The sequence below is a fragment of the Macaca thibetana genome, chromosome 3 (assembly GCF_024542745.1).
Source record: "Macaca thibetana thibetana isolate TM-01 chromosome 3, ASM2454274v1, whole genome shotgun sequence".
NCBI lineage: Eukaryota > Metazoa > Chordata > Mammalia > Primates > Cercopithecidae > Macaca > Macaca thibetana.
The window spans coordinates 148,607,370-148,679,054 of NC_065580.1; the positions used below are offsets into that span (position 1 = coordinate 148,607,370).

The following is a 71,685-nucleotide window of genomic DNA, read 5'->3' on the forward strand; positions in this document are numbered from 1 at the left end:
GGGAGGACCAAGGAAAGATGGATCCATTTGTGAGCTATGAGCAAGACACTGTGTTGGGCACCTACTTTTTTTTTTTTTTTTTTTTTTTTTTTTGAGACGGAGTCTTGCTCTGTCCCCCAGACTGGAGTGCAGTGGCGTGATCTCAGCTCACTGCAACCTCCGCCTCCCAGGTTCCCGCCATTCTCCTGCCTCAGCCTTCTGAGTAGCTGCGACTACAAGCACCTGCCACCACACCTGGCTTTTATTTTTAGTAGAGATGGGGTGGGCACCTGCTTTTAATGAACAGGGCTGGCATCAGCCACATCTAGTGATTTTTGTGGCATTCTTGCAGACATACTCAAGGACAGTGGTCCGGGTAGCAGTTCCTCTGGGATAACACTGGGCCCCCCCAGTGACAGCCCAGGGTGGGGCAGGTCCATCCTCCGATCCAGCTGTAGTTCTGCAGCTCCTGCTGCTCTGATGGAGCCTGGGCCCCGAACGGCGGAACCCTCCCGGAGCAGAGCACGGGCTTGTGAAAGACACTTTGGATCTTGTAGGTTATAGCTCCATTTCCCACGCACAGGTTTTAAAATGTATTTAAATATTTCAAATAGTCTCTAAATTTTTCAGAATTCATAAATCTGGAATAGTAACAAGATCATAAAAGAAAAAGCCCGCTCCCAGCCAATAGGAAACAGAACTGAGGTATTTGTATGTTTATCATTTATTTCCATTTCCCACCTGGATAGTCCCCGGAGATTTGATTTCTCGTTTCCTGGAGAATCTAAAGACAGAAAGCAGAACTCCGTGTTAAATAATCTTTACCCTACACCTGTTCAAACTACTGGCAAGACACTAGTCATTTGTCCTGATGCACAAACATCAATCCAGGGGACATGAAATTTTAACTATCAATAAATATTCCGACATCCGCACACATGAAGCATCTAATTCCAGCATCAAAACGCAGATAAGCACGAACAGATATTTGGATTTATGGCAAAAGGAGTCTCATCTGGAAACTTCTCCCAGGAAGGTCTGGCAGGTTGGATGTAAGGAATTTGGGACGATGCCTGCATTTCCTCTGCCCATTTCTACCAAGTCGGTCCTGTAATCCTGTTTAATTAATAATAAACATTGCAGGATTTTTTCCCCCGCATTTGAATTATGTTTGAAATGTGACGGCTGGATGCTTCTTCTAAAAATGCTTTGAAAAATCAACCGTGTCAGAAATGAGTGATTTATCATCACTCAGAATGCTGGCAGGGGTTATCTCAGAAGAGGGGAGAATTCATGTTGCTTCCTGCCGGCATTTCTGCTACAGAGCCGGTCCGATTTGTTTTCTTCCTGTGCTCATGCATGGGGCAGCTTCTGCATGAGGCACTCCCGTCACTCGTTTTGTGTCTTTTTTTTTTTTTTTCTTTCTCCCAGGATCTGGCCAGGCCTTTGGAGGCCAGACCTCCCTAATAGCACAGCAGCAGGCAGGGGGAGGAAGGAGAGCCTCTGGGTCCTCGGGGCACTCCCTACGGTGCGCACCAGCCACCAGCCAACATCAAAGGTCAGGAGAAAGGAGCTCTTGTGGTCTGGATGACTTCAAATAAGCTGCATCACACTGTGAAACGTTCAGTCTGCTGAGCTTCCAGGCCAAGGTTCCTGATCAGATTCTGTTCAATCACAAGGTACAGCTCTGCCATCCATAGTCTGCTCTGTTAGGAATATAAGCAATTGAGCACTTGCTATGGATCATACTTTTTTTTTTTTTTGAGACAGAGTCTCGCTCTGTCGCCCAGGCTGGAGTGCAGTGGCGCAATCTCGGCTCACTGCAAGCTCCGCCTCCTGGGTTCACGCCATTCTCCTGCCTCAGCCTCCCGAGCTGGGACTACAGGCGCCCACCACCACGCCCGGCTAATTTTTTTTTTTTTTTTTTTTTTTTTTTGGAGACGGAGTCTCGCTCTGTCTCCCAGGCTGGAGTGCAGTGGCCAGATCTCAGCTCACTGCAAGCTCCGCCTCCCGGGTTTACACCATTCTCCTGCCTCAGCCTCCAAGTAGTAGCTGGGATTACAGGCGCCCGCCACCTTGCCCGGCTAGTTTTTTTTGTATTTTTTAGTAGAGACGGGGTTTCACTGTGTTAGCCAGGATGGTCTCGATCTCCTGACCTTGTGATCCACCCGTCTCGGCCTCCCAAAGTGCTGGGATTACAGGCTTGAGCCAACGCGCCCAGCCAATTTTTTGTATTTTTAGTAGAGACAGGGTTTCACCGTGTTAGCCAGGATGGTCTTGATCTCCTGACCTCGTGATCCACCTGCCTCGGCCTCCCAAAGTGCTGGGATTACAGGCGTGACCCACCCCGCCCGGCCCTGGATAATGCCTTGTTCTAAGACCTTTATATGCACAATCGCACTTGATTTTCACAAAAGTTGGTATTCGTTGCATCCCCATTTTGCAGATGAGACAACTAAGATACACACACAACAAGCAAGAGGCCAAAGCCAGGAAAGTAACCCAAACAGTCCGATTCCGGAACCCAGACTCTGAGTCATTTCACTGTATTATTTATCATTATTAATAAAACTGGGTGTGGTAGCTCATGCCTGTAATTGCAGCACTTTGGGAGGCTGACACAGGAGGATCTCTTGAGTCCAGGAGCTCACGTCCAGCCTGGGCAACGTAGTGAAACCCCATTGCTACAAAAAATAAAAACATGTAGCCAAGGATCTCCATGCCTGTGGTCCCAGCCTTGGGAGGCTGAGGTTGGAGGATCACCTGAGTCCAGGAGGTTGAGGCTGCAGTGAGCCATGATTGTGCCACTGTACTACAGCCTGGGCAGCAGAGGAAGGGCCTGTCTCAAAAATAATAGTCTTTCTCAGCACTCTATACCAAGTGATGTGCCGAGCCCTGCATAGATAACTGCAGCTTTTACTCTTATATGATTGAGATCATTGTCCTTCTTTGACTGCTGAGGGAACTGAGGTTACCAGAGTGAAGTCAGTTGTCTAAGGAAAGTCTTGAACCAACACAAGGACCCAGGTCCTCCCAGACCCATAGCTCATTTTCAAAGTACTTACTTAGTGTCACTCTGCTCGAGTGACATGACAGATGGGTGGTGGGGGCTGCAGTCTTGGTGGTGAGTTCTCTGGAGATCCACCCTTTGGAACAACATAGATGCTCCAGTTTCAGATTTCTCACGTCCAGTGTCTGTTCTGGGTTTTGTCCCCTTTGCTGCATTTAAGTAGCCCCAGCAGAGAAAGCCACAGAATGGTGATGTGAAAACAGCCATGTGCACCGTTCCTCTTCATCACCCGTCAGATGGTTTCCAATCAGGAAGAAAAGCTGGCCCGTAGTAAATGCTGGAGAGTATGTGGGGCAGAGGGCGCGCTCATGACCTGCTGATGCAAATGCAGGTTGATCCCGCCTTGGAGCAACTGGGCAGTACCCGGTGAAGTTGAACCTGTGTGACCCCATGACCCAGAAAGTCCATGGGAACATGTAGACCAGGAGACACACATGGCAGACTCATGGTTTGAAAATGGGAAACAGTGGGAGACAATTCCATGTCCATCAATGGGGGAAGGTGGACCAGACGCGGTGCATTCATAAGATAGACTTCTACAGGTAATTGAAATGGATAGACTAGATGTGCATCGATAACACAGGTAATTATAAAAAAATTCAATGTCGAGTGACACAAAACAAGTTCTAGGAACCTCAAAGCAGCCCAAATTATATTATAACAATATTATAGATTGTTCATGGGTACACCTATAAGAGGGTAGAGACACATCCCCGACTCAAGAGAGGGGAGAGGGGCTGACCTTGCATGTGGGGCTGAAAGGGACTTCATTTGATCTGTGATGTTTTGTTCACTATATATATATTATTTATTTATTTTCTATTTATTTTGAGATGGAGTCTCGCCGTGTTGCCAGGCTGGAGTGCAGTGGTGCAATCTCAGCTCACTGCAACCTCCACCTCTTCAGTTCCAGCGATTCTCCTGCGTCAGCCTCCCAAGTAGCTGGGATTACAGGCACGCACCACCACGCCCACCTAATTTTTGTATTTTTAGTAGAGATGGGATTTCACCATATTGGCCAGGATGGTCTCGATCTCTTGACCTCGTGATCCACCTGCCTCGGCCTCCCAAAGTGTTGGGTGTGAGCCACCGAGTCTGGCCCACTTCATATTTTTGTAAATATAAATATATGAAATGCTGGGTGTGGTGGCTCCTGCCTGTAATCTCAGCACTTTGGGAGGCTGAGGCAGGAGGACCACTTGAGCCCTGGAGTTTAAGACCAGCCTGAGCAATAAAGAAGATCCTATCTCTACAAAGGAAAAAAAAAAAAAAAAACCACCAAAACAGAAACTCAGCTGGGCATGGTGGTGTGCACCTGTGGTCCCAGCTACTTGGGAGGATTGCTTGAGCCCAGGAGACCCATGTTGCCATGAGCTGTGATCGCACCGCTGCACTCCAGCCTGAGTGACAGAACGAGACCCTGTTTCAAAAACAAAAACCCAAAGACAGAAAATGTTGGCATTTGTCAGTTTTGGGTGGTGCGAACCTGGGAACGTGTTCTGTTATTCTCTGCACTTTTTGTGTTTTGAATATTTCTAAAAAAAATAAAATAACCCATGTGAAACTACATACTGAATTTCTATGGTCCTTTTCTCCCGTGAATAGGGAATCTGTTTTGGAGTGGGTCTGGTGGCAGAAGGGGGCTGAAGCCAGCTCCTTGAACAAGTGAATTTCCTGCCAACACGCTTTCCTCGGCTGTGGCACAGAGGGAAAGCAGAGAACTGGCTGTGTTTGCAGTTGCATCTAGACCTTTTAAAAAAAATCTGGACATTGTAGGCAATATTAACATATACACAGAGGCATGGGCGGGGCGGGGTTGGGGCGCGGAGAAAGCAAATCAATCAATAAATGCATTTCTTCTGTTCCTGACCTTAGATAATGTACACGGATTAAGGGGCATGTCACTTGTTTTTAAAACCAGTGTTAAATATTAATTACGAATCATATGGCTTGACCCCAGCAGAGGCCACTGTCCCCCCTCCCTCGGGGCTCTCCCGGAGCTCTGAAAGCAGCCCAACCTCCTCTGCCACCGAGAAGCCAGGCAGATTTACATTAGGAATCACCATGATTCTTGTTCTTTCTATGGTGGTTACCGTGGACAAGACAATTATGGAAACAGAATTCATTGTTCGAACAGGCTGAGCTCATAATATTAGTGTGGATTTATAAAAACTCTTTTCTTGGCCAGGAATTAAAAATAGTTCATTCTCTCCCCACACTCCCGTCTCTTTCTCTTGCCAGATTTAGAATCGAGGAACCTTGATAGTTTTCCTCCTAGTTAATATTCCTGAGGCAACTCGCATTTGCAACACTGTTGAGAATCATTTTATTTTAAACATCAGTTCTTTCCACTATTCCTGTGAGGGAGTTCCAAGTTATTAGCTCGGTTTTAAATACAAGGAGAGGGGAGTGGAGAGGCTTGGGGCCTCTCCCAGGGACCAGGTCAGAGAAGTCTGCATGCTCAAGGAGAGTGGAATTTCAGTCCCTTCTCATCAGCTGCCTTTTCATCTGTCCTCAGTGTGTTCTCTGCCACTTTAGCATGTAAAAGATTTCAATGACCGGCCAGGCACGGTGGCTCATGCCTGTAATCCCAGCACTTTGGGGGGCCGAGGTGGGTGGATCACAAGGTCAGGAGTTCGAGACTAGCCTGACCAACATGGTGAAACACCATCTCTACTAAATACACAAAAATTAGCCAGACACAGAACACACCTGTAATTTCAGCTACTCTGGAGGCTGAGGCAGGAGAATCGCTCGAACCCGGGAGGTAGAGATTGCAGTGAGCCGAGATCATGCCACTGCACTCTAGCCTGGGTGACAAAGCAAGACTCTGTCTCAAAAAAAAGGATTTCAATGACCATTTTTTAAAAATGCACACGGAAACAGAAGCCCCTGGAGTAGCCCCAGCCAGGAGCTGAACTCAGGAGTCCCAGTGCCCTGTCTGTGGTTCTTGCAAGTCTTCTCCTCTGCACTGGGTTAAATGCTGTCCTCTCCCAAGTTCATATCTACTTGGAACCTCAGAATAAGATCTTGTTTGGACAAAAGGTTTAATTGCAGGTACTATGAGCTGAGACAAGGTCATGCTGGTCACAGCCTCACATTCCAGGGCCACTTCTTGCAATTCCTACCCCTCTCTTGGTTTGATTTCTCCCAAAGCTGTTTCCTAAACCTCTGCTTCTCAAACATTAATGAGCACATGGGTCACCTGTGCATTGGCAGTTTTGTTTTTTTTTTTGAGATGGAGTCTTACTCTGGCACCAAGGCTGGAGTTCAGTGGTGCCATCTTGGCTCACTGAAACCTCTGCCTCTCGGGTTCAAGCGATTCTCCTGTTTCAGCCTCCTAAGTAGCTAGAACTACAAGTGTGTGCCACCACACCTGGCTGCTTTTTGTATTTTTAGTAGAGATGGGGTTTCACCATGTTGGCCAGGCTGGTCTCGAACTCCTGACCTCAAGTGATCTGCCCACCCTGGCCTCCCAAAGTGCTGGGATTACAGATGTGAACTGCTGTACCCTTAGCAGTTTCTGATACTACAGGTCTGGGTGGCCTCATTCTGCACCTCTCACAAGCTCCCAGGTGACGCCAGGCACCTGGTCTGGGGACCATACTTTGAGTAGCCTGGGTCTCACCATCACCTGTGACTCTAGCCCTGGCCCATCAGTGACTTCCTGGCTTCTGGGCTCCCCTCCATCAAATCCACAGGTTGCTAACACCACCTGATGTCCTCAGAGCAAAGTACCTATTGATGGCCGGTGATGGAGTAGGCAAGCACTTCGGGCTCGGGGAATTTAAGCTCTTTTATTGCCATGACTTTTATGTCCTCTCTGCATTTGAGAGCTTTGCAACTTCATTAGTGTACAGAGCACTGCTGAAAGAGTTTCTTGGTGGCCCCTCAGACCTTTTGATAAACAAACATTGTGAATGTAATCATCAGGTTGCCACCATTAAAAATTATATTATAATTAGAGATGATACAAGCTGCCTGAACCTTTGATGAACACACTGCTTTTGTTTGGAACTGTTGTTAAATGAATAAGTAGGCATTTTTCTTGCAAAGCAATGTTCTTCCTGCTTAGATGATTTTCTTTTTTTTTGAGACGGAGTCTCGCTCCGTTGCCAGGCTGGAATGCAGTGGCGTGATCTCTGCTCACTGCAACCTCCGCCTCCCAGGTTCCAGCGATTCTCCTCCCTCAGCCTCCTGAGTAGCTGGGACTACAGGCGCGCGACCACGACCAGCTAAATTTTTGTATTTTTAAGAGAGACGGGTTTCGCCATGATGGCTAGGATGGTCTTGATCTCCTGACCTTGTGATCCGCCCGTCTCAGCCCTTAGCTGATCTTTCTATAAGCTTTTCCTATGATCATCTTATTTGCTTTCTTCCTAGAAGATCTTTCTACAAGTTTATTCTATTCTGCTGATGTCATTCATTTTGCATGGAACATTGCTAGTGGCGTCCAGGGGAAATCTTTATGTTTAAGGGCTGGGGGACGATGTTAGAAGCTATGATACAACTCAGAAATTATAAGAGGAAATAATTATTACAAGAGAAGAAATATCACACTTGTCTACACTAATGCACTTGACTGTCAAACAAAGAGATCTTTAAGATGATGCAGCACGCACCACGCAGGAGAAAAATGAGCAGAAAAAACGCGGCTACAATTTGTTCTGAGTCATATCTCTTATAGAAGGGATTGCATTCTGCTCTGTAATCATTTACTAAGAAAGTTGTTTGCAAATTAGAGAGGAAGGATTCAGGCTATGGAAACCAGCTCGAGGTCAGGTGTTGTGGGGTTGCCAGGGTTTGAGTTTTACAAAAAGAGTCTCACCCAGTTCGCACCTAGCGCGAAACAGATTCAAGGCACAATTTAGACAGAAGGTGAAAAGAAGATCCTCACTCTGGCATGGGCTGAATATTTGATACCTCCAAAGTCAAAAATAAGAACGGCTATAAGAAGAAAGGCAATAATAGCCCTATCAGAGTAATTTCATTGGGCCCTAATACACGCCGCGGGATAGTTTGTATTGTATTTTAGAGCTGGGAAAACAAGCTCAGAAAGGATATCTTCATGAGGTTGCTCAACTCATATGGGCAGACTTTTTTTTTTTTTTTTGCGATAGGGTCCTGCTCTGTTGCCCAGGCTGGAGTGCAGTGGCACGATCTCGGCTCACTACAACCTCTGCCTCCTGGCCTCAAGCAATTCTCCTGCCTCACCTTCCCAAGTAGCTGAGACTACAGGTGCATGTGTCCACACCTGGCTAATTTTTGCTTTCTAATTTTTTTTTTTTTTTTTTTTTTTTGGTAGAGACTGGGTTTGGCCATCTTTCCCAGGCTGGTCTCAAACTCCTGGGCTTAAGTGATCCTCCCACCTCGGCCTCCCAAAGTGCTGGAATTACAGGCATGAGCCACTGCGCCCAGCCTAGAGCTTTCTGTCTCACATGTGCCTCTATTCAGGATTCCACCCTAGTTTTGGAGAAATAGATTCACATTCTGAGTAGTAAAGTTAAAACCAAGGATCTCATTCATGAATGTTACGTCACCTACAATTATTGCCAGGTTCTCCTTAATGTCATGTGTAGGCTGCCCAATACCTGATGCTCAAAACATATCTTAAGGAGGAGAAAAGGAGAAAAAAGAAGACAGGGAGACAGAACTGGAGAGACAGGAAGTGAGTTTTTTGATGAGGTTGACCTACATTGGTGAGAATACAGCACGGGTGATTTCAAGCTTTCCCTTCACTAATTTCAGCTTTTGCTGAGATGGAGTTTTGCTCTTGTCACCCAGGCTGGAGTACAATGGCACAATCTTGGCTCACTGCAACCTGTGCCTCCTGGGTTCAAGCAATTCTCCTGCCTCAGCCTCCCAAGTAGCTGGGATTATAGGCGCCCGCCACCATGCGCGGGTAATTTTTGTATTTTTAATAGAGACGTGGTTTCACCATGTTGACCAGGCTGGTCTCCAACTCCTGACCTCAGGTGATCCACCCACCTCGGCCTCCCAAAGTGCTGGGATTACAGGTATGTGCCACCATGCCTGGCATTTTTTTTTTTTTTTTGAGACAGTCTCACTTTGTTGCCCAGGCTGGAATACAGTGGCACAATCTCAGCTCACTGCAACCTCTGCCACCCAGGTTCAAGCCATTCTCCTTCCTCAGCCTCCCGGGTAGCTGAGATTATAGTTCCCTGCCACCAAGCCCAGCTGATTTTTGTATTATTAGTGGAGACAGGGTTTCACTATGTTGGTCAGGCTGGTCTTGAACTCCTGACCTCAGGTGATCTGCCCACCTCGGCCTCCCAAAGTGCTGGGATTCCAGGCATGAGCCACCGCACCTGGCCTTTTTGTTGTTTTGAGACAGGGTCTCACTCTGTCACCCAGGCTGGAGTGCAGTGGCTCAATTATAGCTCACTGCAGCCTTAACCCCTGGGCTCAAGCAATCCTCCTGCCTCAGCCTCCTGAGTAGCTGGAACTACAGGCATGCACCACCATGCCCAGCTAATTTTTTGTTGTTGGTGGTGTTAGTTTGTAGAGATGTAGCGGTCTTGCTATGTTTCCTAGTGTATTAGTCTGTTCTTGCATTGCTATAAAGAACTACCTGAGATTGGGTAATTTATAAATAAAAGAGGTTTAATTGACTCACCGTTCCACAGACTATACAGGAAGCATGGCTGGGGAAGGCCTCAGGAAACTCACAATCATGGTGGAAGGCAAGGGTGAAGCAAACACGCCTTACACGGCCGGAGGAGGAGGAAGAGAAAGAGTGGGGAGATGCTACATAAACAACCAGATCTCGTGAGAACTCACTCAGTATCACGAGAACAGCAAGGGAGAAGTCCTCTCCCATGATCCAATCACCTCCCATCAGGCCCCACCTGCAGCACTGGGGCTAACAATTCAACATGAGATTTGGGTGGGAACACAGATGCAAACCATATCACCCAGGCTGAAGTTGAACCCGTGGGCTCAAGCAATTCTCGTGCCTTGGCCTCCCAAAGTGTTGGGATTACAGGCGTGAGCCACTGCACCGGGCCAGGCTGCCTTCTTCTCACAAGGAGTGTCTACTCCCAAACCCAGTGCTGACCTTGTGGCCCTGCTCATGAAATGCTCCAACACCCACCCACCTTCCAAGCCAGGACCAGGGGAGCTTCCTGGCTCATTGCTCTCCCAACACACACACATTTCGGCCACCAAGCCCTGGCTCCAAACTTGTCCCTTCACTTTATCCCAGATGCAACATCTGCAAGCAGCAGCCATCCATTGATCCCGACAAAAAAACTGAGGCATTGATTTCTCCCAATCTGCCCCCAGCCACAGACCAGATTGAGCTGAAACTGGCATCAGCTGGGCGGGATCTTCTTGAGTGGCTCCTTTTGCCTAATGGGCAGGGTCCAGACAGCCTAGCAGGTTTCATCAGGATTGCCACAACCAGGCCCTGTGGATGTCAGAAGCCTTTCGTATTCTCACTGGCCAGTCTCTGGACCAGCCCTGGTCTCCAGCCACAACGCTTCCTCCTGCATCACCTTTGTGGGTGCCCTTGACAGACGTCTGCACTTTCCCCACCATGTACTTGCAACCTCCCTCCTCCGAGAAGCCCTCAGACCTCACTCTGGCCTGCAGCGAGGGGCTGTGGCTCCTCTAGGCCCCCAGGGCTCCTGCAGCTGCCCCTCCCCTGTTGCAGTCCCCACCTCACCGTGCTCCACTTGCTCCTTTCCAAGCCTCTTGTTCCCACGGCCCTGTGAGTGCCAGGAAGGATGACACGCATCTCCCGTCTCTCCCCACCCCGGCCAAGACTCTGCCCCACAGACAGGCCTGATGTTTTCACACACCTGGGAATTGCTTTAATCTGAGATGCTAAGACTTTGCAGACACGGGAATGACTGCCAGGAAGAAAGGAGTTTACACTCACTGACTTCTGAAAACCGGAGGCAGCCCACGCAGGGCTGCAGGGGGAAGCACCTGGGTGGGCCAGGAGTCAGAGAGATGGGGGACTAGTGGGGCTGTCCCCTCATTCAGATAATGCTCCCATCAGGAAACCACCATTATTAAAAGTCCCCTTGTTTATTTCACTTTGCTAAGCCTTCCTTGCATGCATCGTGTATCTTTCAGATAACATTTCCCCATTTGCTTATGTCACAGAGTTCGCTAATTCCAGGCGAGGAAGAAAACATTCCCAATGAATGCAGACACACGTGCCCTCTATTGTGTTCATCCCGGGCTATTTAGTTATTTACTCTAAATCATTAATTTATTATATTTATCAATTTATTATGCATTCATTATTAATTATTACTAGATATTATTAATTATTATTGCTAATTAATTATTAATAACATAATCATTTAATTAGGTTATCGGGGTTCTCTGTTTTTGTCTTTGCTTTTTTTTTTTTTTTTTTTAGAGACAGGGTCTCACTCTGTCACCCAGGCTGGAGTGCAGTGGCACAATCACAGCTCACTGCAGCCTTGACCTCCCTGGTCTCAAGGATCCTCCCACCTCAGCCTCCCAAGTAGCTGGGACTACAGGTGTGCACCACCACACCCAGCTAATTATTTTGTTTTGTTTTGTTTTGTTTTTGTAGAGACAGGGTTTCGCCACGTTTCCCAGTCTTCTGGTCTCGAACTCCTGAGCTCAAGCAATCTGCCCCACTCGGTATTGGTGTTTTAAATGCTCAATGTTATGCAAAAATGCTTGGTGGATTGTCATACGGGGGTTGGAGACAACTTTAGTACTTTTTGGAAATTGCTGAGGGTGTTTGAATGGGTTGGGAATGTAGTTTGGTATTTCCCCCCCAATACAATGAAACATGGTATCTCATTATTCAAAAGCGTTGTCTACTTGTGACACGTTTCAAGGAGTAGGTTGGATTGATTTTTCACTCAGCAATCCAGCAGTAGAGTTTCAATTCATTATTTTAAACTGCTACATAGTATTCTATAATATGGATATGTCTAAATGAATCCAGCTACTCTATAGATGAAAATTTACTTTATTTGTTTCTATTTTCCCCCACTCCAAACAATACTATACCATCCTTGGTTGTTGCTTTTTCCTCCACTACAAACCATGCAGTAAAATTCATTCATTTGCCGGCCAGGCACAATGGCTCACGCCTGTAATCCCAGCACTTTGGGAGGCTGAGGTGGGAGGATCACCTGAGGTCAGGAGTTCAAGACCAGCCTGGCCATGGTAAAACCCTGTCTCTATTAAAAATACAAAAATTAGCCAGGTGTAGTGGCGTGCGCCTATAATCCCAGCTACTCGGGAGATAGAGGCAGGAGAATTGTTTGAATTTGGGAGGCAGAGGTTGCAGTGAGCTGAAATCGTGCCACTGCACTCCAGCCTGTGCAACAGAGCGAGACTCTGTCTCAAAAAAGAAAAAAAAAAAAAAAGAATCATTCATTTTCCTTGTCCCAAACAGTGCTACAATAAACATCCTCCTCTATGTTTTTCATGCGTCGTTGGTTTTACTTGCGTAGGATAGATTCCCAAAAGTGAGGTTTCTTGCTCAAAGAGCATGCATTTTAAATTTTAATAGACATTGTAAGGTTAATTTGTGTAAAGTTTAAAGCAGTTCACACTCATGAACAAGGAATTTGAGTACCCGGTTTCGCATTTTCTTGTGCCATTCCAAGTTACCTATTGTTCTTTTCATTTTCTAGACTAACAGATGAAAAATAGTATCCCATAATTAATTCGCACTTCCTTGACTGTTTGTGAGGCTGAGTAACTCTCTCTAAGCCCAAAAGGCAATGTTGATGTCCCCTTCTGTGAATTGTCTGTTTATATCTTCTTGGACTACTTTTCTCTAAAGTCTCGGTTTTCTCATCCATAAAATGGGGAAATGAGAGTATGTATCTCGCGGGAGTCATGAAGATTTAATGAGTCATTGGCCATAAAGAGCTCTGCAAAGCAGCTTGCAACAGAGAAAACATTATCATTGTCATTACGTGCTGGGTGCCAGACACATGGTGGCTATCAAATCTTTTATCTTTTTTCTCCTTCCTCCCTTCTGTGTGTGTGTGTGTGGTGTGTGTGTGTGTGTGGGGTGTGTGTGTGTGGTGTGTGTGTGTGGTGTGTGTGTGTGTGTGTATATGTGTGTGTGTGTGTGGTGTGTGTGTGTGTGTTCTCCATGCAGAGGGTTGGGCTTGGGAAAGAAAAAGGCCCACTTAAGATAAGAGAAAGACCGTATCTTGGGCTGGCTGGAGGCCGGAGCCAGACAGGACCACAGGGGCAGTGGAAATTGTCAGGAGCTAAGGTTGGGGAACGCAAAGCGGGAGTCACTTTGGCAGGAGCGGTTTTGGGGGTTGAGAAAAGAGGGTCTGGGCTGGGCACAGTGGCTCCTGTCTGTAATCCCAGCAATTTGGGAGGCCGAGGCAGGCGGAGAGTTTGAGCTTACCAGTTCAAGACCAGCCTGGCCAACAGGGCGAAACCCCATCTCTACTAAAGAAAAAAAAAATACAAAAATTAGCTGGGTGTAGTGGCACGTGCCTGTAGTCCCAGCTACTTGGGAGGCTGAGGCAGAATTGCTTGAATCTGGGAGGTGGAGGCTGCAGTGAGCCGAGATCACACCTCGCACCACTGCACTCAAGCCTGGGCGATAGAGCGAGACTCCATTGAAAGAAAGGAAGGAAGGGAGGAACGGAGGGAGGAAGGAAGGAAGGAAGGAAGGAAGGAAGGAAGGAAGGGAATGGAGGGAGGAAGGAAGGAAGGAAGGAAGGGAGGAACGGAGGGAGGAAGGAAGGAAGGAAGGGAGGAACGGAGGGAGGAAGGAAGGAAGGAAGGAAGGGAGGAAGGGAGGAAGGGAGGGAGGAAGGAAGGAAGGAAGGAAGAGAGGGAGGGAGGGAGGGAGGGAAGGAAAGTCAGTCTGATCTTGAGTCTTAACCATGGGAATAGTGAGGATGGACCACTTCCCGTGTTCCCAGCACTTTGCCTGGACAACATCCCAGTGATACGGGACGCGTCATTTCTCTCCATCTTATGGCTCAGAGGGGCTAAGCGATTTGTTCAAGGTTGCACAGCATGTGAATGGCAGAGCAGAAATGCAAACGTAGGATTTTCTAACCCCCAACCCCCGCACGCTCCACTACCCCATCTTAAGAGATTACCTGGCTTCTAAGTAGCCCTGCCCTTTGGCGGAGGAACCTCTGAACACCTAGGTCAGGCCGTGAAGCCCGACCGTTGGCATTTCTAGATTTCTGCTAGAATTTTAGGAAGAAAGTTGGAAGCCCCCAGAGTCATTGTGCAGCCTTCTGTATTTCTATATCAAGTAGGAGATGCATTTGTTACCACACTAATTAGAGCAGAAATTAACTGAAATGCTGAGTTTTAGCAGAGAGTGAATCGGCTGCAGGTGTCAGTAATTAGCAAAAAATGAGTCATTTGATGTTTGTAGACACACAGCCTTCTCAACTTTGATTCAAAAATAAACTTCGTGGGCACATTGTTCTGAATCACTCCTGCTAATGCATGTGTCTATCTTAATGTGGCAATTCAGTATAAATATTTTAAATAAATCAGTAACGTTGCTTTTCAGTGGCAGTACACACATGACATTTTCTGTACAAAAATGGAGTAAGGATAAAATATTTTTAGTAAGATCGGCAGAAACCTGAAAAACAGCCATACAGAAAGTACTGTTTCCTTGCTCTTGCTTTTTTTCCCTCTCTCTTTCTTTTGGTTTCTTGGAGTATAAATAATTCACCTTCAATATCCTGTCCTGAGCAGGGAATGAGCAAATAAAATAAACAGAATACTGGTGAGTACCTGTAGGGTTTGGGAATGGCATTAAAAATCTCCCTTAAACTAGACATTCTCCTGTTAGTTCACTGCTTGGGAACAGCGTGAGTTCTGAGGTGGGTGGAGTAAAAAGGAAACTTACACAGAGGTAGACGGAGCTGTGTCCTCTAAAGCAAAATCTATTTACTTATCAAACTAGATAAGTTGGCCAATTATGAGATACGAGAGCATCTGTGTGTAGAGCAGGTGGGAACAGAAGCCTGGAAATTATTTTTCCTCATGAACAGCAGTTGTGTGCATGTTAGGGTGTGTGTGTGTGTGTGTGCGTGTGATCTGTATGTTTGTGTGTGTGCATTTTAAGGCTTAGGATCAGTGCTTGCATTAACTGTAGCCCAACAGGGGACGTCCCCACCATGAAAAATGGAATACAAGTGTCTCACTCTCTCCTTTTTTTTAGAGACAGGGTCTCACTCTGTTTCCCAGGCTAGAGTGCAGTGGTGCAATCAATCACAGCTCTCTGCAGCCTCAAATTCCTGGGCTCAAATTATTCTCCTGCCTCAGCCTCCCAAGTAGCTGGGACTATAGGGGCACACCACCATGCCCTGCTGATTTTTAAAATTTTTTGTAGAGATGAGGTCTTGCCTGTGGTGCCCAGGCTGGAGTGCAGTGGTGCGATCATGGCTCACTGCAGCCTCAAACCCCTGGCCTCAAGTGATCCTCCTGCCTCAGCCTCCTAAAGGGCTGGGATTACAGATATGAGCCCCTGCATCCTGCCTGGTGTCTCACTCTTGAGCAAGAGAGATGTCTGGCCCCTCCCACCCCCTGGCTTGGTTCTAGAGCATCCTGCTGCTCTGTCTCTGAAGCATGCATCTGCACATGAGCAGGTCTTGGGTTGACCAGGGTGGGGCGTAGGAGGAGACTCTCCTATGGCCTGTGAAAAGGTGAGGAGACTCTGGCCCCAGCCAGCCTGACAGCTTTTGTGCTTAGAAGTTGGCTGGTCAGTGATGTAGGAAGAGTTGACTCAACACATTCTCTTCCACACCTTGGCATCCTTGAGGTTGACTAGTTGAATGGATTGAAACAAAGTGAATGGGTTTAAGTCCATGAATTCATGATTCGTAAAAAAAGAAGAAAAAAAATCCCTCATTGGTCACCTTTGGAGGATAGTAGGATACCCCCTCATTATTTTGAAAACTGGTCAGTAAAAGGGAAAAAAATTTAAGCATTTATCCTATCTTTCTTACGGCAATGATACATCAGCGTGACCAAATGGTTGATAAGGGGAAGGTCCTTGTTATAGAAGTATTCTAGCTAATTAAGGAAGAGGAATGTAGAATTTGAATATCAGCATTTTACATGTCCTAATGAATTAACGGATCTAAGCAATAACCATTAAAGAACGTGAACAACCTCTAAAAACGACACAAACCAAGCACTCTGTGCCCCCCAGTGGAAGGACAGGACACTACACTATGAAATATTCTTGCCAAACCCCAAAAACTGAATGTGATCAACACTAGATCCAACTACTGAGCTACAGAAAATGAAGAGGACAGAAGAACCTGTCAAATGACACCATGGAGATGTCATTATCGAAATCCAGACTGTGGCCTATAATCCCAGCTCTTTGGGAAGCCAAGGTGGGTGGATCACTTGAGGCCAGGAGTTGGAGACCAGCCTGAGCAACATGGCAAAATTCCATCTGTACAAAAAATATAAAAATTATCTGTGTGTTGGCATATGCCTGCAGTCCCAATTACTCTGGAGGCTGAGGTGGGAGGATCACTTGAGCCCAAAAGGTTGAGGCTGTATTGATCTGTGACTGTGATACTGCACTCTAGCCTGGGGCACAGGGCAAGACCCTGTCTCAATAATAATAATAATCGCAGACCGTGCAGGCTGTGGCTAGCTCTATAGGACAAATAATCCAATTTTTTCATTAAGTGAATTGTAAGGAAAAAGAGGGAGAGGGTAATAGGTTAAAGAAGGCAAAGAGATCCAACTGCCCATCACAACACATGGATCTGATTTAGATCCCAAAGCAGATTTTAAAATAATACAAGAAAAAATATCTATGAGACAAATTAGAGAACTTTGAACACTGCACATTTGATTAAGGAATTATTGTGAATATCTTTAGCTGTGATACTGGTATCGTGCTTATGTTTTTGAGAGATGCATACTGAAATATTTACATATTAAGTGACAGAATGACTGAAATCTGCTTCAAAAGAATCGAGGGCTCATCTAAAGTGGGTAGAGGAACAGATGAAATGAGATTGGCCCTGAATTGAAAATTATTAGGGCTGGGCATGGTGGCTGATGTTTGTAATCCCAGTACTTTGGGAGACCGAGACCGGAGGATCACCTGAGCCCAGGAATTCCAGACCAGCCTGGGCAACATAGTGAGACCCTCTGCCTGTACTAAAAATTTTTTAAAAATTAACCAGGTGTGATGGCTCATGCCTGTTGTAGTCTCAGCTACTGGTGGGGCTGAGGCAAAAGGATCACTTGAGTATGGAAATCTCGGAGGTCAAGGCTGCAGTGAGCCTCAATCACATCACTGCACTCCAGCCAGGGGAAGAGAGTGAGACCCTGTCTCAAAAATAAAAAAATGAAGAACTACATTTCCTTTCTGGAAACACACACACAGGTAGATGTGTTCCATGAATCCCAATACCTGGGACAGGGAGAGGCGGGATCTCTGCAGTGTGGGATGATTCTGGGCCTCTGAATGACACTGAGTGGTCTGGGTGGAACTCTGGAGATTTTCCGTCTTCCAGAGCGGAAGTCGGCATGCTTTCCGTAAAGGACCCGACAGTGAATATTTTAGGTCTTTCGGGCCTTATCATCTCGGTCACAGCTACTCAGATCTGCGCTGGTTGCCTGACAGGGGCCAAAGACAATATATAAATAAATGGGTGTGTCCCTGTTCCCACGAAACTTTATTTACAAAAACAGGCAGCAGACTGCATTTGCCCTGAGGCTGCAGTTTGACCAGCCCTGTCCCGTTGCTGGACAACAGAACGTTCTGTGATGACGGAAATGTTATTTCTGTGCCATCCAATATGGGAGCCATTAGTCACATGCAGTTACTGAGCACTTTGGATGGGGTTAGTCCGACTGAGGAACCAGTTTTTAATTTTTATTTAGTTTAAATTACTTTAACTTCAAAAAGTCACATGGAGTTAGTTGCTACCACGTTAGACAGCACAGTTCTAGAGAGCCCAGCCCAGCCATTAAAAAAGAGGAGAGGCGGGGTGCACTGGCTCACGCTTGTAATCTCAGAACTTTGAGAGGGTGAGGCAGGAGGATTGCTTGAGGACGGGAGTTTTAGACCAGCCTGGGCAATATAGCGAGACTCCGACTCTATAAACAAATTTAAAAATCGGCCAAGTGTAGTGGTGTGAGCCTGTAGTCCCAGCTACTCAGGAAGCTGAGGTAGGAGGACTGCTTGAGCCTAGGAGTTCCAGATCAGCCTGGGCAACACAGTGAGACCCTATCTCTACAAAAAGTATAAAAATTAGCCGTGTGTGGTAGCATGCAACTGTAGTCCTAGCTACACCCCACCACAGCCCCCTGCCCAGCCCCATCTGCCCTCCCTGCGGCTGAGCCTGACTGAGAGTGAAGTCCATTAAATCAGTGGCCACGTCGTCCTGCGAAGGGAGGTCATTCTCATCCTGGCTACTCTGGAGGGTGAGACGGGAGGATCACTTGAGCCTGAGAGGCGGAGGTTGCAGTGAGCCAAGATCGTGCCACTGCCACCGCCCAGTGAGCCTGGACAACAGAGTGAGACCATCTCAAAAAAAAAAAAAAAAAAAAAAAAAAAGAGGAAGAGGAGACACAGCCCAGGGGAAAGAAGTGATTTGTCTAAGACATGGCTCCAACCTTTGGGTTCACGCTTCTCCCTACACCACGGTGTGAAGTTGCCTGAACTCCAGAACCACCGAGGAATGAGGCGGGAGACCTGGGCTCTGATCCTCAGGCTGGGACCTGGGGAAAGTCATTCACCTTTAGTGTTCTGCTGTGTCTCCATTTGTATGAGGACCACACCCCAACCTCCTCTCCCCGTTCACCTGTGGGGGCTGCCAGGGGGATCACAGGAGACAAAGTAGGCAGAGGCCCTTTGAAAACTTCAAAGGGTCCCGGGAGTTTCCGGATGTTCTGCATTAATTTATCTAATCCAAGGTAGGAAAGCGAAACGTGGGCTGCGAAAGACGAAAGACGGGAGGGAAGTCGGGTGATTCATTGTTTGGCTGGAACTCTCGCGGGTTAAATCTCTCTTTCAGTGAATTTCCTGGGGAGAATTCAGGGCCTTGTTCCAGCTAACAAATTCATCCCTTTGCTTTGACTCTGAACCAGATTCTGGGATGGTATCAAAGCCAGCCTCCCAGGAGTCGCCTGAGAACTGTCTGGTTCCCGAGCTCTTCGACCCTCCTGCCTCCACTCTGCAGATGCTCCTGCTCCCATCTCCCCGGAGCAAACCCCACCACACACCCCTGCTCAGCCCCATCTGCCCTGCTTGCAGCTGAGCCCGATTGAGAGTGAAATCCTTCATTAAATCCGTGCCCACCTCGTCCTGCAGAGGGAGGTCATTCTCATCCTCATTCTCCTTTCCAGAGAAGGATGTGGGGGAAGGCAGGGAGGGCAAACGCAGGGAGGCATCCTCCTGTCCAGAACTGATTCCCCTTCTGAAAGAAAGAAAGGCAAAGATGTCCCTGAAGGGGACATTAAAACTCTCAACAAGACCCTCAGCCTGGGAGTCTTCTTCCCAAGGCCACGGTCAGGCCTGAGAGGTGTTCTCAAAGACTCGGCGTGAAATCCTTTTCCTAGACAAAGATGATTCCAAGCGGGAAGGGGAGCGGGGGGCCTTGCACAAGGCAAGTAACTAGGCCTGTGGGATCAAGTTCATACCGTCTACCCTCCGTCAAACGCTGTGCTTGAAACGGTTCATGTTTTTTAAAAGGATGGCACTCTGACTCCCTCCATTCTGCTCTGCCCCATGATGTAATTTAGAAATCACGAGAGCTCCCCCCCCCAAAAAAAAAAAAACAACGAAAAAAACCAACAACAAAAATCCCCAGCAAGATGTGCTCAGAGACCTTGGTCTGCAAATGTTTTTGCCAGATGCTGAGAACCTAGGCAGAATCCGGAGCAGTTTTTATACGGATTTGATGTTTTGTTGTTGTTGTTGTTGTTTTGAGACAGAGTCTCGCTCTGTCGCCCAGGCTGGAGTGCAGTGGCCAGATCTCAGCTCACTGCAAGCTCCGCCTCCCGGGTTCACGCCATTCTCCTGCCTCAGCCTCCCGAGTAGCTGGGACTACAGGCGCCCACCACGTTGCCTGGCTAGTTTTTTTTTTGTATTTTTTTTTTTTTTAGTAGAGATGGGATGTTTAACTCACCACGGAGAGGTCCCTGAACTCTCCCTGGAGAAAAAGGAAGTCGATGGAGTTGTTTGTAGGGAGAAAACTACAGCATGATGCTGGAGGGATCGGGGATCCTCCTTCAGGGGTTTAGGGGGCTCTGGGTGAGGGCCTTTCTGGACGGTTTCTTCCCTTGGCAACAGGAAGCCAGGATCACAGAGGAAAAGGGTCCAGCCCAGACTTGGAGCTGGCCCCTTCGGAGGAGCCCTAGGGGGTATCTGTTAAACAGGAGCAGGTGAGCCTGTGTTACAGGACCCGATCCGGACCCCAAGAGGGGGTTCTTGGATCTCTTGCAAGAAAGAATTCGGGGCGAGTCCACGGAGTAAAGCGAAATCAACTTTATGAGGAAAGTAAAGGAATAAAAGAATGGCTACTCCGCAGACAGAGCAGCCCCGAGGGCTGCTGGTTGCCCGTTTTTATGGTTATTTCTTGATGATATGCTAAAGGAGGGGTGGATTATTCATGCCTCTCCCTTTTAGATCACATAGGGGAACTTCCTGACGTTGCCATGGCATCTGTAAACTGTCACGGCGCTGGTGGGAGTGTAGCCGTGAGGGTGACCAGAGGTCACTCTGGTGGCCATGTTGGGTTTGCTGGGGTATTGCCAGCTTCTTTATTGCAACCTGTTTTATCAGCAAGGTCTTTAGCACCTGTATCTATCGCCGACCTCCTATCTCATCCTGTGACTTAGAATACCTTAACCGTCTGGGAATGTTGCCCAGAAGGTCTCGGCCTCATTCTACCCAGCTCCTCTTCAAGATGGAGTTGCTCTGGTTCAAATGCCTCTGACATCGGGGTGGCGGGGTTGCCCTGCCTGGCTTCTTAACTTCCTGGCTCAGAACCCAAACCTGTTGCCTCTGGCTACCCAGCCAGTGGGACTGTGACAGCTGGGACAGGAGAGCCACTCAGCTTATAAACACCTGTGAGCAGGTATCCAGTAGCTAGGGGGAGAAGCGGTGGGTAGCCACGGGGCTTCCCCGCTTAGGCAGGAAAGGACTGGCTTCCCCACCCACCCCACCCCCACCACCACTTTCTGGAACTTTCCTTAAACAACTGCTGGGCTGTTGCTATTTGCTGCTTCCCTTCTTTTCTTGTTAAAACATTTTATATTTTAAATTTGTTTGCAGACCATTTCCAGAAAAAAAAATAATATGTGTGTGGGCCACATTTGTCATCTTGCAAATCGTATTTATTTTTTATGATCAGAGATTGCAACGTGTGCCTCACCGTGCCTTTTTCTTCTTAGTAAAACTAAACAGTTTAGTTTAATTTGGCTACTTAAAAAACACATAACTCACATATCTGAGGCACTTAGAGTTACCAAAGTCATAGAGATGGAAAGTAGAAAATAGGTTACCAGGAGCTGGGAGGAGGGTGCCATGGTTCATACTGAGTGTCAACTTGATTGGATTGAAGGATACAAAGTATCGACCCTTGTGTGTCTGTGAGGATGTTGCCAAAAGAGATGAACATTTGAGTCAGTGGCTGGGAAAGGCCGACCCACTCTTAATCTGGGTGGGCACCATCTAATCAGCTGCCAGCATGGCTAGAATAAGAGCAGGCAGAAAAATGTGAAAGGAGAGACTGGCCTAGCCTCCCAGCCTCCATCTTTCTCCTGTGCTGGATTCTTCCTGCCCGCCAAGTTCTTCAGTTTTGGAACTCGGACTGACTCTTCTTGTTCCTCAGCCTGCAGACAGCCTATTGTGGGACCCTGGGATTGTGTGAGTTAACACTTAATAAACTCCCCTTATATATATTCCATTAGCTCTCTCCCTCTAGAGAACCCTGGCTAATACAGAAGGGGAGATGAGAGGTGGCTGAATGGGGACAGAGTTTCAGTTTGGGAAGATGAAAACATTCTGGAGGTGGATGGTGGTGATGGTTGCCCAACACTGAATGAGTTTAATGCCACTCAAATGTGCACTTAGAAATGGTTACAATGGGCCAGGCACAGTGGCTTATGCCTGTAGTCCCAGCTACTCAGGAAGCCGAGGCGGGAGGATTGCTGGAACCCAGGAGTTCGAGGCTGCAGTGAGTTATGATTGCATCACTGCACTGCAGCCTGGGTAACAGAGCAGGATCCTGTCTCTTAGAAAATGGAAATAATAATAATAATAATAATAATAAAAAGAAGAAATTATTAAAATGGTAGATTTTATGTTATGTATATTTTAGCACAATTAAAAAGAGCATAAACATAACCAGTAGGCATTTTGGTGCCTTATTAAGATGCTGTGTGTTTAAGCTTTTGTGAGGCTGGTGTGTGTGTGTGGGTGTGCGTGTGGGCATGTGTGTTTGTTGTTGCTGTGTTTTATTTTCCCTGGCTGACTTGGTGAGCTCTTTATTGAAAAATCAGTCTTTCCAAGCCCATTAATATATTCTTTAAGTCTGAGGGAGAAATTATCTTTTTTAACATTGTATTTTTTAAAAGGAAATTTTTCACGGCTTTCATGAGCTGGACGGTCAAAATTCACACGGGGGCTCTTTGGACCACTCTCCTTTATTTTTTTTGAAATAGAGTCTTGCTTTGTTGCCCAGGCTGGAGTACAGTGGCATGATCTCAGCTCACTGCAACCTCCACCTCCTGGATTCAAGTGATTCTCCTACCTCAGCCTCCTGAGTAGCTGGGATTACAGGCACCTGCCACCACACGTGGCTAATTTTTGTATTTTTAGTAGAGACGGGATTTCTCCATGTGGGTTTGAACTCCTGACCTCAGGTGATCCACCCGCCTTGGCCTCCCAAACTGCTGGGATTACAGGCGTGAGCCACCGTGCCTGGCTGCTGGACCACTCTCCTTGAAACAGTTTTGTTCAATCCCTTTTCTCCTCTTGGCAGCGGCCACAAAATGGAGTCAAAACGTTCTTTACTGCTTGCCTTGTTGATTCACACCTGTAAACCCACAGCTTTGGGAGGTGAGAGGAGTTTGAGACCAACCTGGGCAACATAGTGAGATCTTGTCTCAATAAAAAAATAAAAATTTTTTTTATAATTCAAAAAAAAAAAAAAAAAAAGACCACAGAATAGAGTGCCTGGAACAGAGTTGTCCTCGGTAAATGTTGGCTATGATGATTAATCATAGTCTTTATTGTTATTGAAATTATCACTGCAACCAGGCGTGGTGGCTCACACCTGTAATCTCAGCACTTTGGGAGGCCAAGGCAGGAGGATCGCTTGAGCCCAGGAGTTTGAGACCAGCTTGGGCAAGATAGGGAGACCCCATCTCTACAGAAAAAAAAAAGAAAGAAAAAATTAAAAAGAAAAGAAATGCTGGCCAGGTGCAGTGGCTCATGCCTGTAATCCCAGCACTTTGGGAGGCCGAGGCAGGCGGATCACCTGAGGTCAGGAGTTCAAGACCAGCCTGGCTAACATGGTGAAACCCTGTCTCTACCAAAAATACAAAAATTAGCTGGGCGTGGTGGCAGGCGCCTGTAGTCCCAGCTACTTGGGAGGCTGAGGCAGGAGAATGGCGTGAACCCGGTAGCTGGAGGTTGCAGTGAGCCAAGATTGCGCCATTGTACTCCAGCCTGGGTGACACAACGAGACTCCATCTCAAAAAAAAAGAAAAGAAAAAAAAGAATAAAGAAATGCTGTGCGGTCACTTCAGACCTGGTGATAATCTCTTTTCTTCTCCACCCACCCACCCACCCAGTTGTATTTCCCATGGGGCCCAGTAGAGGGCAGAGGGTAGCATCTTAAGCACATCCCAGGTGGGTGGGAGGATGACACCGGATTAAGGAGCTTCTCTTTTTTTTTGTCTTGTGTTCTCAACACACTTGCTTTCTCTCCTGGAGGGTGTCATCTCTTACCCACGCTGTGGAGTACATGCCTCACTTTACCCTGTAAGTAGCCCAGCTCGAAAAGCCGCCATTTCTTTCCCATGAGCAAGGGGCCTCCCCTTTTGGGGCTTTTCCTTTAGATTGGCAGGTCTGGAGATTCCTTCCCTTCTTCCCTCCTTGGGAGGGGTGCTGTTTAGCTCGGGTTCGTGAACCCCAGTGATATGGTTTGGCTGTGTCCCCACCCAAATCTCATCTTGAATTCCCACGTGTTATGGGAGGGTCCCGGGGGAGGTAATTGAATTATGGGGGCAGATCTTTCTCGTGATAGTGAATAAGTCTCACAAGATCTGATAGGCTTTTTTTTTTTTTTTTTTTTTTTTTTTAGACAGAGTTTCACTCTTGTCACCCAGGCTGGAGTGCAATGGCACCATCTCAGCTCACTGCAACCTCTGCCTCCCAGGTTCAAGTGATTCTCCTGCCTCAGTCTCCCAAAGTAGCTGGCATTACAGGCACCCGCCACCATGCCCAACTAATTTTTTTGTATTTTCAGTAGAGACCGGGTTTCACCATGTTGGCCAGGCTGGTCTTGAACTCCTGACCTCAGGTGATCCACCCGCCTCAGCCTCCCAAAGTGCTGGGATTACAGGCGTGAGCCACCGTGCCTGGCCAAGATCTGATAGTTTTATAAGGGGGAGTTTGCCTGCAGAAGCTCTCTTTGCCTGCTGCCATCCATGTAAGATGTGACTTGCTCCTCCTTGCCTTCCACCGTGATTGTGCCTCCCAAGCCGTGTGGAACTGTTGGTCCATTAAACGTCTTTCCTGTATAAATTACCCAGTCTCGGGCATGTCTTTATTAGCAGTGTGACAATGGACCAGCACACCCAGAGAAGCTCTTCTCAAGTCATGAGAAGCACCGGATCACCTGAAAGTCCCAAGGGCATATGTGGATTCTGTCTCAGGAGGTGCAGGTTTTGAACCAAGTTCCAGGGAATGCTTGCCAGTACATGGACAACCACCCCTCCAGCTGCAAGTCTAAGACCTTCAGAGTATCATTGGCCAAGACCCCACAGAACCTTGTGTGTGGGGAAGACACAAGACTGGGCTCTGACCCCAGACACTACCCACTGGGCCCGATAGGGAACATGGCAGGCTTGTCACAGCTCCCAGTCAGCGGAGAAACCCCTCTGGCTATGAGAGCCATATGCTCTGGTTTTATGGTGAGAGAGGAGCCGGTAACCACAGAGGATGGAGTGGACTGGCTCAGAAGCATGCAGGACCAATTAGGAGCACTCCTCAGATTCTCTGCAATGCAAACTGCCTAGGGCATCAGTAAGGCCCCAGGGAGTGCTCCGGGCGAGAGAAAGTTCAGGACACACCTCACAAAGTCCTGTCTGCTTTCTGTTCTTTGAAATGTTCCCTTCTAACAAGGAAACAGAAGTGACTTTTGCCTTCTCTCTGCTCAGTCCAAGTCTAACCAGAACTTTTTCTTTCTTTCTTTCTTTCTTTTTTGAGATAGGGTCTTGCTCTGTCACCCAGGCTGGAGTACAGTGGCGTAATCACAGCTCACTGCAGCCTCTACCTCCCAGGTTCAAGTGATTCTCCTGCCTCAGCCTCCCAAGTAGCTGGGACTACAGATGTGTGCCACCACACCTGGCTAACTTTTGCATTTTATTTATTTATTTATTTTTGGTAGAGATAGGGGTCTTACTATCTTGCCCAGGCTGGTCTTGAACTCCTGGGCTCAAGTGATTCTCCTGCCTCGGCCTCCCAAAGTGCTGGGATCACAGGTGTGAGCCACCATGCTCGGCCTAACCAGGACTTCCTTGGATTCACATATGCCTGGCTCCTGGGAGGAATGAAGTGAATTCTTACCTGCTAGGGAATAGAGGAGGGGCACAGAGCCTGTGTTTTTACACTAACGACTGTGTGGGGCCCTACAGACCTGCCTTTCCATGCCCAACCTCCTTCTTTGACCAAGACAAAACTGCAGGTTCACTGTGGCAGGTGATTACAATGGACAGAGGGTTTGTTCCCGTACTCCATCTACTAGTGGTGACACTTCCTTCCCCCTCAGCTCACCTGCTCCCCCAGCTCTTTGAAGAAATCTCAGTAATTCACTGAGATCAGAGTCTATCACCCAAGCATCTGAAATTGTAGCACACCAGGGAGCCTGCCAAGAAGGCCTACAATCAGATAACACATTCCAGCCGGGAGACCAGAGACCGTTCCAGAGGAAGGGTTAAGCTCCCCAGGTAGTTAGTGGAAATCAAAGAACTGCATGCTCTCATTATCTCATAACAAACATATCAGGTTAATAGCTGTCGCTGCTGCTCTAAACCACGTGTGTTGTGTTTTATGAGTGCTGACATGGGGCGTTCTTTCTCCCACCATATCTACAACTTGACAGTATCGTTGTGGTTCGGTGCTGGAGTCTCCTAAAGTGTTTTGCATACTGTCTCCTGCATGTTGCCTAGAAGGATTTTAAATAATTGCTGTGTTTAATGGGAACTCCTTCCTCTCTCTAATCCCCTCCTGTAGAAAAGCTGGCCAGTGTGCCCGGGGGCCATTTATTTAGAGTAGGAATGAAAGTGGAGCGTGGAGCATCCCAAAGACTGTCCGCTTGTCCTGAGCTGGCCGGGAGTGACAGTGGATGTCCGGCTATCCCGGACCACCCCTTCCCATGGCTCCTCCAGCTTCCTCTCTCCTGCTTGCACCCTGGAGCTTCCTTCCAAGCAGGATGGGGGTGGGGGTGACAGAGATGGCCCTGGAAGGCAGGGACTGACTGTGGGGGACCCACAAGTCTTGTCAGGCCCCTCCCTTCCCGTCAACCCCTGAGTGATGCCGGGGCCCCTGGGCAGGTGCTTCCAGGGCTTAGGACACAAGGACATGAGTCCTGTGTGAATTTTGTGAATTCTGTGTGAATTTTGGCTGTCCATCTCAGGACCACTTTGTCCTATCCAGGGACAAAGTGGTTGTGAGGACAGGTGTGAGCAAGGCAGTCGGTAGACCTGGAGGCGGGGGGTAGGCAGCCCCCTTGACAGGACCCCATGAAATTCTTGCACGTGGAGATTTTATTTGCACAGGCCTTGAAAGCCCACAAAACAGCGGTGACAAAGATGGTAGCAACTCTGTCCATGAGAGAAGGCTGAAGCTTCAGGCTCCTGGGTGTCCATCACGTCTGGCCAGCGCCTGTCATGCTTGGTCTGGGTGGCTCTGGGCCTGCCTGATGTCCTCCTGCTGACTGGTCTTGGCCGGCTCCAGGACTGGGACCCTCCTGGGGGTGGCAGAAGCCCCTGAGCTTGAGGCCTAGAGGGCACACCTCTGACAGCAAGGCAGCAGGAGCCTGCGCTGAGGTCGGACTGGGCAGGAAATGCAGCTCCCATTTTTACCAGCTGTGTGGCCTTGAACTACCTTCCAAACCTCTCCTTGCTCTTGTTATGGGTGGAATTGCTCTGCCCAATAAGGTAAGCTGGAGTCTTAACTCTAAGACCTTCCTTGGAGACAGGGTCTTTATAGAGGTAATTCAGATGAGGTCATTTGGCCAGGCGCGGTGCCTCATGCCTGGAATCCCAGCACTTTGGGAGGCTGAGGAGGGAGCCTCGATTGACCCCAGGCATTTGAGACCAGCCTTAGCAACACAGCGAGACCTCATCTCTACACAATTTAAAAAAAAATTACCTGGGCATGATCGCACGCATGGCATGCACCTACAGTTCCACCTACTTGGGAGGCTGAGGCAGGAGGTTTGCTTGAACCCAGGGCTTGGGGCTGTAGTGAGCTATGATCGTGCCACTGCACTCCAGCCTGGCTCACAGAGTGGCATCCTGTCTCAGAACAAGAACCACAAAAAGATGAGGTCATTAGGATGGATGGACATTAACCCAACATAACTGTAGTCTTACAAAAAGGAGAAATTTGGACAGAGACGGCAGGCTTAGGGGAGAGGGCGTGGAGACACAGGAAGAGTGTCACATGGAGATCGGAGTGATGAGGGTGCAAACTAAGGAAGGTCTGTGGCTCCCAGCAGCTGGAACAAGCAAGGGACAGTCCTTCCCTGCAGGCTTCAGAGGGAGCATGGCACTTGACTTTGGACTTCTGGCCTGCAGAACCATGAGAAAATAAGTGTCTGGTTTTGTGGATTTTTTTTTTTTTTTTTTTTTTTTTTTGAGACAGAGTCTTTGCTCTGTCGCCCAGGCTGGAGTGCAGTGGCACCATCTCTGCTCACTGCAAACTCCGCCTCCCGGGTTTACGTCATTCTCCTGCCTCAGCCTCCCAAGTAGCTGGGACTACAGGCGCCCGCCACCTCGCCTGGCTAGTTTTTTGTATTTTTTAGTAGAGACAGGGTTTCACCGTGTTAGCCAGGATGGTCTCGATCTCCTGACCTCGTGATCCGCCCGTCTCAGCCTCCCAAAATGCTGGGATTACAGGCTTGAGCCTCTTTTTTTTTTTTTTTTTGAGACAGAGTCTTTGCTGTGCTGCCCAGGTTGCAGTGCAGTGGCACGATCTCTGCTCACTGCAATCTCCGCCTCCCGGGTTCAAGCGATTCTCCTGCCTCAGCCTCCCGAGTAGCTGGGATTACAAGTGCACACCACCACGCCCGGTTAATTTCTGTGTTTTTAGTAGAGACAGGGTTTCACCCTGTTGTCCAGGCTGGTCTCAAAATCCTGACCTCAAGTGATCCACCTGCCTTGGCCTCCCAAAGTGCTGGGATTACAGGTGTGAGCCGCCGCGCCTGGCCAGTGTCTGTTGTTCTAAGCCACCAAGTGTATGGTACGTGGTGATGGGATCCCTAGGAAACGAATACAGCCACAGGTGGGTCGTGCTAAGGAGATGATAATACAAACCCCAGGGTGGTTGTGGGATGACGTGAGATCACAGGATGCACTTAGCATGCTGCTGGGCACTAGAGACAGGCTCTGGAACTGACAGCGTCTATTCCCCAGGGACTGGGGGCCCTTTTCGCAACCTGCTGAATATTAGCTTGACCTTGGAGCTGCACTACTTCCATTTTATTTCATGATATTTTATTTTGCTGACTGGGAGTGAGAGAAGGGCAGGGAACTCAGAGACCCTGCATGTAAATGTATGTAAAATTTGAAATGCAATTTAGAATGTGGAGCCGAGAGCCCTGAAACTCGAAAAGCATTCCGCCCCACACCCATCCCTGTCCCCACTCACAGGGGTTGCCATTCTGGGTAGGAATCTGGCTGTGGCTGCCAGCCAAAGCTCATGAGAGAGGCACGGAACAGGACCAGGTAGGTGGCTCTGATCACAGGCGGCAAAGCGGTTACAGATTCCTTTGCAAATAAGCCACCCCATCGTCTTTTGCTATCTCCTTTCTGGTGCCTTTTCCCTCCCCCACTTCATCTACCTCCCCTTCCTAACAGATCCAACTTGCAAAGATTCCTGGTTTCTATGCACCTCTTGCAGCATACTAATTAAATGTTTGAAATGCTTCTTATCCATGGTTAAGTGAAGATAAAATTTTAATGATTTAATTAGCAAGCTCTAGGAAAAAAAAATCATAATGAAGAAAGGCATTTGCAACTGTCCTGGGTTTTAAGCGTTTCTGTGTAATGCTGCAATGGAGTTGGACGAGGCTGGGCCTGCAGTGTGCTTTGCCACACTGTCTGGAAGCAGAGACACCCCCAACTTGCTCCCCAGAGAGAAAGGGTGTCTCTATCCAGGCTGGCTCTCATCTTTTGAAGGGAAAATGGCACCCTGGAAACGAGGGACCCATTAACTCAGAAATGAAGTGGAAATGCTTGAAAAAGGATGATGTTTTCCAAAGTAGACTCTCGAAGTCGGTCCATTTTTCACACGTCCTCATGACTTTTTTCGTTTTCCTTTTAGTGTGTGGCTCTCTTCTTTTCAGCACGAGTAACTGATTTACTTCCAGCCACGTGAATGTTCAGAGTTCACTATGAGAAAACTCTCATGGCTTCAGGGAGGATGGGATTTAAATGGAAAAATTAATTGCCTTGTTTGAAGACTTTTGGTGTTTGGAGCCTCGGGAGGCTCCCACCATTCGAAGTATTTTGTTGTTGTTGTTGTTATTGTTTGTTTTTGTTTTGTTTTGTTTTTTAATACAAAGTGGTTGACATTGAGAGACCTTATGTAGACCGATCCTTCTCCAAGAGGCGCTAGCCTTCCTGAGTGCCCCGACTTCCACCATCGGGATCCTCTATGCACCCTGTTCTGTTCACTGCCAACTGGCCTCCTGTGCAGATCCACAAGTTCCCCCAAATGGCCTTGGAAGACACAGGGTGTGCCATGTTGGTTCAGCAGAAAGTATCATGTCCCGAGAAGCCAGTGGATGGCGCCACCCCGGTCAAGCTCTGGCACAGGGAACTGCAATATGTGTGCCAAGTTGCTTGGAGAACTGGCTCTGGAAGCAGAGCCCCTGGTGCCCAGACTAGATTCGGGACCAGAAACACGTGCTCCTCGTCCTCCAGGGCGCAGATGACGCCTGTACGCACCGGGGCTCCTGCTCCACCTGCCCTGTGCTGAGGCCCCACGCCCACGTGCCACGCACCACGAAGGCAGCAACAAGTATTTACCCCATTTCCCCTGCATGTGGGACAGGACTTTCTAAACAGGGTGCTAATAAGTAGTTGAATAAAGGTGCAGCAGTTGCCGTCAGTGCTCGCCCCTCAAGTCCCCTCTGTCCTGACCATTTGTACTCACCATGACTTTCCTTTGCTATGTTCTGACTCTTTGATGCCACGGGTCTTTCTGACCCTGGAGGGACTGTGCCTCCCTCCCAGGGCTAACCGATCCCTAGAGATAGTAAATGACTCACCTGTGAGTATAGCTTTCATCTGCAAACCCACCAACTCATCTCCGACCACCTCCTCTGTGGGGCTCTCACACTCTGGCCACCCATCCAACCTGCCCTGACCACTCCAGGGCCAGGTACTGGATAACAAGGGGCAGCTCCTGGGCCCCGGAGCCCACTGAAATGATCCAAACAGCCAACCTGAAGCCTGCTCGCCCTGCCTCACCTGTGCCTTCCCTTGGAAACCACCACAAAGGCTCTCACACACTTTCTCCCACCCCCTCTGTCTCTCGACTGACCCTGGGCCTGCTTTTTGTGGCCCCGTGTGACATGTCCTGGAATCTGTGAGTATAAAAAGCCTTTTTTCATGACCGTCATTTCTGTGTCTATGTGTCTTACCATACCTGAATTAAGACAAATCCCAAGAAACCTTAAAACACCGGCCAGGGACGGTGGCTCACACCCGTAGTCCCGGTGCTTTGGGAGGCCAAGGTGGGGCGGACTGCTTGAGGCCAGGAGTTCAAGACCAGCCTAGGCAACATAGTGAGACCCCATCTTCATAAAACATTAGAAAATTAGCTGGGCATGGTAGCACGCTCCTGTTCTAGGTACTCAGGAGGCTGAGGTGGGAGGATTACCTGAGCCCAGGAGGTGGAAGCTGCAGTGAGCCAAGATGGCACACCACTGCATTCCAGCCTGGATGACAGAGTAAGACCTTTTCTCAAAACAAAACAACAAAAAAAACCCACTATCGTAGTGCACTGCCCTGACTTCTAGCTGCCTGGGGGCCCTCTCTGGCCCATAGGGTCCAAAAGAACCTGAGACTGGATGGCCTTCTTCATTCAGTAACACTCAGCCAATGACTGATTTTTTTTATATATATATATATATAAAATATATAGGTATGTGCAATATAACTGATATATGTATAACATATATCAAAATACAGTGTAAGACCGGGCATGCTATAATCCCAGCACTTTGGGAGGCCAAGGTGGGTGAATTACCTGAGGTCAGGAGTTCGAGACCAGCCTGGCCAACATGGTGAAACCCTGTCTCTACTAAAAATACAAAAATAAGCCAGGCACGGTAGCAGGCGCCTGTAATCCCAGCTACTCGGGAGGCTGAGGCAGAAGAATCTCTTGAACACGGGAGGTGGAGGTGGCAGTGAGCCGAGATAGTGCCACTGCACTCCAGCCTGGGAGACAGAGCAAGACTCTGTCTCGCAATAAAACAAAACAAAACAAAAACAATATAAATATAACTATACATATCCACACACCACACACCACACACCACACACCACACTGGAGTTGGAGTCACTCTGAGGACATGGTCTACACTGAGTCACTAATTCTGAACCCAGCAGGATGAAGCCCAGGTGTCTTGGTGGTGGTCGGCTCAGTAACACACTCTCTATTAGAGGTTCCTCCCCTCCCACCTCACTTCTCTACTCCCCTATCTATGCTTTCCTGGGCCACCTCCAAAATAAACTACCTGCATTGGCATCAGCATCTCAGGATCCGCTCCTGGGAAATTTCAAACTCAGAATGAATGAATAAGAATACATCATTCCCAGATACGTATCCCCTCATCCCCCATGGAAGGAAGCGTGCCACCTGCCAGCCTGGTCCGAGCAGCCCAGAGGCTCTCCAGCTTCCTCTTGTAGTATGTATTTTGGTTCCCAAATCTGAAATTCTGTCAAATCAGATTCTCTCTTTCTTTGGAATTCAAACAAAGAAACAAGGACTTGATTTGACACTTGGCGGTGAGACCAAAGGCATGGAGAGCGGCTGAGTCATGGCCGTGGTGGTGCTGTTACCAGGACCCCTTCTCAGATCAGACTGTGTGGAGCCCGGCCCCAAGAGCTGTGCTGGGTGTGCTTAAGAGCTACAGATATCCAACCCTGCGATCCACCTGCTCCTTTCAACTCTCAGCCCAGGAGGCTGATCTTCATGGATAGTATCAATGGCCTACCCTGGTTCTGGCTTCCCACTTGGTTCACCCAATGAGGATGCCCAGAAGCAATTCAGAGGGACAGAGGAGCAAGGCCAGGGTGTTGATGCCCAGCTCTTTCCTCGTGGGGTCGCCTTGGGCCTACCAACCACGGGCCCCGCCAACCATGGGCCCCACCAACCACGGCTCCACCAACCACGGGCCCACCAATCACAGGGCCTGCCAACCCTAGATCAAAAATATTGTAAAAAAGAAAATACAACAATAAAATAATACAAATTGCTAAAATAATGCAGTATAACAACTATTTACAAAGCACTCACATTGTATCTGGTACTATAAGTAACCTAGAGGTGATTTAACGTATACAGGAAGATGTGTGTGGGTTACATGTAAATAATATGCCCTTCTATATCAGGGATTTGAGCATCTGCAGATTTTGGTACCCGTGGGGGATGCTGAAACCAATCTGCCGTGGGTACGGAGAAAGGACTCTGATCTCTTTCTTCAGCCCTTTGTGGCTATCTTAACCCAAGTTTACCATCTTTCCTGATGGATCCTGGTGGAGACATCCCTTTTGCTTGGGCAAGCCTGTGTGGGTCTCTGTTTCTTGCAATCAAAGGCATGGCTTTGGGGCTCAAGAGATGAGTGTCATGCCTAGAGAGCCCACATTCCAAGACAGCGTGAGAACGGGGGATCCTCTCCAGGGCGTCTTGGCTCTTTTTTGTCTGCTTTAACTCCCCAAAGAACCCCATTCCTTTTTTTCCAGAGAGGAGGACTCAAGGATGAGATATTTCTGCCAAAAAGCCTTTTTCTGTCATTAATATGTTAATAAATGCTGTCAAGTAACAGTCGCGGTCGACAGAATTTGCTGTTGGCAGAGGCTGCGCGCTGCCAGACAAGGCTGTGTCTATTCCACACAAGCCCGGCTCCCTCCACCAGGAGATCTTGGCATCGGAGGTCACCAAGGCCCACAGGGGGACCTACCTACCCTGTCAACAGTGACAATGTCTCGTGTATGAATAATGCCTTCATGGAGCATTTCTAAATCCCTTTTATCAAAGGTGGCAGCGGAGATTCCAGGAGTAGGGCAGTGGGAGGGAGGCACCTGCCCATGCCCGGAGGCAGGGAGAAGTGGCGACAGGAGGGACGAAGAGTGGATATGAACACCAAGCACAGGGGAGAGGGGATGAGGGCAGGACAAGCCAGATCCAGATGCAAGAGGTGACGTGGACAGAAGAAAGATTCAAAGGAGATGAAATAGTGGTGGTGCTCAAGGGTCTTAGGAATCAATACTAGAATCACATGTAGAGAAACAATGGGTGGGGGTGTTGTGGGAGGTGCAGACGAGCCAGACATGTGCACCAGGGAAGACTGAACCATCCACAGGAATGGGGTGTATTGGTTAGCTACCACTATAAAACTGCTGCGTAACAAATGACCCCAAAACTCAGTGGCTTAAAACAGTAGTTATTTAGGCTGGGTGTGGTGGCTCTTGCCTGCAATCCCAGCACTTTGGGAGGCCAAGGGCGGGTGGATCACAAGGTCAGGAGGTCGAGACCATCCTGGCTAACACGGTGAAACCCTGTCTCTACTAAAAACACAAAAAATTAGCCTGGTGTGGTGGTGGGCACCTGTAGTCCCAGCTCCTCTGGATGGAGGCTGAGGCAGGAGAATGGCGTGAACCCAGGAGGCAGAGCTTGCAGTGAGCTGAGATTGCACCACTGCACTCCAGCCTGGGTGACAGAGCAAGACTCCGTCTCAAAAACAAACAAACAAACAAAAAACAGTAGTTATTTATTTTCATTGATCAGAGGGCCAGCAGAGGCTTGGATGCTTGGATGTGCTAGACTGGGCTTGGCCAGAGAGGCTCTGATCCACGCATCTCTTGTCTTCCTCCTGAGACAGTGGGCTGGTCAGGCATGCTTTGCTCATGATGATGGCAGAAAGATCAGAGAACAAGAGCAAAGGCATGGGTGCTCTTAAAGCCTAGGTGCACCATCACACCCACCTCATTCCACTGGGGAAAGTGAGTCCCATGGGTAAACGCAAAGCCAGGATATGGAGAAACAGATCCCATCCCTTTCATGAAAGAACTGCAAAGTCAACAGCGGGCAGAGATGTAATCTGTAATGATGGGCAAAGGGGAGAGAGGCAGGCATGAAGATGGCAGCTGGGGGTTCATTTGCAAGCATGGATTTGCCTGGTTAGCTCTGGTTCTCTGTTCCCTTCTTTCTCGCTCTTTCTTTTTCTGGTCACTGGGCTATAAATTCACAGAGCAGTACTTGATGACATCCTCCTTATGGCCAGTCTTGGCACCCCAATGGGCAGCTGTTCAGGCAGTCCACAGGTATTTACTGTGGACCTTCTGGGTGCTAGGTTCTGTGGAACAGGAGGACAATTCCTCATTCCTTTATTGGTTCAATTATTTAGTATTCCGTAAGTGTGTGAATGACCAAAGGAAGGAAAGATGGGGTCATAAGTTTTAAATTCTTTTAAAAACTCTCAGGGCTGGGCACAGTGACTCATGCCTATAATCCCAGCACTTTGGAAGGCCAAGACAGGTGGATCACTTGAGTTCAGGAGTTGGTGACCAGCCTGGCCAACATGGTGAAACCCCATCTCCACTAAAACTACAAAAATTAGCCAGGCGTGGTGGTGCTTGCCTATAATCCCAGGTACTTGGGAGGCTGGGCAGGAGAATAGCTTGAACCTTGGAGACAGAGGTTGCAGTGAGCGGAGATCGCGTCACTGCACTTCAGCTTCAGTGAAAGAACGAGACTCTGTCTCAAAAACAAAACAAAACAAAACAACCCCCAAACTCTCAGTATTTGAAAATGCCTCTAATTTATTTACTTACTTATCTCTCTTTTTTTTTTTTCCATAACCTGTGACATAGAAGGCAAGGGCCTCTAAATTCTAAAAACAAAAACAAATACAACCCAAAACCTTGGTGTTTGTGGAAATTGGGAGGTGGGGGAAATCAATCTAATTTCAAATTTAAACCTTCAGACTTTTCCAGGGGAGGTTAATATGGTTTCCTCAATTTACCGATTACTCTGAGACTTTCCACCTAAAATATCCTGTCCCCCTACTGTGCATACTCCCAGAAAACACAGTTCCGGTTTTCGTGCTCTCTCTGCAACGTCTCTCTGACTTGCATTTGTATTCTGAGACCCAGAATAGCTCAAGTCAGATAAGGCTGAAACCACGGACTTCACAAGCCCAGAGCCAGGAGGTCACAGTGTAAAACGCTCTCTGCCCAGGTCCACGCTGGGTACAACACATTTGCACCAGAATCCGGATGCAGCCCCCCAAATGCAACCCAAGTAACTCCCCATTCCCCACAGGGCTCTGTTTGAGTCACGTTGTCAGAAACCATCCATTACATGACAGTGAAAAATAATGCCAACGTTGGATTTTTTTCTCTTAAAATATTAAAGGAGATAAAATTGCAACCAATAACAGGCCTTTAAAAAAGAATCAATAACAAAAACCTTCATTTTTGCTTCCCCGTGTGAAAAGAAAGTCTCCTGTTTTCCTACCTGTCAGCTCACCTTCCTTTCCCAGGCTTGCCTGGGCTCTCAGCCATCAATAGTTCTTCCCCCCATCAGCAATGGTGGCTGCCTTCCCCACCCTCCCACTGGCCTGCTGGGTGGCTCTAGGAAGGCTGGAGGACTCACTCAGATGCTCCCTGCCCCCTCTCCTCCCTCATCCCCGGGAGTCCTCCCGGGAAGGATTGTTCTTCCCTCACTCTGACTCACACCACCCTCCCCACCTCACCCCCTTTAAATCCTCCAGGGAAACTTCTGGCTAATAAAATTCCTCACCTTGGCACATTGATCAAGCGCTGGTTGGGAGCCCTGAGTGTGTTTGGTGCTTCGGATCCACCGTAAACACCCCGCAGTAAATTCTGCTCGGGGATTTGTATCCGGGTGTTGCAATGTATTCCAGGGATGACACCCTGTTTTCTGAGCATCATTCGGAAGATTTTCGCACGGCTTCCAATCTGTTCACCTCTCGCTTTGCAGCCCCATGTGGCTCCCTGGCGGGAAATTGACTGGGAGAAGTGAGTCAATAAATCAGGGATGGCGCACCACATTTTTGTTTACTCCACTTAAACCGATATTTACTGGGGAGTCCACCTCCCGGGGCCCCTACCTCCTCTCACACAAGGGTGGGTGTTTAAATGGCACTCACACAGGGCGAAACACTTAGGATCCTCATCATGAGAAAGGATAATGGGACGGAGCAGATGGGGAGATTTCCCAAAGCAAACCTCCTCAGTCCATTATATATTTTATCGATCTGACCCAGGGGCTCTCTGCCTCTCTGTTAGAGCCCCGAGGAGGGGCTCATTTTTCCTGCTTTTAGACTTCCCTAAGTCACCGTCATCATCTTTCTGGATTAGCACAAAGGCTGGCAGCCCTGTTCCTCCTTTTCCTCCTCGGGAAGGCTGAGGACACAGGCCTCATTACGGGGGCTACTGGCCCGCAGAAAAATTCTTTGCCCCCACTGATAGAAAATGAAAAGGGGGTTTTAGAGGCTGCCCAGAGAATTGGAGGTATCCGCTGTGTCCCTAGTGGTCACTGGTCATCTCTGCACCATTCATCTTGCTGACAGACCCCAGCTAGGGTGTCTATGTAGGCTGAGTCCACACGCCCAGGGAGTTGTGCGATTTCAGATCTGTTCGCTTGCAGGCTCTGCTGCAGGGAAGAAGGAAGGCTGGGGCTAGAGAAAGGGGGCTAGAGAGATTGTGCTACCTCTTGTGAGGCAGAATTCAGGTTCTCAGGGCTTCTCTTGCATGAGAGGGTCCTTCCCTAAGTGCAGGGGAAATGTATCCCAAAGCCCCGGCCACACAACACAGGGGCTGACACAGAGACCCCAAGCTAGACCTTGACCTCCGCTGTCCCTAAGAAAGCCCGCCCAAATGCAAAGACAAACAAAAGGAATTGATCGTTGGTTTTTGAACTTCTTAACGTCCCTTCCAAGCATTATATTGACTGTACATGATTTTTACTTTGCAGAACTTTAGTTTATAGAATCTGAACTCCAGTGAAATGTTGCCTGGGTGTGGTGGCTCACACCTATAATCCCAGCGCTTTGGAAGGCCAAAGCCGGAGGATTGCTGGAGCCCAGGAGTTGGAGAACAGCCTGAGCAACATAGCGAAACCCGATCTCTACAAAAAAACAAAAACAAAAGCAACACACACACACACATAAATTAGCCAGGTGTGGTGGTGCATGCTTGTAATCCCAGCTATTTGGGCAGCTGAAGTAAGAGGATTGCTCAAGCCCAGGAGGTTGAGGCTTCAGTGAGCTATGATTGCACCACTGTACTCCAGCCTGGGTGACAGAGCAAGACCCTGCCTAAAAAAAAAAAAAAAAAAAAAAAAAAAAAAAAAAAAAAAGAGAGAGAGAGAGAGAAAGAAGTGTGACTTTACTATACTGGTTATTAGTTAGCAAGCAAAGTCTCCTGAAGCGGTGCCCTGGTCGGAGAAATGTGGAATAATAGCTTATGATATCCTCAACCTATCCCCCACTCCCTAATCCCCCACCCCCACCAACAAGTGTGCTTTGGAATTCTCTGATCAGGGCTGACAATCGACTCCAGGTGTCAGCAACGGGATGAGGCAGCTGGTGGGGTGTAGTGGGAGCCGCCGACTCCCACCATCAGCCTGACGATTCTGCTATGCAAAAGCCTTCAGAACATTCGATAACATCTGTGTCGTGGGTTAAATGGTGTCCCCTCGAAGGGGAAGTTGAAGTCCTCACCTCCAGTACGTGTGCGTGTGATTTCATTTGGAAACAGGGTCTTGCAGATGTCATCGGGATAAGATGAGGTCACACCGCATTGGGGCAGGCCCTAAATCCGATGACTGATGTTCTTATGAGAAGAAGAAAATTTGGACACAAGGACACACAGGGAGAATTCCAGGTAGAGAAGGAGGCAGAGATTGGAGTGATGTGTCTACATGCCAAGGAACTCCCATGACAGCAATTACTGGAAGCCAGGAGAGAGCCATGAAACAGCTTCGCCCTCACAGCCTGCAGGAGGAACCAGCCCTGGCAGCACCTTGACTTTGGGCTTCTGGCCTCCAGAACTGTGAGAGAAGAAGTTTCTGTTAAGTCACAGCCCTTGGTCAATTGTTTCAGCAACCCCAGAAACTGATACAATCTTCCTCTGGGGAATTCCAGCCCCCATGCATTGGGGGCAAATAGACTCAGAGACTATTGGGAAGGTGATCTGGGGGGACCCGTCCAGATGTCACGTGCTCCTACCTTCTGACCCTGCTGTTCCTCTACTAGGATTTGATCCTACAGATGGATTCACAGAGATACTCAGAAGCATTTCACAGCATCTTCTTTCCAGCATTGTAGAGATTAACAAAACAACCCCAAGTCCATAGGAATACACTTAAATAACGATGGTATGTTCACTCCGTGGAATATTATGTAGTCATGAAAAAGAATAAGAAAGTTATTTATGTGCCAATAGGGAACAATATCCAAGACATATTGTTAAGTAATAAAAAAAAAACCCACATAAAACAAAAAACAAGGTACCAGAGTACAGTATGTTAACCATTTTGAAACTAAAATAATTATACCCAATAGATTTGTGTTATTTCTAGTAACTATGTTCTACAAAGTCACTATGATCACTGAATTAGCAAATCCTGAACCACTGCTCCTTGGGGAAATACAGGGTTAGCTTATTTCAAGCCTCTGGTCACATTTTTATCAACCTAACAATACAGAACCCCGCTTTATGTGTGTTTCTCTTTAATGACATCTTATTTTATAGATATTGTTGGTTCATTCACACTGAACTCATGGCCAGCAACACTATAACTCACGCCTGAACACAAATAATTTCTCCGTGGGGCACATCACAGTCTTTCTGTGTGTAGGACCCTGGACAGCACTTCAATGCTATGCCTGGGGGGCATTAACACAGCAAAATCGCTATCAGAAAACATGAAAATAAGAAAAATGTGGCATTAAACGGACCTCAAAAAGGACACTGAACAAGAAGGCAGGGTGTCACCTTGCTCAGCCTCAGCTGGGACCGCATATGGAGGATGACTCAAATCTTTCATTTCTTTGTGCGTGTTTCCGATTAACCTGGAAAACCCTGAGAATATTAATTTCAGGGTTGCAAATAAATATCAGTGAGTAGGTGAATTCCCAAGTACGAAATCCACAAATGTGAAAGATAGACTGTACGTGCACATGTGTATAAGCAGGACATGAAGGCATAGTTACAGGTACAGATAGCTCTTCTGGAAGGACACACACATTGGTAACAGTCTCTGCTTCCTTGGGCAGAAGGAAAAGGGGTCAGGAGAAGGAGAGTGACTTACCTTTTACTGTATTTCCCCTTTCGTACTGCTTCAAATCTTTACCCTGTGCAAGCAATACCTAACTTTTTAAAACCTAAATGTAGGCTGGGCGCGGTGGCTCATGCCTGTAATCCAGCACTTTGGGAGGCCAAGACAAGTGGATCACTTGAGGCCAGGAGTTCAAGACCAGCCTGGAAAACGTAGTAAAACCCTGTCTCTACTAAAAATACAAAAATTAGCCGGGTGTGGTGGCGGGTGCCTGTAATTCCAGCTACTCAGGAGGCTGAGACAGGAGAATCGCTTGAACCCGGGAGGTGGAGGTTGCAGTGAGCCAAGATAGCGCCATTGTGCTCCAGCCTGGGTGACAAGACTGAAACTTCATCTCAAAACAAAACAAAACAAATAAAACCTAACATTTTTTAAAAAGTTCTTGCATTCTACAGTTGGTCATATTCTCACTTTATGAGCTGATTTTTCAGCTTTCGCAGTTTGAAGATGACTTTGGTGATTGTTAAAGGAAAAAGAAAAAAACCAATTTCTTGTAAGTCGCTAGCAGCAGGCTTTGGGGAGTTCTGGGCGCATCAGGGGGACATTCCTTGGTGAGACTAGCACTCAAGTCATCCGTCTCGTGATATTGTCCCTGTTCAGCTTTATAACTCATAGCTCCACACACGTTCCAGATGGTGCCTTGTGTTGGATGACCCTGGATGCTGTCTCATCTGGCATTGCTAGCTATCTCCTGCTGGCTGCAGGCCTGTGGACCATACCCTGCCCCAGCTTGCACTAGGGGATCCTGGGCGAGGAGTGTCGACCTCATCCCCCAGGACCTAAAAGCCTAAGAGCATTTTTACTTTCAAAGTCTTGCATTTCCGTCATCTTATCTCATGCTCAACACAAGTGAGGAAGGGAGGGAGGACTGCCATGACTGCCCCCATTTGACAGATAGGGAAACCGAGGCAGGGGGGTTTAGGTGGCTTGTCCACAGTTTACAGGCTGTTGGTGTCAGTGTGAGGGCTTCCGGCCGGGTCTCCTGGCTATGGCTTTGTACTGTCTCTACAGGGTCCTAAACGGCACTGGCAAAGAACACTGAGGCAAGAACTCACTGAGTTGGAATTCTTTTTAAGGTTGTCTCCCCCTTTCCTCTGGTGCAGAATATCCTCCAGCAAACAGCAGAGTGAGCCTTGTAAAATGTAAATCAGATCGTGCACTGCTCTGCTCTGAACCCCTCCACAGTTCCTGTCTCACCCAGAGTCAAGGCCAAAGTCCTTGCTGCATGCTTTAGTGTCCACATAACCTGTCCCTGCTATATGGTCTGACCTCATCTGTCCTCTCTTAACTTTACTGCCCCGTCACTCCCAAGACACCTGGTCTCCTTGCTGCTCCTCAGCAGGCCTCAGTCTGCACTTTCAGTCCCTGGTCCTGGAGCTCCGTTCCCAGATCCCTGCATGGCTGCGTTGGCTGTGGGCTGCAGTCTGCATGGCTGCAGGGCTGCGGGGCTCTCTCTCCAAATGTCACTTGTCTGTGAAGGCTTCTTCCAAGTCTTCGCCTGGTTGTCATTATAAGGTCATTCTCTTTACAGTGTTTCAGTGAGCTGAGCAATTGTTTTCTGTATGTTCTGCATGTTAATATTTGTAGGATGAAGTGCAGTGGGCCACACCTGTAATCCCAGTTCTTTGGGAGGCTGAGTAGGGAGGATCACTTGAACCCAGGAGTTTGAGATCAGCCTGGGCAACGTAGCAAGATCCTGTCTCTGTAAAAAAAATTTTTTTAATGAATAAAAAAATAAATATCTGTAGTAAGTTTCCAGAATGCAAACTCCATACACAAATCTCAGTGCCTTTAGTCCAGCTAAGTCAAAAAACAAAACACAAAAACAAAAACAAAGCACAAACAAAAACAGATATTAGTGTATTCTGAATTGCTAGCCACAAGCCATCGGAAGTAATTTTTTAGAAGACAGCACAGCCTGAGAAAACTAATTTGCTTAAGCCACGCATGCTGGCTCATGCCTATAATCCTAGCAACCTGGGAGGCTGAATCAGGAAGATCTCTTGAGGTCAGGAGTTCGAGACCAGCCTGAGCAACAGAGCGAGGCCATGTCAGTCCATCAACTGACTGATCCATAAATGAATAATTTAAAAAACGAAAATTTCACAAAACAAATGTTACCTCTCAGCAAGGCCCTCCCAACCAGGCTCATTAACTCTGCAAAACCACCCTGCACTCCTCATCTGCTTCCTGGCAGTGTCCTTCTAGAATTCAATACCACAGACTTATTATTTCGTTTATCTCTCTCTTTCATCACCCGGGTCAGAGTGTCAGTTCCATGGACACAGGCGTTTGTATGTCTTTTGTTTGCTTTTGTATAAGTAACTCCGACAAGAGTACTCCATATGTATTTGTCAATTTGGGTCTGGCTCTCTTGGGACACACAGAGAAGCATCTTGCAGCTTCTGAGTGTGTCTGGGCACCATGGGGACAAAGTCAATAGCAGGTTGTGATAGTTGTTCCTTACTCCTCTTCCCTCCCTGAACAGCGTTAGTGGGTCTGGCCTAAGACCCCATGTTTGTTATGACGATTTGTACCCCTGCTTCCACCCTTGCACAGTCAGTCTCTGAGTTTCTGAGAGCAGCTGCGAGTTTGTAGCTGTGTTACCAGATGTAACTAGTTACCCTTTTTTTTTTTTTTTTGAGACAGAGTCTCTCTCTTGTGGCCCAGGCTGGAGTACAATGGTGCGATCTCGGCTCACTGCAACCTCCAGCTCACTGCAACCTCCGCCTCCCTGGTTCAAACGATTCTCCTGCCTCAGCCTCCTGAGTAGCTGGGACTACAGGCACATGCCACTGTGCCTGGCTAATTTTTGTAGTTTTAGTAGAGATGGGGTTTCGCCATGTTGGCCAGGCTGGTCTCGAACTCCTGACCTCAAGTGATCCACCTGCCTCGGCCTCCCAAAGTGCTGGTATTGCAGGCGTGAGCCACCGCGCCTGGCCTGTAACCAGTTACCTTTGAAGCGGCTCAAAGGTTAAAACTTCCGAGGGCTGCCAGTTACCGCCCTGGTGAGTGCCCCTTCCCGGGTCCTATTCCAAGGGCTCCTCTGCAGGCTCTGGTATGTTCAGATGCAGCTCCTGGAGGAGCGGCCCTGCTGGCTCTGAGCTGGGAACCTGCCACGACGTGCAAAGTCGAGATTGCAAAGACGGCGCAGGTCACACATCCTGCCTGACTCCAGATTGCACGTCGCCGTTTATTTTCTGTGCCCGGTGCCAGAACACGAGATACGTGCCATATGCTCACTTACTTGTGAAGACTCAGGGATTCTACACACATTGCTGGCGTTCGCACACATAGGGAGGTGTGATCGTCGCTGACACACGGAGCTCCCGTGTCTGTGTGCCAGGAGGCTCCGAGATCTTTCCCGGCCACATCCAGCACTCACATATGGTGTTGAAGGTGCTGTAATTCTAGACACAGAGCATATGTCCTCGGAGCAGACAGGGTGCTAAATTAATTCTAAACGCCAGTTGTAAGTTTCTTGCCGAGATGCTCCCTCCCTGTATAAATAGTGCCTGTGTTGCACTTGCCTACAGCAGACTCCACGGAAGCCCAGATAACCTGATTTCAGCTTTATTTTATAGCATTGAACATTCTTCAAAATAGCCCATCTCCATAAAGGGAAATTGGGGGGGAATGATGATATGCTAAGCTGAGGGACATTCGCTAACTCCAACTGGGAGTTCTCTCCTCTTGTTTCAATAGTGGGCCTCTTGGCCCCTGAACCCTGAAGGATGCTCTTTGGAATCTTTTTATTTTTTTTTTTCCAAGACAGGGTCTTGCTTTGTTGCCCAGGCTGGAGTGCAGTGGTGCAATCACAGCTGACTGTGGCCTCGACTGTGGCCTCAACCTGCTGGGGTCAAGCAATCCTCCTGTCTCAGTCTTCCAAGTAACTGGGACCACAGGCACATGTCGCCACGCCTGGCTACATTTTTGACTTTTTGTAGAGATGGGGGTCCCACTATGTTGCCCAGGCTGGTTTCTAACTCCTGGGCTCAAGCGATCCTCCCACCCTGGCCTCCCAAAGTGCCAAATCTAAGGAGGAAAATCTCATCATGGTTCGTTCATTCTCTCCTCTGGGAGGGGCTGTGTCCCCACTGAAACTTGGAGTCTGGGCTTCTCAGATGAGTCCTGCCTCTTCTGCTGCTGCTTAGGTCTGCTCCATATTTATACTGGCCCCATGAGTCATACTGGGGCCTCCTCTATGAACTTGGAAGACACCAGCTTGGGGACCAGAACAAACTAGAGTCCTGGCCTGAGGATGCTAAAATGAGGTGGAAAGTGTGTGTTTAGAGGAGTGTAGAACTGACAGAGGGGCAGGACTCTTAGGGCTCAGCCTGAGTCTCAAGGCTTAGCCCCCCTCCTCCCCTCTCCTGACCTACCGTTCCAGCCTCTAATTCTCACTCATCTTCCCCAGGATGGGATCAGCCAGGACCACAGCTTGTCCATGTGGATATCTTGTGGGAATTAGAAAAAGGCATTCTTCTGGTTGGACACAGCTCTGTGGATGCTTAGCCTAGCAAGTGGACAATGCTTTTTGCAAAGGACAAGTCTCGCCTTCCTCTTGTCAGATGCAGCTTCATGCAGGAACATAGAACTCAGTGAATGGAGAACAGGCTGGATTGCAGTTCCTACTTGCCTTCTTAGCTGGATGCCTTTGCACAGTGCACAACTCGGACAACAGTCCAAGGCGGGCCAGGGAACACATTACCTTCCTCTGAGTTTAGAAGAGACATTTCCTACTTGCTACAGGCCTTTGCAGCAAATTATTTTCTCCAAAAAATGACAGCAACAATATCTCCCATTTCATATGACTTTACAAGGACACTCCTTTCCTGTGGAGCTAGGGTCCACATTCCACACCCTTGAATCTGGAAAGAGTGTGTGACTGTGGCAGAAGTAATGTGTTGTGACTCCTGAGGCTGGATTATAAATGGTGATAAAGCTTTCCCTTCGTTCTCTGGGGGGCTCACTCTTGGAACCCAGTTGCCATGTTTCAAAGAAGCCCAACTAACCTGTGTGGAGAGACCATAGGGAGAGGCCTCCCGTGGTGTCCCAACTGACAGACAGCACCAACTTCCAGACAGCAAGGTAAAGAGGCTTCCGGCTCTTTCCAGCCCCAGCCATGGAGTTGGACCCACCCTTCAAGTCTACCCAGCTGAGGCCCTAAATATTGTAGGGCAGAGACAAGCCAGTCTGCTGTGCTTTGTGCAAATTCCTGGCTCACGGGTCCATGAACACAATAACACAGTTCTTTTGTGACACTAAGTTCAGAGTTTTAAAAATGACACAGCAACAGTGAACAGGACAGCCTTCAGGACTCACTGCTCCCTCCTTCAAGAAGTCCTTCCTGATGCCTAGGCTATGTCAAAATATTCCTTTTTCTTTTTTTTAATTAACTTTTTAAAAATCTTTTATTTTTGAGATACGATCTTGTCATCACCCAGGCTGGAGTGCAGTGATGCAATCATAGCTCACTGCAGCCTCTAATTCCTGAATCCAAGCAATCCTCCTGCCTTAGCCTCCTGAGGAGCTGGAACTACAGACACATGCACACTTGGCTAATTTTTAAATTTTTTTGTAGATCTGAGGACTCTCTGTGTTGCCCAGGCTGGTCTCGAACTCTTGGCCTCGAGCAATCCTCTTGCCTTGGCCTCCGAAAGTGCTGGGATTATAGGTGTGAGCCACCATGCCCAGCCAAAATATCCCTTTTCTGTAGCCTCCCTAATCCCCTCGACCAAGTGACCAGGTCACGGCCCTTTTCACTGTGCACTGTCTCACTGAGTCCCCACATCACTCTGTGAGTGGCTGTTACTATCCTATTTTACAGATAAGGTAAAGGAAGCTCAGGCTGGGGATGTTCCCAAGATTCACAGGTGCTGAGTGGCAGGGCCGGCCTCACAGCTGCTGTGACTGAGAAGCGAGGAGATGCGTAAAGGGAGATACATGAAATCCCCCAGTGCCCAAGTCCTGGCCCTTCCTACTGGCACCTGTGGAGCTCTTGGTGAAGACCCTTGACAGAAGAGCATGAAGCCTACAGCCCCTCCTGAATGTAGCACCCTTCCTGCGAGGTTAGATCTCCTCCCAGCTCCAGAGCTGCCCGATGCCAGTGAGGAGAAGGAGAAATGGATGTGCTGCGTCGAAGTCCTCCACAAACAACACAGCGAGAAGGTGGGTTTCCAGCCACGCAACAGCAAGCTGGGAACGTGGCTTCCACATGTGGCTGAGGGGCTGGGACCTTCTGGTCTCTCAGGACATTTGGCTCCAGGAAAGGCCAGAGCACCATGAGAGAGGCCAAGGAGGAACAAATGGGGAAGGGGAACGTGGTGACGTTGGACAGGTGCAAAGCCTGGGGCTGCTGGGCTGCCGAGGCCTGTGGGTCCCCGAGAGACATGGCCCCATTTTCAGGCTCCTCTGGGTGTCAGGCTGAGAAAATAGAACCCTGGCCTTGGCTGTCAACTTCAGTCTCTGAGCTGCTACAGGGTCCTCCCTGGCTGGGAAATGCGTGCAGCTGTGGACTAGGCTTGGGCGCCTTAAGGTGGAACCTCAGACAGAACCATCCCTCAGACAATAAAACCTTTTTTTCCTTAACACATCCCTTTTGTTTTTGTGTGTTTGCTCTGTTTTGTTTCGAGATGGAGTCTTGTTCTGTCACCCATACTGAAGTGCAGTGGTGCGATCTCTGCCCACTACAACCTCCACCTCCCAAGTTCAAGCAATTCTCGTGCCTCAGCCTCCTAAATAGCTGGGATTACAGGTGCCTGCCAACACGCCTGGCTAATTTTTGTATTTTTAGTAGAGACGGGGTTTCATCATATTGCCCAGGCTGGTCTTGAACTCCTGACCTCAGGTGATCCACCCACCTTGGCCTGTCAAAGTGCTGGGATGACAGGCGTGAGCCATCGTGCCTGGTCTAACATACCCCTTTTGTATATTGACTTTCAATGTCTTAAGTGGCTTGCATGTTTTTTGTGAAGTCACACAATACAGCAATATACTGTAAGAAAAAAATTCAAACAGAGCACAAAATAAAAAGTTAAGGCCAGGCCCATTGGCTCACACCTGTAATTTCAACACTTTGGGAGGCTGAGGTGGGAGGACCGCTTGAAGCCAGGAGTTCAAGGCCAGCCTAGACAACCAAACAAGACCCCATCTCTACAAAAAAATAAAAAATTAGCCAGGCATGGCAGCACACGCCTGTAGTCCCAGTTACTCGGGAGGCTGAGGCAGGAGGATTGCTTGAGCCCAAGAGGTGGAGGCTTCAGTGAGCTATAATTACAACACTGCATTCCAGCCTTGGTGACAGAGCAAGACCCTATCTTGTAATAACAACAACAAAAAGAATAAAAAGCTTAAATTCCAGCCAGGTGCGGTGGCTCACACCTGTAAAAATCCCAGCACTTTGGATCACAAGGTCAGGAGATCGAGACTATCCTGGCTAACATGGTGAAACCCCGTCTCTACTAAAAAATACAAAAAATTAGCTGGGTGTGGTGGCAGGCACCTGTCGTCGCAGCTACTCGGGAGACTGAGGCAGGAGAATGGCGTGAATCCGGGAGGTGTAGCTTGCAGTGAGCCGAGATTGTGCCACTGCACTCCAGCCTGGGCGACAGAGCAAGACTCCATCTCAAAAAACAGAAAAAAGAAAAGAAAAAAGAAAAAAGGCTTAAATTCCTCCCATATGCCCACTTTCCCTTCATAGAGACAATCACTGGTAATACTTTAATCTGCACCATATGGTCTTTTTTCTATGATTGTGCATAGGTATATGCACACATATGTGTACGTTCAGATAAAGGGTTTTATGTAAGTCCAATTATACTATTTGCATTCTCACGACTTTTTTTTTCACTGAACTTTTATTTATTGTCTTGGAGGCTTTTCTTTGTTTTCACGGACAGCTACAAAGCTCATTCTCTTTATAGCTGTATAGTTTTCCATAACGCGATTGCATTGTGATTGATTTAACCAAATCCTCCTTGGAAACGGATTGGATGGTTTCTAGTGTTTTGCTATTCCCATTGCTCCAAATCGACATCTTTCTACTTACTCCTTTGCATATTCATGCAAATATTTCTTTTCTTTTTTTTAAAATTTTACTTTAAGTTCTGGGATACATGTGCAGAATGTGCAGGTTTGTTACACAGGTATACACATGTCACGGTGGTTTGCTGCACCTATCAACCTGACATCTAATGCTCTCCTCCCCTTGCACCCCAATCCCTGACTGGCCCTGCTGCGTGATGTTCCCCTCCCTGTGTCCATGTGCTCGCATTTTTCAACTCCCACTAATGAGTGAGAACATGCAGTGTTTGGTTCCTGTGTTAGTTTGCTGAGATTGATGGCATCCAGCTTCATTCATGTCCCTGCAAAGGACATGAACTCATTCTTTTTTTTTATGGCTACATCAAGCAAATGTTTCTACAAAAGAGGCTGAATTGGCGTCGTGAGGCTAAGGGTGTGTGCATTTAAATTCTTATAAAACCGCCAAGTTGTCCTCTCCAGACGCCGCGCTGATGAACCCCTCCTCCTGTCCCGTAGGAGAGCACCTTGCACTCCACACTGCCCGGCATCACACGTTCTCAACCTTTTCACGCTTTCCCAGGCTAATGAAGTTACGTCCCTGTTATTGCAGTTTGCAGTTCCCTATTTCACTGCTTAGGCTGAGCATAGTTTCTTGTGTTTATTGGCCACTCGTATCTCATTGACAACACCTCTTCGTGCCTGTATTAATTAGAGTGCTTTAGAGAGCAGGGAACAAAAAACCATGACTCAATTGGCTTGTACAATAAGAAATGTATCTCCTTTTTTTTTGTTAGGCACAAGGTCTCACTCTGTTACTCGGGCTGCAGTGCGGTGCCACGATCATAGCTCACTGCAGCCTTGACCTCCTGGGCTCAAGTGATCCTCCTGCCTTAGCCTCCTGAGTACCTGGGACTACAGGTGTGCACCACCAAGCCTGGCTAATTTTATTATTTTTTTGTAGAGATGGGGTCTCACTATGTTGCCCAGGCTGGTCTGGAACTCCAGGGTTCAAGCAATCCCTACACCTCGGCTTCCCAAAGTGCTGGGATTACAGGTATGAGTCACCACACCCAGCCTCAGTGTCTTTATTTTTTTGGAGATGGAGTCTCGCTCTGTTGCCCAGATTGGAGTGCAGTGGCATAATCTCGGCTCACTGCAGCCTCTGCCTCCTGGGTTCGAGCGATTCTCCTGCCTCAGTCTCCTGAGTAGCTGGGACTACAAGCGTGCGCCACCATGCCCGGCTAATTTTTGTATTTTTAGATAGAGACAGGGTTTCATCATGTTGGCCAGGCTGGTCTCGAACTCTGGACCTCAAGTGATCCTCCTGCTTTGGCCTCCCAAAGTACTGGGATTACAGGTGTGAGCCACTGCACCCAGCATCAGTGTCTGTTTTGAAGAATGACAGGCTTTCCTTGCCACCCCCTATTCCTCCAGCAGATGGACAAGACAACATCACTGCCTATGACCCAATCTATCCCACTGTGGTGGCCATGGTGAACCCAGACTCCTCAGCACAGGAGCTGGGCACTCTCTTGAAGCAAGCATCTGTAGCACACTGAGGACCTGAGAAATCAGGGCTCCCCTGGGAAGGTGAGGGAGGAACGGCCACTGCCATCAGTAACAAACGTGCTTGCTACCACGGCTGTGGCATTTTTCTGTGGCATTGTTTGTCTTTTTCTTTTTGATTTGTAGGAGCTGTTTATATATATTTGAAAGGAAATATATATTCCTTTCGAAATATGTGTGTTGAATCATATACATTTTTCTTTGGTAAGTGCTAACAATATTTCTCCTGGCCTGTTGCTTTGCTTTGAGTGAACTGTATTTATTTAAGGCCAAACCTTAACTGGAAGGATACTTTTTTTCTTCCCCAAATCTTGACTTCATGAATAATACAGCTGCTTTTCTCTTGCTGGAAAACAAAACTGGAGGTAGCAGAGGGTGGGTGAGGTCATCGTCGGTTTGCAGGCTTGGAGGCAGAGAGCATCTGCAGGTAGAGGCAGCTGCAGAGATCATCTAGGGAGGCTGCAGGGAGCGCGGTGCTGCTGGAACCTGGAGCAGGGAGACTATTAAGGGGTCCAAGCCATTGCAGCCCCACGAGGAGGGGCCCACGCAGGAAAAGAAACTGCCCTGTCGGACCCTCAAGTGCCGCTGAGATGGTTTCTACCTGGGTTCAAGAAGAAGGTCCCAGTGACAGGTTCATTAGATGACAAGGCTGACTCCCAACTGGTGATCGCAAACACGAAGACACATCTCAAGCCACAGGGGCTTCTGGGAGCCACACAGGCTGAGGTTGGCACGATGGGCACAAGATCTGCCTTTGCAGAGGACGCCCTCCCTGGCGGGGGCTGAGGAAACAGCCCATCGCCTTCCTGAGGCTCTTGGCCTCTTTGCATGGCTCTGGGAGGCAGAGGGACTTAGCTGACAGTTGCGTAGTGGAACGGAGGGGATGCTTGGATCCCTCATTGGTCTCGTTCAACTGGTACAGAGCTCAAGTGAGCAAGAGGGGCATTATTATTTATTTATTTATTTTAGTGGAGACAAGGTCTTGCTGTGTTGCCCAGGTTGGTCACGAACTCCTGGGCTCAAGTGATCCTCCCACGTAAGCCTTCTGATAACCGATCCTTCCCAGAACGTTGGGATTACAGGTGTGAGCCAACGTGCCTGGACCAAGAGGGGCATTATTTATTTAATGGGGTTTCATCTGTAACCCCAAATCCCCCTTGCCAGTGCCCCAATGTTTCTGGACACAGAGATCTCCCTTCCGGCAGCCGGGCTGGAGTCAATAACCACAGCTCCCAAGTGTGTGCTGGTCTCGCTGCTCCAGGTACAGTGCTCTGTGCCTTGCAGGTGTAACAACTCTATGAGGCTAGAACCACTGTTGCCCCCATTTTGCAGTTGGGAAAACTGAGGTATGGGGAGGCCAAGAAATCACCAAGCAACGCTGCTGCTTTCTCCCTAAGCCCTGGTCTCTCCTCCTATTTGTGGAAGCCTTTTAAAATATTTTTGAGATGGTGTCTCACTCTGTTGCCCAGAGTGCCATGGCGCAATCTCGGCTCACTGCAACCTCTGCCTCCTGGGTTCAAGAGATTCTCCTGCTTCAGCCTCCCGAGTAGCTGGGGTTACAGGCACGCACCACCACGCCCAGCTAATTTTTTTTTTTTTTTTTTTCAGTAGAGATGGGGTTTTCATCATGTTGCCCAGGCTGGTCTCGGACTCCTGACCTCAAGTGATCCACCTGCTTTGGCCTCCAAAAGTCCTGGGATTACAAACATGAGCCACTGTACCCGGCCAGCAGAGCCTTTTTGCCAAAAGCCAAGGAGGGTCTCCGGAGTCCCGGTTTCTCTGCAGCTGGGGGTTACTTTTCTCACTTCGGGCTGGAGCACAAGTTTTCTGAAATGAGGACTGTATCAGCCAAATCTTAGAATGAGAAGATCATGAAAAAGGGTCTGCAGAAAGAGAAGAAAGGGGTGGTGCACTACGGAGGAGAAAGGTCTGCTCCAGAGGCTGCAGGTGACACCCGGGACCTCCTCCATGGATGGTGCTATGGTTTAAGTATATATGTCCCTCCAAAATGCATACATTGGAGCCTAATACCCCATGTGAAGGTATTAAGAGGTGGACCTAGCCAGGCCCCGTGGCTCATGCCTGTAATCCCAACACTTTGGGAAGCTGAGTTGGGAGGATCACTTGAGCTCAGGAATCCAAGACCAGCCTGGGCAACATAGGGAGACCTCGTCTCAACAAGAAATTAAAAAGTCAGCTGAGCATGGTGCTATGTTACTGTAGTCCCAGTTACTTGGGAGGCTGAGGTGGGAGGATGGTTGGAGCCCAGGAGGTTGAGGCTGCAGTGAGCTGTGATTGCACCACTGAACTGCAGCCTGGGTGACAGAGTGAGACCCTGTCTTAAAATAAAAAAAAAAGAGGTGGTCCTTTTGGGAAGTGATTCAGTCATGAGGACCCCACTCTCATGAGTGGATTAATGCCCTTATAATAAAAGACACTTCAGAGAGCAACCCAGCCTTTCCATTCCTTCCGCCACATGAGGACACAACATTTGTCCCCTCTCAAAGACACAGTAACAAGGCACTGTCTTGGAAACAGAGAGAAGACCTTCGTCAGACACCACATCTGCCAGCACCTTCATCTTGGGCTTCCCAGCCTGTAGAACTGTGAGAAAGAAATTTCTCTTATTTGTCAATTATGCAATCTAGGATATTTTGCTATAGCATCATGAATGAACTGAGATGCTCCCAGTCAGGGATGCAGACGGGGTCTAACATGGGGGTGGGGAGGCCAGACTGGAGCCGGGATCGTGTCTTTGGTTGGAGGACGACAGGCACATTAAACAAAGATATGACCCTTTGATTTCTTGCCCAGGGGTCTCGCTACTTCCTCTCACATCTTGATAAGGTTTCACTGTGTGCCCTCCCAAAATCTCATCTTGAATTGCAATCCCTATAATCTCCATGTGTCAAGCGTGGGACCAGGTGGAGATAATCGGATTCTAGGGGGCGGTTCCCTCAAGGTGTTCTTGTGATAGTAGGTGAGTCTCATGAGATCTGATGGTTTTATAAGCATCTGGCATTTCCCCTGCTTGTACTCACTCCACGAAGAAGGTGCCTGCTTCTCCTTTGTCTTCTGCCATGATTGTAAGTTTCCTGTGGCCTCCCAAGCCATTCAGAACTGTGAGTCAATTAAACCTCTTTCCTTTATAAGTTATCCAGTCTTGGGTATGTCTCCATAGCAGTGTGAGAATGAACTAATACACATCTGTCTACCAACACTTTAGCCATGGGTGTGTCAACATATTACCTTAAAATTTGTTTACAAGGTACCAGGTTGGGAAGAAAGTGCTTCGCCTGCCCCTGACAGCTTTTCTTCCATTGGGGACATCTGCAAATATCTTGAAGTTGTAGGCAGAACCCAGGTGTGAGTGAACACATGCAGGTATGTGCATTTTTTCTGCAAAAATAATCCACAGCTTTCATCAGCCTTTCAAAGGCATCCTCTGAGAGGCTAAGAAGCATTGTTCTAGGTTAATGATAGTTTCCAAAATGGGCAAGAAATGAGACTCTTTTTTTTTTTTTTTTTTGAGACTGAGTCTGGCTCTGTCGCCCAGGCTGGAGTGCAGTGGCCGGATCTCAGCTCACTGCAAGCTCCGCCTCCCGGGTTTACGCCATTCTCCTGCCTCAGCCTCCCGAGTAGCTTGGACTACAGGCGCCTGCCACCTCGCCTGGCTAGTTTTTTGTATTTTTTAGTAGAGACGGGGTTTCACCGTGTTAGCCAGGATGGTCTCGATCTCCTGACCTAGTGATCCGCCCATCTCAGCCTCCCAAAGTGCTGGGATTACAGGCTTGAGCCACCACGCCTGGCGAGACTCTTAATCTAGAGATCACAGGGTTGGAGGCTGGGCCTGTGATGGGTAACAGCAGGAGAAAGGTCAAAACCACCCATCAACATCCTGTGTGACTTCAGGCTAGTTTCCTACCCTCTCTGAGCATTCTCATTTATAAAAATGTAAACAAACACAATACGTCCTTCCAGAGCAGGTGTGGGGAGTAAATGAAGTTATGTGCTTAGAGGCCCCTGCCCGGGTCTCCATCTCTCCACCTGCCTGCTTCCTCTGCTGTCTCCAGCAAAACCTCTCTTCTCCTTTCGGTCTGATCCTCCAGCCTGTGCATTGTTTCTGTATCTTTGGGTTTTTTCCTTCCTTCCCAGTGCGCCCACCCTCTGGTCAGTATCACTGCTATTTCCATTTGCAACAGGGCAGGAGAAGGAAGTGGTGAAACTTTAACTTTACAACCTTGGAGTAGCCGTGGTTGATATTTGGGGAGGAAGAAAGCTGAGATTATCAGCACATCCAGGTCTGTGCTTCCCAATATTCCCGGTGCTTCTTCCTCTACTGACTCTTCCCTGATCATGAATAATCAAAACTCTGGCCATCCTCAAATGGCCTAATGCAACCACTACAAGAAAACATTGGGGAAAATATCTTTCAGGCTCCAGAGACACCACACCCAAGGAAGATATTTGCAAGAGCAGATGGTAATAGACACAGGTTTCCTCTTCAGCCTCATCCTGGCTTAGACCAGCCATGCCCGCACGGTTCCCATCTGCGTCTGGCACAGGGAGGTGAGGGGAGGTTAGCTCGCTAGGCCTGGGCCCATTAATCTCACTCAGGGCCCTAATGCTGGAGCACATTTATGAGCCAGTCAGTCCTTGGGTCTTTTTTCCTTTGAATCTCTACTTTGTTAACATTCAGCTCCTATATTTCATGGTGACAAACTAGGTCATATCTATGGCAAAGCATCCTCTGAAAGCATATCGTGCTGTGTTGATATTAAGCTAAACATATTCTGATCTCAGGTTGGTTATCTGTTCTTGATTCAGATGGGAAGAACAAGACCTGAAGTAGAGATAGTTAAATCCCCCACCCCCAGTTTCCCAGCCACATCGCTTAGGTACCCCCAAGTGGCACCGTGTGACTGATTCTGGCTATGACAGAGTGAACCCCAAAATTGGGGTTCACCCTGAGAGGCCGCATGGGTTCTTGGCTTCATGCAGGAAGGAATTCAAGAGTGAGCTGACAGAGTAAAGTGAAAGCAAGTTTATTAAGAAAGTAAAGGAATAAAAGGGTGGTTACTCCATAGGCAGAGCACTGGCATGGGCTGCTTGACTGAGTATACTGTCTGTTATTTGTTGATCATATGCTAAACAAGGGGTGGATTATTCATGGATTTTTTGGCAAAGAGATGGGAAGTTCCCCAAACTGAGGCTTCCTCCCCTTTCTAGACCATATAACATAATTTCTGAATGTTGCCATTGTGTTTATAAGCTGTCACAGTGCTGGTGGGAGTGCCTTTTCCCATGTGAATGCATCATAATTAGCGTATAATGAGCAGTGAGGATGACCAGAGGTCGCTTTCCTCACTGTCTTCATTTTGGTGGGTTTTGGCTGGCCTCTTTACTACATCCTGTTTTATCAGTGCGGTCTTTGTGAGTTGTACCTTGTAAAACCAGTCCTGCCAATTCCTAGCTCATTTATTCAAGATGGAGTCACTCTGGTTGGAAAGTCTCTGACATGGCCACTGAGTAGGGAGCAGACATGGCAGGTGCCACTTCTGGGTGGAAGTATTTTAGAGCTGGTGCAAGATGTCCCTGGTCTGTGTTCCCTGCCACGACAATTGTGGGGGCCGCATGTTGAGGTATTAGTGTTGTGGGAAACTGAGGACCAGAGAGACTGATATGGAAGACAGGAGGATTGTTTATTTTAGGTACACACTGGCTCAGTGGATTCGCATCCAAAAAGCTGAGCATTGAACAAAGACTGAGTGGGGTTTTTATAAACGGACTTACCAAAGTAAAACAAAAGTGGTTAATCATATAGTATATAACTTGTGGCCTTGTAGCTGCATCAAAAGAAAAACAAGAACTGGCTAAATACAGACATTTGTAAAACATAATCATGTTTAAGAAGCCTGGGAAAGGAGTAACAGTAAAAGAATTTGTCTTTCTCCTTTTTTTTTTTCCTTCAAACTTGCCCTGGAGGGGAGGGGTGTCTGAAGCCCATTCCTTTGGCCTTGGCTTCTCAAACAGCATTATCATCTTACAACTGTCCTTGAAGTGGGCTTGCTAGGCAGAGGAAAACTTGTTATTTTCTTGTTAACCCTTGCCTGTTACATTTCTTGGAGTGAATGAATGCATATTTATTTTTGAATATCTGCCTCATTAGAGCTACCTATGAAAGCTGCCTGGATCACTGAGTCACTCGATGGAAGCCTATTTCAAAACATAGCACATCAGTAGAAAATTTGAGGTATAGTGAAGCCAAGAGATCAGGAGATGATTGAATTGAAAAAGTAGTTTGTTACTCACAGTTCCCAGGAGGAGGGGACAACAACTGCCACGCCACACAGAGCCACAAGGGGAAGCACCAGGGTCAGTTAGGAGGTGGAGGGAAAATAACGCTTTGTTTGGTTTGCATTGGTTATTTGCATCTGAAAAGTGCTCTCATGGCAAGTTGCATCTCTAGAAATCAGCTAACTCTAGGGGGTCAGCGAGGCCCCAGATGTCAGAGCATTGGAATGCAGGAAATAAAAGATGTGGTTAATACCAAGACAACTGTTCCACAGGACTGCACAATCTGCACTGGACTTTGTGGGAGGGGAAATTAAACTTCATTCTGTGAAGCATTCAGACTTGGGGATTCATTTACCACCAGCAGTGTACTATTGCAGGAACACAGGAGAAGCAGGGGCACGTGGACAAACAGCAGTCTCCGCATAGGTGTAACATCTGCCACACTGACAAGGTTCATTCATTTATTCATTCAAATATTCCACCAATGGTTGTTGAGCACCAGCTGTGTGTCAGGCCCAGGGCTAGGGGCTGGATCACAGAGACCACACACTAACCCTGCTCCCACGGAGCTCTCAGTCTCACAAGAAAGGTGAGACATGTGAAAGGACAAGGATGGGCTGGATGCAGTGGTTCATGCCTATAATCCCAGCACTTTGGGAGGTCGAAGTGGGAGGTGCTTGAGGCCAGGAGTTCAAGACCAGCCTGGGCAACATTGCAAGACCCTGCCTCTACAGAAAAGAAAAAAATTACCTGGGCACGGTGGCACGCACCTGTAGTCCCAGCTACTCTGGAGGCTGAGGTGGGAGGATCGCTTGAACTGAATTGGAGGCTGCAGTGAGCTGTGATCTACACTCCAGCCTGAGTGACAGAGTGAAACCTTGACTCAAAAAAAAAAAAAAAAAAAAAAAAAAGAAGGAAGGACAAAGATGATAGAATGTGAAGACTGCTATGCAGAGGTGGGTCTCCAGTGGGTAGGTAAACAGAGGAGGGAGTGAAGCAGGGAGGACTTCTCACAGGAAGTGACACTAAAGGCAGGTGTTCATGGAGTTATGTAAGAATTCGCTGTGCAGAGACAATGGGCACAGATGTTCTAGGATGTCTAGGAAGCCCATGTATAAGGGCACATCCAGGCTCTGGCAGAGTTCAGTGGGGGTGAAGCAGAGGAGCATTGGGATATGGTCAGACATGGCTGGAAAGCCAGATGGGTTGACATCTGCAAAGGCTTTAGGTGCACTGACAAGGGCTGCAGGTGACTGAAGGGCATGCAGGTGACATTAGGAGATTGGCAGTCACAGCCTTTCCTTCTTAAATTTCCCCCACCTCCTTCAGTGGCTGTCCTATCAAATGATTAGTGTTTGTTTAACCCCTCTCGTTATAGCTGGGGAAGAACCCCATAAGCTCCTCTAATCTAAGGCAGGGATAGTAAATGCCATCCTCCCTTCTAGCACTCAGGGCAGACATCGCCAGTCAATCGACATTCTTTGCATCAGAGGCCAGATTGAGCCTCAGAGGCCTTCAACACGGCTCTTCAGGCAACAAATATCTAAGGGTCCAGACTGGTGTGCATGTCAAATTACACGTCGTTTCTGTTTTAAGAGATGAAAGCGTTCTCTTTCTAGAAGTATTTTTATTTTAGAAAAAAGAAACTGCAGGATGAGACCAAAATGTCGTCAAAGAAATTAATAGCTAATGGTAGAATTTTAGTCTGCAGACGTTTTGGAAAGGGAAGTCTGTGCAAGTCTCTCAATCCTGTCTCCGTTGTCACAAAACAATGTTTCTGTTGTTTGTTTTCCAAGCCAAGGTAAACACCACAGAGGAAGAGAGTCATTTCCATGGTAAGCTCCACCCACGATGTCTCCCTTTGTATCCCTCGCAATGCCCACGATCGTTCAGGCAAAGAATAGGCGCTCACTAAATGTTTATTGATTGAATCTAAATTGCAATTTTATCCAACACCCTCAGGGAAGCCAACTGGAAACTAAACCCCCCCCCATATGTTGCTGAAACGTATTGATTACCAAGAAGCCAATGCCGTATGACAGCCCCAACTTGTGAGATGCGTTTTTTCCAAAGCCACATAAATCATGATTTGTGCAGCCCCTTGCTCATTGCGTGTCTTGCACCCTTGCTATTTGCTCTTCTTGTTAGCTCCTTGAGGACAGGGGTCACCGTTTTCGCTGCTCAGCCTCCTCCTGCTCGGCCCAGCCCAGGGAGCGCCCTCAGTCAATACTTGTGAATGAATGAGTGACACTAAGCACAGCGAGATGAGTAATTCATCATTCTTACCCTCCTTCCCAACATCCTGATCCAGGATGGCATAGACACATGGGAGGGTCACATGCTGGGAGGAGTTTGAGTCCCCTTCCCGAGGCTGCAAAGTGCCTGGGCACTGGGGTGGGGGTGTGCTAGGGGCGTTTGCAGAAAGAGTAGTGAGAGAGCAGTTTGGAGGGAGCTAAGACAGGATGCCCTCAGTCCTGGGCTCAGGGACTGTGATGTGCTGCTGGAACCTGCCTGGGGAGCTCAGGAATGAGGGGAGATGGGAAATAAAGACCTGGCATGAGGTTGGGGGCAGGGACAGAAATCACCCCTGTGTCCGAGGAGGGAAAGTGGAACCCTAAAGAGGTGAGACTACCAGGGAAAGTGAAACGAGAGAGAAGGGAGGGATGTGGAATTCGGATTATTGGGGCGGAAGGAGGAAGCCAGGTGGGGGAAGAGTCAGAGGAGGGGCAGGCAGAGGGCAGGAGCGGAACTGGGAGAGGACAGCGAGCCTTCAAAAAAATCCCGGGCTGGCACCTTTAACAGAAGCCATGGAGCAACCCAAGAGGAGCCTGGGAGACAGGGACTTGGTGGCTGCTGAAAGACAGTTTCAGTTCAGGGGCAGGAGTGAGAGCCAGCCAGCACTGCAGAAGGGGAGGGAAAAGGCAAGCAACCTAGATGGTTCCTTCAAGAGGTTTATCAATAAAAGGAGCAGTCAATAGGACCCAGGACAGTAAGTTCATTCCTTCTTATTTTAAACTTTTTTTCTTTCTGCTTCCTTCCTTCCTTTTCTTCCTCCCTTCCTTTCTTTTCTCCTTCTTTCCTTCCTTCTCTTTTCTTTTTCCTTCTTTCCTTCCTTCCTTCTCTTTTCTTTTTCCTTCCTTCCTTTCCTTCTCTTTTTTTCTTCCTTCTCTTTTCATTTTCCTTCCTTCCTTCTCTTTTCTTTTTCCTTCTTTCCTTCCTTCCTTTCTTTCCTTCTCTTTTTTCTTCCTTCTCTTTTCATTTTCCTTCCTTCCTTCCATTTTTTCCTTCCTTCTCTTTTCTCCTTCCTTCCTTCCTTCCTTCCTTCCTTCCTTCCTTCCTTCCTTCCTTCCTTCTTTCCTCCCTCCCTCCCTTCCTTCCTTCGTTTTCTTCCCTTACCTTCCCCCTTTCCCCCTCTCCCCTCCCCTTCTCCCCTCTCCCACTGGAACCTTCAGGAACCTACACCAGCATGTGATCACTCTTTTTCCCCTGCCCTAGTGAAAGCTGGTTGGCCCGGAGTGTTGGCAGCGACCCAAGATGAGAAGCTGGGTCACAGAAACATTAACTCAGAGACCAGGGCGGGTTGCAGCTGATCCAGTAGGCTGGACAGCCGCATCAGTGCTTCCTAGAAAAGGAGATAGGAGGAGAGTGTGAGCCCAGGAGCCTCCGCGTGAAGACCAAGGGGCCACGGAGTGCAGCAAGCCCCAGTGATACGCATCTCGGGTCAAAAGTCACTGAGAAGATACTAATATCTACTTTTCTTTTTTTTTTTCACTGTCTTTTTCTGGTTTTAGTATCAGGGTAATATTAGCTTCATAAAATGTGGTGGTAAGTGTTCCTTCCCCTCCTATTTTCTGGGAGAGATTGTGTAAAATTATTGGTCACTATAGAGATTATGACATAAATACACAACTTACCACAAGCTACTGGTGTTGACATTGCCACTTTGAGTAATGTGTAGAAACCCTACTTCCATTTAGTTCTCTTTAGCTTCCCCACTTAAAAATATACATGTCTTGCATGTGTTCTTTACACACATTGAACATCACATAAGATGCAATTATAATTTTTGCTTCAGTCATCAAATATGATTCCAGATACTCGTGAGAAGTATAGTCTGTTATATTTCTTTCTATTTACATACTTCCATAGTTCTTTTTCTGGAGCTCCAAGCATTCTTGAAACCAATGAGAAAAGTGGAAAAATCTCAGTAAAGAGATAGAAGTTATAATTTTTAAATAAAAGCTTCTGTTTAGATAACATTCTTTGCCCAATCTTTAAAGATACATTTGCCAACAATAAACGCTCTTAGTTTTTCTTCATCCAAAAATGTTTTTCTTTCTCCTTCATTTCTGAAGGATGTTTTCACCAGATACAGTATTCACAGTTGACAGTTCTTTTTCTCAGTGTTTGAAAGATGCTGAGTCACTTCCTCTGGCCTCCATCGTTTCAGATGGGAAATCCACCAACATTGCAATTAACTTTCCCGTGTCAAAAATGTGTTGTTTCTTCCTGACTGCTTTCAATATGTTTTGTCTTTAGTTTAACTATTTAATTATGACGTGAATTTCTTTACGTCTAGCCTGCTTGGAATCCACTCAACCTCTTGAATCCATAGGCTTATGTGTTTCTCCAAATTTGAGAAGTTTTTAGCCACTATTTCTTTGAATACTTTTACAGTCTCACTCTCTCTTCTCCTTTGGGACTCAGAAGATATGGCTGTTAGCTCTTTTCTTATTGTCTTACAGGTCCCTGAGACTGTTATTTCTTTAGTCTGTTTTCTGACTGAGTGAATGCGATTGGTCTGTTCTTGAGTTCACAGGTTCAATCTCTATCATCTCTACTCTACTATCAAGCCCATTTAGTGAGGTATTTTATTTATCTTTTTCCTGGTTATTGTGTTTTTCAGTTCCTTAATTTCCATTTGGTTCTTTTTTATAACTTCAATTTTTATTGAGATTTTCTATTTTTCACTTGTTTCAAGATAATTCATAACTACGGTTGAAACATTTTTATAATGACTGCTTTTAAATTCTTGATAATCCCTCTGATTCATTTGCATTTTGGTGCCTGTTTGTTTTTTCATTCAAGTTGTAATTTTCCTTTTCCTTGACATGACAAATGATTGTCTGTTCTATCCTGGACATTTTAGGCGTTATTTTATGAGAGTCTGGATCCTATTCAACTTTTCTTTTTTGGCAGACTGTCTCCCTGTTAAGATGTAGCATAGGGGTTGTGTATTAGTCTGTTCTTGCACTGCTGTAAAAAAAAAAATACCTGAGACTGGGGAATCTATAAAGAAAAGAGGTTTAATTGGCTCACAGTTCTACAGGCTGCACAGGAAGCATAACGCTTCTGCTTCCGGGGAGGACTCAGGAAGCTTCCAGTAATGGTGGAAGGCAAAGAGGGAGTGAGATGTCTCACATGGCCAGAGCAGAAGGCAATGAGAGGGGTTGAGATGCCACATACTTTCAAACAACCCAATTTCATGAGAGCTCACTATTGCAGTGAGAACTCCAAGGGGGATGGTGCTAAACCATTCATGGGAAATCACCTCCATGATCCCAGCACCTCTCACCAGGCCCCACCTCCAACAATGGAGATTACAATTCAACCTGAGATTTGGGTGATGACACAAATCCAAACCATATCAGGTTGGATGAGTTGCATATTCAGCCTCCCACTGGGCCCCACTAATGCTATCATGGCAAAAGTGTAGCACTGATTTACACTGCTTCATTGCAAATGGGTGGTTGGCAGTGAACTCCCATCTCTGCCTTGATGATACCTTCCCATTGAAAGTGGAGCATCAACTTGCACTGTCTTATTGTATCCAAGCTACCCTGCTAGGCTCTGCTGACCCAGGGATGGGAGAACCAGAGGGCGGACTCCCACTGTTTTGTTGTGGCAGAGTGGGGCAAAAGCTCAGCTCTCCACTGGGACCTGCTGGTAACAAGGTAGGAGAGAGGGGAATTCTTATACTTCTTTGTTGTGTCATGTCCAGAGTCTTTTTTTTTTTAGTTGTAAGATAGTGGACCCAGGAGAAATGGGGCTACTCTCTCTTGTCCAGAGTTAGAAGTTCAGCTTTCTATCTCCACTGTTTCTTTACCTGTAAAATGGGAACAATGCTACCTACTCCACCTACACTATAGAACTGTTTTGAGAATTAAGAAGGTCATGCATATGAAAGCACACTTGGAAAATGTTATATCATGTTATGTTAGGAGACTGTTATTTCTGAGACTAGGGTCTGGCAAGATGTAGCTTGAGAAGAGATAGGATAAGTGGTGGAGCACCCCCATATTCATCTATCAATTTAATGTCGGTGAAAACAAAGTTGACAGCCAGAAGCCAGCCTTCTATTGTTTATTTCCCTGTTTCTTTTGAGTCTGTGGTGACCTTTCTCTTGACAAGCAATAACCCTGGAGAAAGCTAGAGGAAAAACAAAGATTAGGGTCACAGCAAGGAGAGAGTAATAAAGTAGCTTTAAAGAGCCTAATAAACCAGGATAATTGAATGTAGTAAGGATTGTGGCTGGGACAAGGAGGTGTCTACAACACCATTTTCAGAAAAACAATCACAAAAGAAAAATAACACTGGATCTGGGAGGGAAGGAACTAGTTGGAAAGGGAACCCAGAGGAGATAGGAACAGCCTCTCAGAATAGTCAGCAATGACCCTGCCTTACTTAGAGGTTATGCAACAGGGTTATCCATTGGAGTGACCTCAGTATTACCAATCAGGATGACATAGATCTTGTGTGCTTTGGGCCCCTGTATTAGTCCACTTTTGCACTGCTATGAAGAAATACCCGAGACTGGGTAATTTATAAAGGAAAGAGGTTTAATTGACTCACAGTTCCACACGGCTGGGGAGGCCTCAGGGCACTTACAATCATGGCAGAAGGGGAAAGCAGACATGTCTTACATAGCAGCAGGCAAGAGAGAGTGTGCAAGAGCAGGGAAAAGTGACTTATAAAGCCATCAGATCTCGTGAGAACTCACTGTCATGAGAACAGCATGGGGGAAACCACTCCCATGATCCAATCACCTCCCTCCCTCAACACATGGGGATTACAGATCCCTTCCTTGACAGCTGGGGATTACAATTCAAGATGAGATTTGGGGGGGCACACAGAACCAAACCATATGAGACCCAGGCAGGCAAAGGGCTCTGGATTAAGATTTGGGGAACCGGGCTGGGTGCAGTGGCTCAAGCCTGTAATCCCAGCACTTTGGGAGGCCGAGACGGGCGGATCACGAGGTCAGGTAGATCAAGATCATCCTGGCTAACACGGTGAAACCCCGTCTCTACTAAAAATACAAAAAACTAGCCGGGCGAGGTGGCGGGCGCCTGTAGTCCCAGCTACTTGGGAGGCTGAGGCAGGAGAATGGCGTAAACCAGGGAGGCGGAACTTGCAGTGAGCCAAGATAGCACCACTGCACTCCAGCCTGGGCAACAGAGCGAGACTCCGTCTCAAAAAAAAAAAAAAGATTTGGGGAACCTATTAACCCCTGTGAGCCTCAGTTTCTCCTTCTACAAGATGAAACTGGTAAAGGTCCCAACTCCACTTGGTTGGTTGAGGGTCAAAGGTGGATCACCCAACTTGTCCATGGTTGGCAATCAATATATATATAGTAGTTCCCTGTCTGATTCCAGGCCCAGAAATTCTGGCCTCTGCTAGGCTGGACTCTGACTGTGGGAGGTTCCTCTCTAAGAGCTTACCTGCTCTGCCGTCATTTGCTCTGTTTGCTGGCCCATAGTTGGGATGGGCGTGCCAAGGTGGCCATGCCCCAATCTCCCTTCCTCAATAGTCTTCATTGCAGTCTTGTGGTTCTTCTTTCTCTCCTTTGTCCCAGAGGGTCTCCATTGAACTCATCATAGGCAGATGGGGACTCTGGAGGCCTGGTCCTGGGGGCTGATCCTGAGGAAGGGGCATTCCCAGGCCAGCGTGAGGTCCTGGGGTGAACCACAGAGCAAGTACCATCTCCCACCCCGCTCTCTTTGTCTCAAAGAAGTTGACTTTAAATAAAGCCCAACATGCCCCACTAAACTGCAAGCTCAGAAGACAGGGTCTGTGTCTGTCCTGTTCAGGGATCTCCCACCCCCACAGCCCTTCCCTCACACTGGAGTGCTGTGCTGGAGTCAGCTCCTGCCAGCTCAGAAGAGTCAATTCTTACATTTTTAGGAATTTTGCAAATTGCTTGTTAAACATAGCCATTATTAAATATTAGACTGGCTGGGTGCAGTGGCTCCTGCTTGTAATCCCAGTACTTTGGGAGGCCAAAGCAGAATTGCCTGAGTCTAGGAGTTTGAAACCAGCCTGGGCAACATAGGGAGACCTCATCTTTACTTTTTAAAATAAAAATGAATAAATACACATAAATAAATGAAAATACAAATTAGACTACGAAAGTTTACAATTAAAATTTTATTGAAAGCAAAGATAATGAATATTCAAAGCATATCACTCCTTAATTATTTTGCTGTTTGCTCTGCTCTGCTCTTGGGGTTTGCACCTATTATATCCGTAGAGTGGAGATTCTGTACCATTATGTGCTAGCGGGGGCATCTCTTTCCAAGTCTGCATATAGTGACACCATGTTGGCAGCTTGGCATTGGCCATGGTGGAGTATTCACACCACAGGAATCAGCAGACACTACAAACCAGAGCTTGCCCTGTTGTTTGCTTTGTTGCCTAGATTTAAGGAAGGGATGGAGAAAAGTATTTACAATGCAGATTAAACATAAAAGCATGTCATTTTTAAAGTGTAAATAGCACAAAGAATTTTAAACCTGTTTCTCCAGTATTTGATAACTATTATCAAGGCCGGGCGCGGTGGCTCACGCCTGTAATCCCAGCACTTCAGGAAGCCGAGATGGGCGGATCACGAGGTCAGGAGATTGAGACCATCCTGGCTAACACAGTGAAACCCTGTCTCTACTAAAAATACAAAAAATTAGCCGGGCGTGGTGGTGGACGCCTGTACTTCCAGCTACTTGGGAGGCTGAGGCAGGAGAATGGTGTGAACCTGGGAGGCAGAGCTTGCAGTGAGCTGAGATGGCGCCACTGCACTCCAGCCTGGGTGATAGAGCGAGGCTCTGCCTCAGAAAATTAAAAAAAAAAAAAAGAAAAAAGAAAAAAAAAGGATTATCAGGTCAGATTCATCAAGGAAGTCTATTATCAGATTCAGGAAGGAAGTCTCTCATGTCATCGATAAAAGAGTCAAGTTCTAGCATGCACTTTTGTTGTTTTACTTTTGTCTTATTTTTAACATAAATGAAAATGTTAGCCACTGTAATCAGGGTGAGTAATCATGGCAGGATTACTCTCATAGAGTAATCTAATAGTTACCAGCACACTATTGTCCGGTGATTAGAATAGTACCTTGCTTAGAAGACATGCCCAGTTGTATTAGTCTATTCTCTCACTGCTATAAAGAAATACCTGAGGCTGGATAATTTATAAATAAAAGAGGTTTAATTGGCTCATGGGTCTGCACGCTGTCCAGGAAGTATGGCTGCGGAGGCCTCAGGAAACTCACAATCACAGCAGAAGGTGAAGGGGAAACAGGCATGTCTTGCATGGCTGGAGCAGGAGAGAGAGAAGGAGGAGGTGCTACACATTTATAAACAACCAGAGGCCGGGCATGGTGGCTTACACCTGTAATCCCAGCACTTTGGGAGGCTGAGGCGGGTGGATCACTTAAGGTCGGACGTTCGAAACCAGCCTGATCAACATGGAGAAAACCCCAACTCTACTAAAAATACAAAATTAGCCAGGCATGGTGGCACACACCTGTAATCCCAGCTACTTGGGAGGGTGAGGCAGGAGAATTGCTTGAACCAGGAGGTGGAGGTTGTGGTGAGCCAAGATCGCGCCATTGCACTCCAGCCTGGACAACAAGCAAAACTCCATCTCTAAAATGAAATAAAATAAAATAATAAAATAACCAGATCTCTTGAGAACTCACTTACCATCATGAGAACAGCAAGGAAGAAATCCACCCCCAGGATCCAATCACCTCCGACCGGGATCCTCTTCCAACCTCGGGGATTACGATTGGACATGAAAGTTGGGCAGGGCCACAAATGCAAACCCTATTACCAATAAGCACCTTTCAAATGACTGAAACCGGTGAAAACAAGCTGCAAGGGACATGCGGGGCCACCTCACCCCTCTTGCTTTAGCAGCATTGGCCTTGCACATTTTGGGTGCTGTCTGCCTCCCCATTCTTGCTCTAGGCCCCTTTGCCTTTGTTCACTTGTGCTCTAGCCCAGGGCTTGTAAGCTATACTGTTCATATGAAACACCTGGGTGTCTTGAGACAATGCAGGTTCCGGCCCAACAGGTCTATGGTGGGGACAAAGATTCTGCATTTCTAACAAGCTCCTAGGTGACACTGGCTTGTCATGGAGCACACTTTGAGTAGCCAGGTTCTAGCCACCCTGCCTTCCTTCCCACGTGCCAAGATCAGGGTCTCCATGTGACCTTCAAACTCGCCACAGCCTTTACCGGGGCGCTGTTCTCCCTGGTCTTCGCATGACCTGCTTCCATGCAACATTGGGGTCTCTGTTCAGATGTCACCCTTGAAAAACAAAGATCTTTTTCCTGACGACTCATGCAAACGTAGCTCCCCATCTCAGTTCTCTGCATAATGTTACTGATAGTGTCCAGTTGATGTGTTGGAGCTTTCCTCCCTAGAATGTAGGCTCCATGGGAGCCCCCATCCCCACTCTGGTGACTTTACGACAGCACGTGTCCAAAAAACATGTGTTGAATGATCGTGGTGGTGATGTCACAATGCTAAGGGTGGAGAGAGCTGGCATGATACTGGGGACGGAGGCAGTGATGGAAGGGGGATGGTTATAGCCCAAATGCATATAATTTTCTTTTCTTCTGTTTTCCTTTCTTTTCTTTTTTCTATTTTTGTTGTTGTTGTTGTTGTTGTTGTTTTTTGGTTTTTGGTTTGTTAGAGACAAGATCTTATTCTGTTGCCCAGGCTGGATTGCAATGGTATGATCATGGCTCACTGCAGCCTCTGTCTCCCGAGCTCAAGCAATCCTCCCTGCTCAGTCTCCTGAGTAGCTGGGACTACAGGTGTAAACCACCATGCTTGGCTAAGTTTCTCTTTTTGTTTTCAGAGATGGGGTCCCACTATGTCACCCAGGCTGGTCTTGAACTCCTGGCCTCAAGTGATCCTCCTGCCTTGGCCTCCCAAAGTGCTGGGATTACAGGTGTGAGCCACCACCCCTGGCCTAAGTGATTTTCTTAAATAATAGACACAAGATCCCTTTACTCAATCACTTTGGTTCCTCCAGAGTCATGATCCACTACCAAGAGTGCAAGCCCCACCCGGCCAATGTCACCATTCGCCCCCATGGTGTGTGCAGAAGAAACAGTGAAGGACCTCAACCAAGGCTCTGAGTAAGGGCTGCAGGGTGCCAGTTCTCATAATGGTCTCTCTAGAGTTTTGCACAAACAAGAGGAATGGGGCCACAGACATGCAGCACCCAGAGGCACATTCTGGCCGGAATTTGTGCCCAAGGCAGTTTTCTCCATCGTGTTTTATTTCCAGAACTAAGTGAGCTGTGGCTGATGTTGCCTTCCACCTCTGACTCGCCAAGACATGCCTGGAGCCCTTGTTTTCGGAGAGGAAATATCTCTGGTGGGTTTTGAAGTTTCTGTGTGATTTCTCTTAACATTAAATCAATACTGGAAGAGCCTTTTGTTATTTTTTTCTTTACGGAGCCAATGCTTTGACTAATATCAGCAGATACCACATGCTGAATGGCCCTGTTGTATGCCAGGCCTACGTTTCATCTCATTCAATCCTCTCAACAGTTCTAGGGAACCCAGTCTCATGTTATCCCATTTTAGAGAGGAGACACTTGAAGCTCAGAGAGATTAGGTCATTGGCGCAAAGTGAAACAACAGTTGGGGTTGGTCACTACTCCAGGGGTCGCAAACACAACTGCCTAGAGCAGTTGTGCTTTGCAGGCCAGACAGTGTCTGTGCAGCTATTCAGCTCTGCTCGTGAAGCTCAAAAGCAGCCTTGGATCATCTACAAACAAATGAGTGTAACTGTGTTCTAATAAAACTTTATTAACAAACACAAATGTGGGGCCAGATTGGGCCCATGGGCCATAGTTTGCCGACCTCTCGCCTAGAGAGGCCAGTAGGGAAAATCAATGGGTAAAACAGGCCAGGAGCAAAGAATACTGAGGCGCTTCCTTGTTCTGGCTTATCTTCTTCCCAGTTTTGATGGAGGCAGGACACGGCGCAAGTGCATGATGCCTGGCTGCTGGCACAGTGATGTGTCAGCGGGTGGCGGGAGCTGAGGGTGGTCCCCAGGTGTTTCAACATCAAGCAATAGCCACCACCCAACTTCAGCTGTCTGCTGCTGCCAGACACACAGCCAATGTGGCCAGTTTTTAAGAGAAGCCACAAGCCTGGATTTGGGAGTGTGTGTGTGTGTGTGTGTGTGTGTGTATGTGTGTGTGTGTATGCATGTGTGTGAAATATCTCCTTTCTTTCTATGTTGGCTCAAATCAATAAAACCATACCAGAAATCCTGTGCAAACCAAGTAGAAGACATCCAAGCATCGCCTCTGGCCCTCAGACCAGCAGTTTACAACCTCTGCACTCCGAAAACCACCCAAACAACACTGTATTTATTAAGTAATAATTCATCTGTTTCCCATATTTTATTTATCAAAGACCTCAGTAACTGTCAAGTAGAACTTCTTATCAGCAGGAACTGATCAGTAGACAAGTGTTACCTCCCAGACCGATGATAAATCTTGGCGAACTGGGAAACCCTGACATTTTAATTAGCTGGAACATTCTTATCCGCCATCAATCTTGAACCTGCCATTTCGCTTTGTTTGTGAGCCCCTAATTGGGAATCCCTGATTTGGTTTCTTCAGGGCCAACTCATTCGCGTGAACCTATCCTCATTATTTTACTGTGGCAGCTACCCTTAGACTATTCAGCACCGAGCCAACACCATCAGAGTGAGAGCAACTGCCTCAAAATGTGCTCGCCGTGTAGCCTCCTGAGTTGCTGAAACTCAAAAAGGAAAAAATGGGCCTCTGTATGCTGCAGCAGCAGCAAAAAAAAAAAAAAAAAAAAAAAAAAACACAGAACAACAACAACAAAAACAGAAAAAAAGTTTTTGTGCACAAAACAGCGAATGATGCCAGACTCAGCAAGGTGGGAAATGAAACATCTCCTCTTATTTGGGGTCTTGGTGAAGTTTCAGAACCCTGTATGGGGACTGTACTGTGTAAAGACACTTTCCGTTATTCTTAATGCACCGTGAAACCACAGATAAAGATGATACTGGTTGGGCGTGATGGTTCATGCCTGTAATCCCAACATTCTGGGAGGCTGTGTTAGGAGGATGGCTTGAGCCCAGGAGTTCAGACCAGCCTGGCAACATAGTGGGACCTTGCCTCTACTAAAAATAATTTTAAAAATTAGCTGGGTGCTGGGCACGGTGGCTCATGCCAGTACTTTGGGAGGCTGAGGTGGGTGGATCATCTGAGGTCAGGAGTTTGAGACCAGCCTGACCAACGTGAAGAAATCCCATCTCTACTAAAAATACAAAATTAGCTGGGTGTGGTGGCGCATGCCTGTAATCCCAGTACTTCGGGAGGCTGAGGCGGGCGGATCACCTGAGGTCGGGTGTTCGAGACCAGCCTGACCTACATGGAGAAACCCCATTTCTACTAAAAATACAAAATTAGCCGGGCGTGGTGGCGCTTGCCTGTAATTCCAGCTACTCAGGAGGCTGAGGCCGGAGAATCGCTTGAACCTGGGAAGTGGAGACTGCAGTGAGCCAAGATTGTGCCATTGCACTCCAACCTGGGTGATAAGAGTGAAACTTCATATCGCAAAAAAAAAAAAAAAAAAAAAAAAAAAAATTAGCTGGGCGTGGTGGTACAATGCCTGTAGTCCTAGCTACTGGCAAGGCTGAAGAAGGAGGATCCCTTGAGCCCAGGAAATGGAGGCTGCAGTGAGCCATGATCATGCCACTGCACCCCAGCTTGGGCAACAGAGTAAGACCCTGTCTCTTTAAAAAAAAAAAGGGTAAATGAACAACAATAAACAATCAGAAGTGGTTTCATACTTCTTCCGAATAGCCCATGTTTAGTTGATACGGACTTGTCACTTTCCTGAGCCTGCTAGAGGGATTGTTGCAGTCATAGCCATTTTCTGTTCCAGCTCTTCCCCCTTGGGAGAGAAGGAACGCACTGCTGTCCCTGTTGTCTAAGCAGCCACGGTTTCCATCACGCTGTAATTGCCCAATGAGTTCTTCCCGCCCACTGCACAGACTACCAATTCACTGAGACCTTGACATTGCAATGAAGAAACAGTTAATTGACACGGGGTCAGCCATGCCACATGGGAGACAGTTTTTACTCAAATCAATCTTCCCCAAAATTCAGAGGCTAGAGTTTTTCAAAGATAGCTTGATGGGCAGGGGGCTAGGAGAATGGGCGCCACTGATTAGTTGGGGATGCAATCACTGGGGTGTGGAAAATGGTCCTTGTGCACTGAGTTCAATTCTGGATGGGGCCACAGGACCAGTCGAGCCAAGACTCGAGGGTCCAGGTGGGACCATCTGGTCGTCAGAATCACAAAAGCCTGAAAAGACATCTCAAAAGGCCAATGTTGGGCTGGGCATGGTGGCTCACGCCTGTAATCCCCGCACTTTGGGAGGCCGAGGCGGGTGGATCACCTGAGGTTGGGAGTTCGAGACCAGCCTGTCCAACATGCGGAAACCCATCTCTACTAAAACTACAAAATTAGCTGGGCGTGGTGGCACATGTCTGTAATCTCAGCTACTCGGGAGGCGGAGGCAGAAGAATCACTTGAACCCGGGAGGCAGAGGTTGCAGTGAGCCAAGATCGTGCCATTGCACTCCAGCCTGGGCAACAAGAGCGAAACTCTGTCACAAACAAAACAAAACAAAACAAAACAAAACAAAACAAGAAAAGCCAATCTTAGGTTCTACAATAGAGAATTGAGGAAGTTGCAAATCTTGGAACCTCTGGAACCATGGCTGGCAATTGTTTTGTCTTTTCTTTTAACTCTCATTTTAGGTCTTGGGGGTACATGTGCAACTTTGTTTCACAGGTAAACTCCTGTCACGGGGGTTTGTGGTACAGATTGTTTCATCCGAGGTATTAATCTTGGGTGATGAAAAATCATTATTTTTTCTGCTCCTCTCCCTCCTCCCACCCTCCACCCTCAAGATGACCCCAGTGTCTGTTGTTCCTTTCCTTGTGTTCATGAGTTCTCATCATTTAGCTTCTACTTATAAGCGAGAACATTGGTATTTGGTTTTCTGTTCCTGCATTAGTTTGCTAAGGATAATGGCTTCCATAACTACACCTAGACCCTAGCAGAATTCAGGCTCCTCTCATCCTCCTAACCTGGTGGGCTTTCATCTTTCTTTCTTTCTTTCTTTCTTTCTTTCTTTCTTTCTTTCTTTTTCTTTCTTTCTTTCTTTCTTTCTTTCTTTCTTTTCTTTCTTTCTTTCTTTCTTTCTTTCTTTCTTCTTTCTCTTTCTTTCTTTCTTCTTTCTCTCTCTTTCTTTTCTTTCTTTCTTTCTTTCTTTCTTTCTTTCTTTCTTTCTTTTTTCTTTCTTTCTTCTTTTCTTTTCTTCTCTCCCTTCTCTC

The 71,685-nt window shown here is 47.6% G+C and overlaps 1 long non-coding RNA gene across 2 annotated transcripts; it reads right to left on the reverse strand.

Moving 5' to 3' along the window:
- Positions 1 to 1,399: 1,399 nt before the first annotated feature.
- Positions 1,400 to 36,321, reverse strand: LOC126951501 (uncharacterized). 2 transcript variants are annotated; one of them, XR_007724494.1, is made up of 4 exons: positions 19,697 to 19,778; positions 19,356 to 19,473; positions 9,687 to 9,774; positions 1,400 to 1,685 (listed from the first exon to the last, which is right to left on the reverse strand). It is a non-coding gene; the product is annotated as an uncharacterized LOC126951501 (long non-coding RNA). The 2 variants fall into 2 exon arrangements; XR_007724495.1 differs by lacking the exons at positions 1,400 to 1,685; positions 9,687 to 9,774; positions 19,697 to 19,778 and adding exons at positions 7,696 to 7,972; positions 27,708 to 27,808; positions 36,264 to 36,321.
- Positions 36,322 to 71,685: the final 35,364 nt, after the last annotated feature.